The sequence below is a fragment of the Orcinus orca genome, chromosome 17 (genome assembly GCF_937001465.1).
Source record: "Orcinus orca chromosome 17, mOrcOrc1.1, whole genome shotgun sequence".
NCBI classification, from domain to species: domain Eukaryota; kingdom Metazoa; phylum Chordata; class Mammalia; order Artiodactyla; family Delphinidae; genus Orcinus; species Orcinus orca.
Genome location: NC_064575.1, coordinates 87,103,746 through 87,166,698, shown reverse-complemented (window position 1 = coordinate 87,166,698; position 62,953 = coordinate 87,103,746). Strand labels below are relative to the sequence as shown.

General features: G+C 61.5%; 6 protein-coding genes and 1 long non-coding RNA gene across 22 annotated transcripts; 5 read left to right on the top strand and 2 right to left on the bottom strand.

The window, feature by feature from the left end:
* The first annotated feature begins 12,454 nt into the window (after positions 1-12,454).
* On the top strand, positions 12,455-14,583 carry FOXH1 (forkhead box H1). Its single transcript, XM_004265269.3, has 3 exons — positions 12,455-12,762; positions 13,058-13,162; positions 13,267-14,583. Exons 1-3 carry the CDS (start codon positions 12,589-12,591, stop codon positions 14,068-14,070), a joined length of 1,083 nt encoding a protein of 360 aa, XP_004265317.1. The 5' UTR covers positions 12,455-12,588; the 3' UTR covers positions 14,071-14,583.
* Position 14,584: 1 nt separating this feature from the next.
* KIFC2 (kinesin family member C2) lies at positions 14,585-21,654 on the bottom strand. Of its 5 annotated transcripts, none has more exons than XM_033420022.2 (18): positions 21,229-21,653; positions 20,980-21,061; positions 20,648-20,799; positions 20,380-20,518; positions 20,117-20,241; positions 19,960-20,025; positions 19,743-19,871; positions 19,236-19,319; positions 19,007-19,121; positions 18,820-18,929; positions 18,322-18,430; positions 18,054-18,211; positions 16,279-16,383; positions 16,075-16,196; positions 15,855-15,978; positions 15,619-15,748; positions 15,277-15,533; positions 14,585-15,186 (listed from the first exon to the last, which is right to left on the bottom strand). In XM_033420022.2, exons 1-18 carry the CDS (start codon positions 21,394-21,396, stop codon positions 14,932-14,934), a joined length of 2,430 nt encoding a protein of 809 aa, XP_033275913.1. In that variant the 5' UTR covers positions 21,397-21,653; the 3' UTR covers positions 14,585-14,931. The 5 variants fall into 5 exon arrangements, with proteins under 5 accessions (XP_033275913.1, XP_004265320.1, XP_033275911.1 ...); XM_004265272.3 differs by having other exon boundaries at positions 19,236-19,313; positions 21,298-21,653; XM_033420020.2 differs by having other exon boundaries at positions 14,585-15,533; positions 21,229-21,654.
* Positions 21,655-22,183: 529 nt separating this feature from the next.
* Positions 22,184-23,809, top strand: TMEM276 (transmembrane protein 276). Of its 3 annotated transcripts, none has more exons than XM_049700655.1 (3): positions 22,184-22,553; positions 22,739-22,853; positions 23,019-23,809. In XM_049700655.1, exons 2-3 carry the CDS (start codon positions 22,761-22,763, stop codon positions 23,502-23,504), a joined length of 579 nt encoding a protein of 192 aa, XP_049556612.1. In that variant the 5' UTR covers positions 22,184-22,553; positions 22,739-22,760; the 3' UTR covers positions 23,505-23,809. The 3 variants fall into 3 exon arrangements, with proteins under 3 accessions (XP_049556612.1, XP_049556610.1, XP_049556611.1); XM_049700654.1 differs by having other exon boundaries at positions 22,186-22,597; XM_049700653.1 differs by having other exon boundaries at positions 22,185-22,853.
* A 139-nt stretch (positions 23,810-23,948) lies between these two features.
* On the top strand, positions 23,949-37,299 carry ZFTRAF1 (zinc finger TRAF-type containing 1). 2 transcript variants are annotated; one of them, XM_049700651.1, is made up of 4 exons: positions 23,949-25,331; positions 33,899-34,137; positions 34,755-34,966; positions 36,533-37,299. In XM_049700651.1, the coding sequence occupies exons 1-4, from the start codon at positions 24,966-24,968 to the stop codon at positions 36,922-36,924; spliced, it is 1,209 nt and encodes a 402-aa protein (XP_049556608.1). In that variant the 5' UTR covers positions 23,949-24,965; the 3' UTR covers positions 36,925-37,299. The 2 variants fall into 2 exon arrangements, with proteins under 2 accessions (XP_049556608.1, XP_049556607.1); XM_049700650.1 differs by having other exon boundaries at positions 34,737-34,966.
* A 3,628-nt stretch (positions 37,300-40,927) lies between these two features.
* On the top strand, positions 40,928-52,853 carry TONSL (tonsoku like, DNA repair protein). Of its 6 annotated transcripts, none has more exons than XM_033419988.2 (26): positions 40,928-41,045; positions 41,146-41,241; positions 41,407-41,549; positions 41,990-42,173; positions 42,552-42,681; positions 42,915-43,086; positions 43,175-43,289; positions 43,833-43,978; positions 44,078-44,224; positions 44,395-44,520; positions 44,644-44,842; positions 45,791-45,867; positions 45,964-46,053; positions 46,330-46,402; positions 46,502-46,665; positions 46,740-46,878; positions 46,997-47,724; positions 47,840-47,916; positions 48,327-48,480; positions 48,562-48,640; positions 49,040-49,341; positions 49,465-49,669; positions 50,393-50,568; positions 50,806-50,879; positions 51,287-51,420; positions 52,650-52,853. In XM_033419988.2, exons 1-26 carry the CDS (start codon positions 41,021-41,023, stop codon positions 52,841-52,843), a joined length of 4,149 nt encoding a protein of 1,382 aa, XP_033275879.1. In that variant the 5' UTR covers positions 40,928-41,020; the 3' UTR covers positions 52,844-52,853. The 6 variants fall into 6 exon arrangements, with proteins under 6 accessions (XP_033275879.1, XP_012386850.1, XP_033275880.1 ...); XM_012531396.3 differs by having other exon boundaries at positions 44,072-44,224; positions 46,755-46,878; positions 49,498-49,669; XM_033419989.2 differs by having other exon boundaries at positions 44,072-44,224; positions 46,755-46,878.
* A 150-nt stretch (positions 52,854-53,003) lies between these two features.
* Positions 53,004-54,074, bottom strand: LOC117199692 (uncharacterized). Its single transcript, XR_007472744.1, has 2 exons — positions 53,926-54,074; positions 53,004-53,212 (listed from the first exon to the last, which is right to left on the bottom strand). It is a non-coding gene; the product is annotated as an uncharacterized LOC117199692 (long non-coding RNA).
* A 24-nt stretch (positions 54,075-54,098) lies between these two features.
* Positions 54,099-59,608, top strand: VPS28 (VPS28 subunit of ESCRT-I). 4 transcript variants are annotated; one of them, XM_004265260.3, is made up of 10 exons: positions 54,099-54,187; positions 55,824-55,890; positions 56,460-56,488; positions 56,609-56,646; positions 56,875-56,964; positions 57,692-57,797; positions 57,909-58,010; positions 58,337-58,390; positions 58,465-58,556; positions 58,646-59,608. In XM_004265260.3, the coding sequence occupies exons 2-10, from the start codon at positions 55,854-55,856 to the stop codon at positions 58,761-58,763; spliced, it is 666 nt and encodes a 221-aa protein (XP_004265308.1). In that variant the 5' UTR covers positions 54,099-54,187; positions 55,824-55,853; the 3' UTR covers positions 58,764-59,608. The 4 variants fall into 4 exon arrangements, with proteins under 4 accessions (XP_004265308.1, XP_012386888.1, XP_033276060.1 ...); XM_012531434.3 differs by lacking the exon at positions 54,099-54,187 and adding an exon at positions 54,230-54,501; XM_033420169.2 differs by lacking the exon at positions 54,099-54,187 and adding an exon at positions 54,230-54,505.
* Positions 59,609-62,953: the final 3,345 nt, after the last annotated feature.

The following is a 62,953-nucleotide window of genomic DNA, read 5'->3' as shown; positions in this document are numbered from 1 at the left end:
TTAAAAGCTGCTTCTTGGGATTTCCCTAGTGGCGCAGGGTTAAGAATCCGCCTGCCAATGCAGGGGACGTGGGTTCGATCCCTGGTCCGGGAAGATCCCACAGGCCGCGGAGCAACTAAGCCCATGTGCCACAACTACCGAGCCTGCGCTCTAGAGCCCACGAGCCACAACTACTGAGCCCACACGCCACAACTACTGAAGTCCGCGCACCTAGAGCCCGTGCTCCTCAACAAGAGAAGCCACTACAATGAGAAGCCTGCACACCACAACGAAGAGTAGCCCCCATTCAGCGCAACTACAGAAAGTCCGCGTGCAGCATCGAAGACCCAACGCAACCAAAAATAACCAAAAATAAAATAAATAAATAAATATTTTTAAAAAAAGAAAAAAAAAGGTGCTTCTCTCCACGCTGTTCTGCAGCACCACCTTGGTAATAAATTAAGTTCCCATATATATGTGAACCTGTCCGAGCCTCTTGACTCTGTTCCGTCCGTCCTAAGCCTGTGCTACAGTGTCCTCCCACTGTAGCTTTGTAACGAGTCTCCTCTCTGGCTTACTTACTCCTACTCATCTTCTGGCCTCAGTTTCCTTCCTGACCCCTCCCATGAGATCTGTGTCCTTTTTCAGTGATCTCAATACTCCTCAAACTTCCCTCAGCAGTAGAACCATAGGAAATTGAAGCTATTTCAAAGCTGTGACCTACAAAAATGAAATTTCATTTGGCTGTTACAACTGCCCAGCTGACAATCCTGTGAGGAAGGAGGACCCCAAGACGCTGGCACGTTTGTGCACACGGTGCTTGCAGCCCCCTAGGTCCCTGGGCCAGAGCAGGCACTGGAGATCCGTTTGGACCACGTGAGTGAGGGACTGCCAGCAAGGTGTGGCAGCACTGTTGTGGGGGCTGGAGAACCTGGGAGGGCCCCTCCCCAGAAGCCAGGGGCACTCCAAAGCTCCCTCATCCATTTCCCTTCCCTTTGCCACCCAGCTCTGAAAGAAATCTAATAAACTAACTCACAGCAAGGTGTCAGAAGTCTAGATGGCCAAATGAAAGAAGTTGGGCAGCTGGAGGCATCTGCATTTGAAAAGAGATTCAAAGAGAACTGAGGATAAAAGCCACCCTGGTGGTCCAGTGGTTAGGACTCTGTGCTCTCACTGCCGAGGTCCGGGGTTCAATCCCTGGTCAGGGAACTAAGTCCCACAAGCCACGCAGTGCAGCCAAAAACAAACAAAAAAACAAAAAGCCAACCCACGCTCAGCTAGGAGGAGAAAGGACGGGCTTCCAGAGGCCTGAGCACCACACCTTCCTAAAGGCCAGGCCACAGGCTTGATCCCGGCTGCCGCGGTGCTGCACGCAGCCTCTTTGGCTTCATGACTCTGATGGGCCAGGACCTCACCGTGTAGATTTGGAAATGACTGTCTGTCAAGTACAGCAGTGTTAAAACCAAAATAACAAAAGTGGGCTCTGGAGGGGACAGCATTGTGACCCTGGGTTTGCTCTGCTTCGAACCTCAGTCACCCACACACACATCACACACAATGATGCTGGGCCTGGGGCTGGGCAGGATGCTGCCAGAAGCACGGGGCTGGAGAGTTACGGGGGGGAGGGGCACTGAGGCCACAAAGCTTTAGAAGAAGACATGTGTGGGGTCCAGATGACCACACTGCGACCTCCACACACCTAGCAGGAGAACTAGAGGGGCATCCAGAAGAGAGCTCATGATCAGTTTACACATTCCTGAGGTCACAGGGAAGAAGGTAGCAGCCCCAGAGCAGAGAGAGGGGCGCTGCGTGGGGGAGGTGTCCGGGCATGACCTGAGGCCAGAAACACACCAGGAGACTGGTAACACGAAACACAGCCAAATCCTGCGAACTTGAAGCCCGGTGAAAACACTCTAGGGGTGCAGGAGTTGGGACAACAGGCCCACAGATGAGGAGACATAGTTTGTGCACAATGCCTGGCTCTGAAAACAGAAAGACTGACATCGTCTCCAACTTCTGCACCACAGAACAGTGAACTAGGGTACAGAATAGAACGTGACCCTGCTGACCATGCAGTGTGAGAGCAAAGGCATATTCCACTTCTGGGTATACAAGCAAAAGAACTGAAATCTGGGACTCAGCTACGGGCACACCAAAGTTCACAGCAGCATTATTCACCATAGCTAAAAAGCAGAAGCTCGAATGCCCATCGACAGATGAAGAAATAAACAAAATGTGGTATATACATACAATGGAATATTCAGCCATGCAAAGGAATGAAATTCTGATACATGTTACAAATGTATCAGACAAAAGGACATATATTGTATGAGTTCCCTTTATATAATAGGTAAATTCAGAGATAGAAAGAAGAATGGTGGTTGCCTGGGGCTGGGGGGAGGGGGAGTAAGGAAGTACTGTTTAATGGACAGATTTTCTGCTTCAGGTAATTAAAAAGTTCTGGAAGGGCTTCCCTGGTGGCGCAGTGGTTGAGAGTCCGCCTGCCGATGCAGGGGACACGGGTTCGTGCCCCGGTCCGGGAAGATCCCACATGCCGCGGAGCGGCTGGGCCCGTGAGCCATGGCCGCTGAGCCTGCGTGTCCGGAGCCTGTGCTCTGCAACGGGAGAGGCCACAACAGTGAAAGGCCTGCGTACCGCAAAAAAAAAAAAAAAAAAAAAGTTCTGGAAATTGAGAGTGATGATAGTTGCACAACACTGTAAATGTATTTAACCCTAAAAAAAAATTAGGAAGACAGACCATATGTTGGAACTTAATATAAGATTCAATAAGTTTACAAGGAATGAAAGCATACAGAGAAAGTTCACTGACCACATTAGAATTAAACTAGAACTCAATAACAAAAAGATATCTGGAAAAATTCCCAAATATTTGGAAACTTTAAAGCATACTTCTAAATAACCTACAGACTAAGGAAGGAATTAAGATGGAAAGTAGAACATATTTTGAACTGAATGAAAATGAAAACCTATCAAATATGTGAGATGCACTTAAAGCAGGTTTTAGAAGGAAATCTCTACCTTTGAATGCTTAAATAACAAGAAAGGTTATTTCTTTCAATGACCAAAGCTTCCAACTTAATCAATGACCAAAGCTTCCAACTTAATAAGAAGCTAGAAAAAGAGAAGAAAATTCAGCCCAAAGTAAGTAAAAAGAAATAATAAGAACAAAAACTAATGAAATATAAAATAGACAAAAAGAGAAAAATATTGAAACTAAAAGTTGTTCCTTTGAAAATGTTGATAAAATCAATAAAACTCTTGCTGAACTGATCAAGAAAAGAAGACAAAAATTACCAATAGCATGAAAGAAAAAGGGGATATCACTACAGATCCTACAGACAACTAAAAGGATAAAAATGAAAATGTTCTGAACAATTTATGATAATAAACTTAACAACTTAAGTCAGCGGTTGACAAACTACAGCCTATGGACTGAATCGGCTACCATCTGTTTTTGTAAATAAAGTTTTATTAGAATACAACCATGCTCATTTGTTCATGTATTGTCTATGGCTATTTCATGGTACAGTAAGAGATGAGTAACCACAACAGAGACCATATGGCCTGAAAAGCCTAAAACATTTACTATTTGGCCCTTTATAGAGAAAAATTGCCATGCTTGACTTAAGATAAATGGGCAAATTACCGGAATGAAACAAATTATCAAAATGGGCTCAAGAAGAAACAGAAAACCTGAACAGCCCTATATCTATTAAAGGAATTAAATTTCCAGTTAAAAACTTTCCCACAAAGAAACTCCAAGCCCAGATGGCTTTACTAGCAGATTATAACAAACATTTAAAGAAGATATAATACAGAACCTACAAAAATGCTTTCTAAAAATAGAAGAGGAAGAAACACATCCCAACTTGTTTTATAAAGCCAGTATTACCCTGACTCCAAAGCCAAAGACACAACAATTTAAGAATACCACAGACTGATTTCTTCATGAATAGTTGCAAAAATTCTTTAAAAAACATTACTAAATTGAATCCAGGAATATATAAGAAGGATAATACATCTTGACCAACTGTGGTTTCTTCCAAGAATGAAAGATTGGTTTAACATTTAAAAAATTAACATAGGGGACTTCCCTGGTGATGCAGTGGTTAAGAATCCGCCTGACAATGCAGGGGACACGGGTTCGTGCCCCGGTCCGGGCAGATCCCACATGCCGCGGAGCGGCTGGGCCCGTGAGCCATGGCCGCTGAGCCTGCGCGTCCGGAGCCTGTGCTCCGCGACGGGAGAGGCCACAGCAGGGAGAGGCCCCCTACCGCAAAAACAAACAAACAAAAACAAACAAACAAAAAAACAGAGACCTATATAAATAGATCTGTAGCTTCAATACAATCCCAATCAAAATGCCAGTAAGCCCTTTCGTAGAAATTCTCAAATTTATATAGGACTACATAATACCTTGAAGAGCCAGAGTGATTTGAAAAAGAACCAAGGTGGGAAATTAACGCTGCTCAGCCTCAAGGCTTATTATAAAGCTACAACAATCAAGTATGTGCGATATCAGCAATAAGATCAATGCATATAGAATAGGGAGTCCAGAAATACACCCAAACAGATACTGTCAATTGATTGTCAACAAGGCTGTTAAGGTAATACAATGGGGAGAGGGTGGTCTTCAAAAATGGTGTTGGAATGACTGGATATCCACGGAAAACAATGATCCTTGACCTCTTGACCATAAGAGAAAGCATAAACCATAAAGGGAAAAAAATGACAAACTGAACTTCATCAAAATTAAAAGTATCTGCTGTTCAAGACCCTGGTAACAAAATTAAACGCCGGGACTTCCCTGGTGGTCCAGTGGCTAGGACTCCGTGCTCCCAATGCAGGGGGCGTGGGTTCGATCCCTGGTCAGAGAACTAAATCCCACATGCAGCAACTAAGCCCCAGCACAGCCAAATTAAAGAAAGAGAGAGAGAGAGAAAGGCAGAGAGAGAGAGAAAGAAAGGGAGAAGGACAGAAGTAAGCAAAGAAAGAAAGAAAATGAAAAGTCAAGCCACAGACTGAGAACATGTTTGCAATACATGTATCTGGCAAAGGACTTGCATCCTAAATATACAAGGAATTCTTAAAGCTTGATGAGACAAACAACCCATTTTTTACGGGTAAAAGATTTAGACACATCACAAAAGATACACAAATAGCCAATAAAATAAGGACATGAAAAGATGTGCAACACCATTCATCATTAAGGAAATGCCAATTAAAGGCACAACGAGCTACCAACACTCGCAAGAATGGCTAAACTTTAAAAGAATGACGAGAGGATATGGAACTGGGAATGTAAAATGATACAACCATTTTGGAAAGTAGTTTGGTACTTTTTTATAGAGTTAAACACAAATACGCATTTCAACCATCATTTCTATCAACTCAACCCAAGAGAAAGAAAGTATATGTCCACACAAAGACTTGTAGACACGAGTATTCACAGCAGTTTTATTCATAACAGCCCAAAACTGGAAAGAATCAAAATATCCATCAACAGGTGTGTGCACAGAGAGTAAACGGTGGTGTGTCTATGCGGTGGGTACCAGACATTTGGCAACAAAGACAGAACGGACCACACATACATGCAGCCATGTGAATTTCCAAAACGCTCTGTCTGGACAAAGAAGTTAGGCACAAAAGTGTTCATTCTGTACGCTTCCATTCATGTGAAATTCTTAAAAAAAAAAAAAAAAGGGACAGTGAATCTATAAAAACAAAAAGTAGGGACTTCCCTGGTGGCGCAGTGGTTAAGAATCCGCCTGCCAACGCAGGGGACACAGGTTCGAGCCCTGCTCTGGGAAGATCCCACATGCCGCGGAGCAACAAAGCCCGTGCGCCACAACTACTGAGCCTGCACTCTAGAGCCCGCGAGCCACAAATACTGAGCCCCTGAGCCACAACTACTGAAGCCCGTGCTCCGCAGCAAGAGAAGCCACCGCAATGAGAAGCCCGCGCACTGCAACAAAGAGCAGCCCCCGCTCGCTGCAACTAGAAGCAGCCCGTGTGCAGCAACGCAGCCAAAAGTAAATAAATAAAATAGACAAGTTTATAAAAACAACAACGACAACCAAAAAAACCCAAAAAGCAGATCAGTGATTGCCTGGGGAAGGGAATGGGGATGATGGAAATGCTCTACATCTGGATTATGGTGGCTTTTACAAGGATGCATACATCTATCAAAACCCACCAAATTATTTTATATAGGTGCCTTTTATTGTAGGTAAACTATACCTCAGTAAACTTTGATGTAACAAAAAAAAAGTATACAACCTAAGTTTTCTCCTGGCCTCTAACCCTGAGTGGTCTGGCCCCTCCTGGCCTTGCTGTCCCCTCCCACACCTCTCTCCACTTCCCACTCAGCACCAGACCGCTTCCTGCACCTCAGAAACCTCGGCTCTATACCACAGAGGCTGGGAGCTGAGCTCTGGAACCAGACTCTGGGTCTAAAGTGGCAGCAGCTGAGGGGATTTGTCAAGTTTCTTGACCTCTTTTAAATCAGTTTCCTCATCTGTAAATGGAATAACAGTACTTTCATTTTAAGGGTCTTATGAGGATTCAATGAGTTAGACAACAAAGGCATTTTTTGGTGCCTAGCACAGGAATTGGCAAACTACAGCCCACTGTCTGTTTTTGTATGGCCCATAAGCTAAGAATGGTTTTTACCTTTTTTAATGATTGGGGAAAAAATAAAAAGAATATTTTGTGACACATGAATATTATATGAAATTCAAGTTTCAGGGTCTATCAATAAAGTTTTGTGGAAACAGAGCACATGTACTTACGTATTGTCTGTGGCTACTTTTCCACAAATGGGCAGAATAGTTGCGAAAGGGACCATATGGCCTGCAAAGCCTAAAATACTTACTCTCTGGCCCTCCACAGAAAAGCTTTGCAGACCCCTGATCTACCATCCTCATCATCACTCCTCCTTTGCATCAGCTGTGCCTTCTGTCTGGAAAGTTCTTCCACCAGATCTCAGAATAGCTCTTTCCTTCTTGTAACTCAGATCTCAATTTAAAGTGTATTTTTAAAAATTTATTTATTTATTTATTTTATTTTTGGCTGCATTGGGTCTTTGTTGCTACGCGCGGGCTTTTCTCTAGTTGTGTCGAGCCGGGGGCTACTCTTTGTTGCTGTGCGTGGGCTTTTCATTGTGGTGGCTTCTCTTGCTGCGGAGCACGGGCTCCAGGCGCGCGGGCTCAGTAGTTGTGGCGCGTGGGCTTAGTTGCTCCGTGTCATGTGGGATCCTACCGGACCAGGGGTCAAACCGGTGTCCTCTGCTTTGGCAGGCAGATTCTTAAATACTGGCCACCAGGGAAGTCCCTCAGATCTCAATATAAATATCAGCTCCTCAGAGGTCTTCTGTGGTTACCTTGTCACTCTTGTCTCTTCACCCTGTTTTCATTTTTGACTCAATTTACTGTTTTCTTCCCTGAACCCGGTGCCTGACTTGCAGGACGCACCCATAACCACAGGAGCAGATGCATTCCGGGCACTGGGGGACGGCACAGAAGGGGACGCAGGAGACGGTGAGCTTGGGACTGAGCCGGCTGGATGGAAAGGACCACCACTCAGCTGTGTGTGTAGCTGCGTCAGGGTCGGGCTCAGCACTGGGATGCAGAGCCAGCAATGGTGACACATGCATTGCTCACCCACCCGGAGATCAGCCCGGAGGAAACACAGGAGGCCTGTCGGCAACGGCAATGCTCACCGCGGGGCCCTGCCAGCGCAGCGAGGGCCATTCCAACCTCCCTGACAGTGGGGAGGGTTCTGCAGGGGCTGCATCTGAGTCCTGGAGGCTCCCGGGGTTCACCTGCAACTACACCACGCTCCTCCTTCCAAAACGGGAGGAGGTTCTAGGGGGTGGGTGGGGGTGAGACTTACAAAGCACGCCACACAAAACCAACACAACAGCAATGGTCAGAGCAAAGAATGACCAAGGTCTCGCGCAGTCCTGGCAATCTCTGTGTTTGTCACAGCCGCCCAGGAAGGAAGCAGCCCAGAACCCGCCGTCCGCCGTCGGGCCTCACCACATTGCCCACACAGGGCTCCTGGCAGTGGAGCACAAGCTCTCCTCCCCGGGACCCTCTCCCCTGGGTGTCTGTGGAACTAGACTTTCCTTCACTTCTCTGTCTTTTTTCTCAATCTGATGTGCTGACAAGACCTTTCCTAAGGCCACAGAGCTTGGAAAGGGACAGGGGAGGTGTACTCCCTCCCCTCCCCTCCACCACTATTGCAGGAGTTCAGGAGGGTGGTGGTCTGACACACACATGGCAAGGTGATCAGGAGTTGGGCAGGGGACGGGGGCTAGTGTGCAAAGACAGGCATGTCATTCTGCAGTCTGTGAGGAAGGATTTCCAGGAGGAGAGGACAAGAATCAGATCTGCGTTTCAGACCCCTCACTTTGGCTCAGGTGAGAAGGGTGAAGTCGAGGAGCTGAGACACGGCCAAGAAGAGCGCAGCCAGGAGCAAAGGCTACCATCCCGGACGGAACTGAGGAGCCACAGGAGCAGGCTATATGGTGGAAGGGACGGACAGGAGGGCCAGGATCCGGGGTACTGAGGAGGAAGTTCTGGGGCGCTGGAGGTGAGGGAAGACACTGCCACCCAGACATCCTGCTTTAGTGAACAGGCGGACCATGGCAGAGGCACTGGGGTGGGGCACTCTTGGGGCACAGATGGTGTGCTGGGTCACCAGAGGTTCATCCGAGACTGAGGTTCCAAAACTGCACACAGTGGAGGCAAACTGTTGATAGACAGCAGAGATTCAAAATCCCTAGAACACAGACCCCAACGCTGAGCCCATAGATACGAGAGCCCCCTCGCTAGGTGCCTGACAGCCCAGGCAACCTTCTGGGGAGGGCAGAGTCCAGGCACAGACTAAGTAGGTAAGGGATGAGGCCAGTGGAGAGGGTCAGTGGAGAGCCCACAGAAAGGGAGGACAGACCTGCTGACGCTGCCCCATTCCAGCTCTGAGTAAGAGCTGATGGGGCAGGAGAGGCGGGGTACGGGAGCTGGCTGCTCAGAGCCCCACACACCCACCAGGCAAGGACCCCAGCGCCAGCCCCGCACAAGATCCTTCAGGCAACCACCAGCCCCTTAGGCAACTCACTCCAGCCTGGGGCTCCCCTTGCCGCCCCTGAAGTGAATGAGGCGGCCCAGCCAGGGCACAGAGGCCCTTTACACCTCTCCCAGGGAGAGCTCCCCAATCCTGGTGGGGAGCAGCTGGGGGAGCAAAGGCAGGAACTGAGAAGAGCAGTGTGGTGCCCCTGCACCTCCACCCCCAAGCTAAGAACCGGGAGGAAAAGGAAGGCCCAGAGGTTTGGGGAGGTCCAGCCTTTCTCCCGCTTCCCCAAACCTGGAATGACTCCGTACACACCTCCCGTCTCCGCACCCACGGAAATTAATCCCACAGTCGCCTCAGCCTCTGCTCCAGGACGGCGAGGGGCCCCAGCCCGGCGTGGATACTCCCTCCCAGGCCCGAGCGCCTCCGCACCAGCACGGCCGGCACTTACCACACAGCAGCTAGTATTCCCGCCCGGACACCGATCTGTGAGCTGGAGCCCAGGATCCCCCCCACAAGTGAGGTCACTTGAACCCCTGGAAGTTTAAGGAACTTGCCCCAGAAAGGCTTCAGTTTCTCCTCTGGCCTAACTCCAAAGCCCAAAAGAAGCCTGGCAAGTCACTTCTCCGCAGGCCTTAATTTCCTCAGCTGACATGGAGGTAACTTTAGTGCTGCCTACCTGACCAACAGGTTGCAAGGCTGCAAACAACTCCACATTTAGCTAAAACGTGAACAGCCTACCGCTGGCCTTCACAGCCTGCCACTCCAGGAGCCTTCCTGACCCTCAGCACCGGCTGCCCGGGCCTCACCCACCTGCGCCCAAGCGGGGCCTGGACAGCCTCCCGCCCGGACCCGGGCCTCCCCGTCTCCCCTCACCCCCTCCCACCTCCGGCGCCTCCCCTCCCGCCAGCAGGCCCCGGAAGTCCGCGCCTGACCTTCCGCCTCGCGCCAGCAGCCACCGCGCAGTCGATCGGAGCCCGTCTGCGGGTCCGTCAGCCCAGCGCTCCTCCCGGCGCCGCGGGGGCGGGCCCCGCGCCCGGCCCTCGCCATGGCAACGCGATACTTCCGGCCCGCAGGTCCCGGAGCCGGAAGCCGCGGCTGCCAGTGGGAGCAGGGGGCGGGGGCCGAGCCGCGGGGGGCGGGGCCGAGCCGCGGGGGCGGGGCCGAGCCGCGCGGGGGCGGGGCTTGCGCGGAGCAAGTAGAGGGAGGTTGCTGACCGCACGGTGCAAACGTCTGTGGTAGGGGCGTCCTCGGCGCGGTGGGGCCCGGTTGGGGCGGGAAGGGCAAGTAATCAAAAGGTTCCCAGGAGGGTGGTCATCTGTTTACGCTGAGCTTTTAAGGAAGGGTCAGAGTTCACTCGACAAAGCAGGGGCATCACTGGTGTAGAGAAGAGCATGCGCAGAGGTGGAAGGACCAGGTGGGAAGAATTGAGGTGGTGGTTTAGGAGGGCGGGGGCCCGGTAGGGTGGTACGTGCGGTCAGTGATGAACAGTCAGGACATGAGGAGCCTTGAACGCCAAACCAAGAGCTGGGCTTTATCCTGGAAGCACAGGAGGACCAGTGGAGGAGAGGGGGTGACTTAAGACCTGTTGGAGAAAAAGACCTCTCTAATGACCGAGTGGAGCTAGGAAGCCATAGGTCGCCTGGTGAGACACAAGGACCCCTCAGCTAGAGCCCTGGAAACAGACAGGAGTTGAGGAGGTGACATAGGGATCCAGAAGAAGCCAGGTGAAGTCTGAAGAAAGAGTCTGAGATAGTGGAGGGAGCCGTGTGGTACCCCACATACATCATCCATCTCAGCTCCAGGCTTCCTCCTCCACTGCACCCATCACTCACCCCTTCCCTCAGCACCTCAGTGAGAGCTGGGCACCCACTGTAGGCTGCAGATTTTCCACCCTCTAAGGGTATAATTGGTGTGTGTTCGGAAGGGGTGCTGCTGCCGCCCAGAAAAGCCGAAATCTTAGAGTGAAGCGACAGAAAGTCTCCCTGTGCTGTGGCTTTGCTCGGGTCTGGGGTCCTAGTAGCAACACCCCACCACTGCTGGTGTCCCGGGCCAGATAATCCCTTTGCAGACTTGCCCAGTCCTCACCGGGGGGAACCCAAGCTTTGGGTCAGGGTACAGAGCACAGGCCCTGACTGACTTGAGGGGGAGAGCCACAGACTAGATGGCCAGGGAGGAGGTCAGGGGACAGAAGGGTCTGGGACCCGGGAGGACCATATCTCCGGGCAGCTGCCAAATGCATTTTTCCAGAATCGCACCTTTGGGCCAGGCCCTGTGCCTGCTAAAGCACTCAGAAGCTCTGGCCAGGGCTGACCAAAGGGTGCTGGCCCTGCAGGCCTCCCCAGGCTCAGCCTCCACTCTGTCTCCCAGAGTGCCCCTCCTCTACTCAGGCCTACCCCCCTCCTGCCTGGGGAGCATCTCCCTCCTCACCTAAGCCACAGGGCATTGGGGCTGCCTGGGAAGCCCTGTGTACCCAGACATAACACACCTGTCCTCACTCCTGCCCAGGGTGATGCCAAGTGGTTCTTGCAGGCTCCCCTGGGCAGGCACCATGACCCACAAGGCTGTGTTCTCAAGGCCTGGCCCCAAGTGGTAGCCAGTAAATACCTACAGCTATAAGGCCTCTCCTTCCATGCACACCCACCCAGGGGCACTGCCTGAGTGCCCCAGAGGACCAAGTGGCGTCCTCCTCAGGGAACAACCTCCAGAGTATCTGGACCCAGAGGACCAGAAGAGTAGAGAGGCAAACATACTTCCAGGAAGTTCTCTCAAGCCAGGGGGGTCCAGCTTACCCAGGACCAGTGAGGTGCACAGGGCATAATGAGGGACTATTGTTATGGTCAGTTCCCAGGACCCACTGTTGACCAGCACCAAGGAGGGAAGGAAAGTGACCTCCAGGGCCTGGGGAGCCTTCTGGGGCCATGCAGCAGCCTGTGGGAAAATCCCTTGAGTCAACTGTATCCTTCTTTTATTTCTGAGGTTTCCTCTAGGAAGCCCTCCCAGACCACCACCCAAGTCCTGCTAGCTGCTTGGCCTTGAACTCTGGGCAGGACCCACCCCTTCTTGGCGGCTCCTCTTGGACCAATCACTCCCCCATCTGTTAAATGTGAACCTGGGATCTAGATGGGATAAAGTAACTGTGGGTCATAAGACCCTTCCAAGGGCTTTTCCTTACAGCTCTAGGGGGGGTGCCAAAGGCAGCCCAGCGGTGAGGAATGAGGCCTGGGGGGTGGCCGCCTGCAGCCCCCACTGGAATCTTTCCTGCCCCTCCCTTCCAGATTAACCGAAACCTGCTAATTGTGGCTGCCCTCTGCACGCTCCCCTCCCCCACCGCGTATTTCTACCTCCCTTGGCCTCCCCTCCCCTCCCCCTTCCATCCGAATGATAAAGGGCTTGGCCCGCCAGCCCCCGCCTGGCCTCAGGCCCCAGCTCTTCCTCACCACACTACCACACTGCCCCAGTGCCCTGCGCCCACCACCCGGCCGGACCCCTGCCCACGTTGCCTGCTTCCTCTGCATGGGGCCCTGCAGCAACCCCCGCCTGGGGCTCCCCGGGGGGGAGTCGCCCTCCCAGCACCCCCAGAGGAGGAAGAAGAGATACCTGCGGCATGACAAGCCCCCCTACACCTACTTGGCCATGATCGCCCTGGTGATCCAGGCCGCACCCTCCCGCAGGCTGAAGCTGGCCCAGGTGAGAGGATCCCCGCCCGCTCTCCCTCACACTCCGTGATCGGACCTGTCCCCGGAAGCGTCCTCCACCTGGCCCCTGCTCGGAGGCTCAGGCTCCGGCCTCCACCCCGACCTGGCCCTACCCAGCCATGCCAGTGGGGCCGGTCCTTGGCCTGGGCACCCAGGGAGAGAGCTAAAGCACTCAGGCAGGCCCCTTCCCGGCGAGGGGGGCCACGCAGAGGCGAGGGGAGGGGCAGCGTGGCACCCCACCCACGCGCCCCGGCTCACGGCGCCCGCTGCCCGCCCGATGGTTTCAGATCATCCGTCAGGTCCAGGCCGTGTTCCCCTTCTTCAGGGACGATTACGAGGGCTGGAAAGACTCCATCCGCCACAACCTCTCCTCCAACCGGTGCTTCCGCAAGGTGGGGCAGGGCGAGGGTCGGAGCCTGGGGGCGGGACGCGGGCGGAAATCCTGAGTATCCGGGGTCGTACAGCCCCACCCAAGCCTGCCCCCCTCCTCCACCAGGTGCCCAAAGATCCCGCGAAGCCCCAGGCCAAGGGCAACTTCTGGGCGGTCGACGTGAGCCTGATCCCAGCCGAGGCGCTGCGGCTGCAGAACACGGCCCTGTGCAGGCGCTGGCAGAGCAGGGGCGCCAGGGGAGCCTTCGCCAAGGACCTGGGCCCCTATGTGCTGCATGGCCGGCCCTACCGGCCGCCCAGTCCCCAGCCGCCGCCCCGCGAGGGCTTCAGCATAAAGTCTCTGCTAGGGGACTCCGGGGAGGGGGCGCCGCCGAGCAGCCCAAGTCGGTCAGGCTCAGTTCGCATAGGGGAGGAAGAGGCACCCACTCCAGTCCCCACCTCTGAGAGGCCTCTGTGGCCCGTCTGCCCCCTCCCAGGGTCCCTGAGAGCAGAAGGGGAGACTTCCCAGGGGGGAAACAGCAGGCCCTCGCCCCTCTCCCCTGAACCCAGAGCCTGGCCCCTGCACTTACTGCAGGGTACCCCAGGCCCTGGGGGACTCGCTGGTGGAAGCCACAGGGCCTCGCTTTGGGGGCAGCTACCTACCTCCTACTTGCCCATTTACACTCCCAACGTGGTGATGCCATTTGCCCCACTGCCACCCACCTCCTGCCCCCGGTGCCCCCCCTCAACCAGCACAGGCTATTGGGGGGTGGTCCCTGAAACCCATGGCCCCCCAAGGCTGCTCTGGGATCTAGATGCCCTCTTCCAGGGGGTGCCACCCAACAAAAGCATCTATGATGCGTGGGTTAGCCACCCCCGAGACCTGGCTGCCCCTACCCCAGGCTGGCTACTCTCCTGGTACAGCCTGTGAGGCTCCCAAGGCAGGGGCTGCTTTCCTCTCCCACCCTCTCCTGCCACCCTGAGGCCTGTTGAGGGGAAACTAAGGGATGTGTGGCTCCGCCTTGAGACACGAGGTACCAGCCGTGCTGAGAATCCGCGTGTTTATTGGACACTCCCGAAGAGCTGTGGCCCAGCTGGGCACCACCGCAGCCCTGATGGTCAGTCATGCCTCTCTTACCCCGAGAGGCAAGGCTGGAAGGAACAGGGCTGTGCTTGAAGTAGCCCTTCCTGTCCCCTTCCTGGTCCCACCTTCTCCAGCCCTCTGTCCATCTATCCATCCATCCATCCATCCATCACCATCTGTCACTTCCCCTCCCTGGCTCCGGGCTGGGGGAGGGTAGACCTGATGACCACCCCAGCCGCTCCATCCCTAAGTCCTGTCCCCCCTCCACTGTTGCCTGGCAAGAAGGTAGCACCTTTGGGGGGAGGGGACGGAGAATGGAGACCCTACCTGGTTTTGGTGGTGGTAGTGGGGAAGATAAGAGTAAAGGAACAAACGACATTTTAATGCAAGTCTGATGTTTGGTGATGGGGTAGTGAGTCTGGTGGCCACTTGGCCAGGGTCTGCCTCCGCGACTCTGGGATCCCCTGCTGTGCGCGGCGATAACAGCAGATGGTGATAAGCTAAGGGCCTGGGCCGGGGCGGGGGGGCGGGGGGGCGCGGTGGTGTGATCATTACCCCAGGCGGAACACTTCTGGGGGCGGGACAGAAAGGGGTGGACTCTGGGAGTCTGGGGGGCAGCGAGCCCCCAGACATCAAGGAGGTCGTGGGGGGAATAGGGACTTCGCTGCCTCTGCCGGCAGAGACGCGACCCAGACTCCTCGGGCAGGACTACGAAGGCAGGTCCTCCGGCGGTGCCAGGGCCGAGCTGGAGCCGCTGTCCAGGCCGGGGCTTGGAGGGCTGCCGGGCGAGGGCGTGGCGGTGCAGGGGGTCCCAGAGAGTGGTGTGTCGGTGCTCAGGGAGGAGGGCGTCCCGGAGCGCGGGGCCCTGCGGGGCCTAGCAGGCCCCAGCTCCACTCGCCCCACTCGCTCGGCGAACTTGAGCGAGCACACGGTCTCGCCGAGATCCTCGGGCCGCGTGGAGACCTGCGGGGAGCGGCGCTGGTGGGCGGGCCCGGGTGGGCGGCGCCTGGCATGCAAACGACCCTCCCGCGGGCCGCGGCCGCCTGGCCCCACCTGCAGCAGCAGCACAGCGGTGGCGCCAGGGCCCAGTGCGGGCTGCAGCAGGCGCGTGAGCTGCGAGTCGCGGAAGGGCACGTGTGGCCGGCGAGCCCGCAGCGCGGCCATCACTCCTCCCAGCGCCAGCAGCGAGCGGTTGATGGTCCGAGCCTCCCGCAGACGCTGAGCGCCGTCCCGGTCTTCATGCGACGTGCCGGCCGCCCCTGCCTTCCAGGCGCGCTCGGACCCTGCCAGGTCCACTAGGTGCAGCGTGCCTGCAGGGGCGAGCGAGCCCGGCGTGGAGGGAGGCCCGGTCTCGGGTGCAGCGAAGCCCCCCGCAGGACTCAGACGCCGAGGTACCTGCGGTGCCGGGACCGCTTGATGGGGACGCCGTGCGCAGCGTCAGCGTGACCAGGGCGTGCGAACGAGAGCTGTGCTGGTTCATGGCTGTGGCGGCGGTGGCCCGGTTGCTCCTCCCCAGGTTCAGCATCTGGAGGACGGAGGACAGGGCTGGCCTGCTGCGGCGTCCGCGGCCCAGGTGGGAGTACGGGGGGGGGGGGCTTGGAGGGCTGCGTGGCCCCACGGGGCACCCTCACCTGGTGCAACGACTCCAGATTGGGCACGTCCCAGTGGGTGAGGCCAGCCACCTGGATCCCCCCTTCGCCTGCTGGGCCCTGCCTCACTGCCAGGCGCTGGGGAGGCCCTGGGGCTAGGAGGTCCCTGGCGAAAAGAGGGAAGGCTCTGTTGGGGGTTCTGAGGGGCGGAGCCAGAAGTTGGGGCCCCGGGCGGGGAGGAGGCACCGTTTGCGGCCCTGACCTGACAGCCTCGTTGTAGATCTCCACCATGCTGAGGGTCACGTGGTGCTGTCCCCCTGTTCCCATCTCCCGGAACAGTGACTGCAGCGCCCTAGGAGCTATGCCAGGGTCCTCAGGTGGGCCCTGGGGAGGGGGTGGGGTGCCTCATCGGGCTCACATCCCAGCCACTGGCCCCAGGAGCCACCCAGACTGCCCCCTTTCCCACCTCCATGCTGTAGGTCTTTCCCGTCCCTGTCTGACCGTAGGTGAAAATGCAGACACTGTAGCCTCCGAGGCAGGACAGCACAGCCGACTCCAGCTCCCTGAAGACCTAGGAGTAGGAGGGGTTGGGAGGGGCCCTAAGCCCCAGGACCTGGGGCAAGGTGTGAACAAAACTTGATTCCCCTGGAAGGAGGCTGGCTCTAGGGGAGCACAGTGGAAGAGTGGATCTCCCAACAGACAGGTGAGGCTCCCTGGAGAAGGTGGCATTTGCCAGAATTTGCCAGGCAAAGTAGGGAAGGGACGTGACAGGTAGCAGGAACAGGTGATGCAGAGTATTGATTGACGATTGACTGCTTGGAAGGCTTGGGGGTGTAGCAGGCAAGAGCCCAGACCCTGGGCTTGATGGCCAAGTTCAAACCCTGGGTGTGACTGGAGGCAAGTCACTCATCTTGCCCTCTGTGAGATGAGGGCTATAGTGGCACCTGCTGTGAGGATTAAGTGAGAATGCAGACCGAGAGGACTAGTGCAGCACTTGGCACATGAAAGATGAACCCAGAGGGTCCCATGTGTGGAGGCTGGTGGGCAACCAGGATCCTGGAAGTCGGGCCCTGGGAGGGTGCAGAGAGGCAGGTGAAGGGGAGATGGAGCTGGGACTTGCGTCCTTTGGCAACTGGACACCAGCAGCAGCCTCTTGAGCAATGACACAGTCGGCCAGCTTTTGTGCCCAGGTGGCGGGTAACCACTGGGCTGTCAGATCTCTTTGAAATTTTGGTTGCCAGCTACAAGGGCAGAATCCAGAATTGCCAGTGAGGTTGCTAGGATTCCATGACTAGAAAGGAGCGTCGGGGGCGCTACTGCAGACAGAGATGGGGAATACAGGTGAGGGAGCCCAGTAACAGCCCTTCGGCTCTTTCAGCCAGAAGTGGAGGACCCTGTCTAGGAAGGCTACCCAGAGGACAGTAGACGAGGGGCCCCTGTTCAGGGCTGCAGTTGGGATGGAGGCTGAAGACAGGGTGGGGGTGGTATGGGGGGTAAATAGAGGTAGGTGGAAAACGGCTGCGGTGCCCCAAAAAGTGAGGAAGGGAGTACCTGCCAGGCACTCTCATCACAGTCTGTCCCCGTGAGGCCAGCACAGGTCTGGGTCTCTGATAGCTCTGCCCCTCGCCTCACCCCCTCCCAGCTCTCAGCCTTGTTTCCTGAGCTCTAGTTGCAAGTTGGTGTGCAGTGAAGATAGTGTGCAGGAAACGAGGCAGCGGGGGGCTGGGGTTGGAAGCTCACCTGTGGCCCCCCACTCCCCTTGCCAACAAAACAAGGAGAGCTACCCACCCTCAGAGCTGACCATCTCTGGACCCTGGGCCAGGGGAGTGGGCAGTCAGTGAAGCCTGCGGGAAGGAGGTCACAGTACTGACCTCACAACAACAACAGCACCCCAGCCATGCTCCACAGCCCCCTGAGTAACCATCACCTCAAACGTGTTCATTTTCCTTCGTTTCCTGGCACAAAGTTACTTTTGAAAATGTTAATCTTCCTGTTTAAGCCATAAAGTCTGTCCCCCCCAGCCTGCAGAGTTTGGTGGGGGGATGCAAAGCGGAAATCCTGGAAAGAAAGTAGGTGCCCAGCTAGCATACCAGTCCTGCCTCCCAGACCCTCCGGCTCCCTCCCCTTCCCTGCTGGAGTCCAGCCGCCCTCTCTCCTGGGAGGGCAGACAGACAGGAGCCTTCTCTGGTCTCCAGGGAACTCTGAGTGACAGCTGACACAGGTGAAAGGGTGGAGCATCACCTCCTCCTGGCTGGCGTGTGGAGGGAAGACCCAGTCCAGGCGGAAGCGACGCTGGTGCCCTCGATAGCAGGTGGTGACAGTGCCACCCGGGCCGGGCTCTAAGCTCACCAAGTTGGAGGGTGTCCCTGGCCTCAGCCGACAGAGCACACGGATGTTTCCTGGGGTGGAGATCAGATCAGGGGGCTGCCTCCCAGATCCTGAAGCATGGAGAGCCCCCATGTCCCCCACCTCTGCTGCCCCAGCCCTTTTCTCCCCAAGCCTGCCATACCCTTGAGCTCCAGCAGCCGCCCTGGGCATCCAGTTGGGGGCCCCTGCTGTGCCTCAAGGAGCTGAGTCCCAGCCCCGCCCGCTGACAGTGCCCCCAGGGCCCACGATACCTGGGGGCACAGAAAGGTGAGGAAGGGGAAGGCAGTGGGAAGAGAGCGAGGGATGGGGTGCTGAGGGCAATATCCACCACGTGGCCCCCAGCTGTGGGGATCCACAACTTTCAGTGGCTTCAGACCCTTGGGGCGTCATTCAGTGGGCCTGGGATGGAGCTCAGGGACCCGAGGAGGACCGTGGGCTTCCTGGCAATCCTGTGAGGGATTCACCGTCATCCCAGTTTGCACAGAACACAGTTGTTCTGGTTCCAGAACCTAAGATTTGCAGTAGACGAGACAAGACCCTGGGGCTGGAAAGGAAGGGAGAGCAGGGGTTCCCCAAGGGAAGGCCAGTGACGAGGCTGCACAGAGAACAAGTGCAAGGGAGGGGAGCGAGTGGTCCTGACCTGGCCCCGGGCTTCGCTCAGCGAACCCTGGCAGCTCTGGGTAAAGGTGCTGACCAGTCCTCGGAGATCCCCACAGCCCTGACGCAAGCTGGCCATGCGAGCACGAAGTCCTGGGGGCAGGAAGGCTGTTGTGAGGGAAAGCCCAGACCCCACAGCCTTCCCGTGAGCTCCGGAGCCCAGCCCTTACCTGCCAGCTGCCCGCGCATCTGCTGCAGCTCCCTCCTGCACTTCTGCTCAGCCTCCTGCTGGAGCTGCCGGAGGGCCCCCCGAAGGCCCTGAAGCTGCACCTCCTGCACCCCTAGCTGCCCCACCCAACCCCAGCCCTGTCACTGAGGAAACAGGCACTTACCAGGCTCTGCCTCAGACACCCCCTCCCCAGAGCCCCAGACTTCCCAGCCCCTGGGCCCAGAGCCCACCTGGACTCGGAGAGCTTCTGTGGTGTCCTGGGCCTCTTGAAGCCGGCTCCGGAGCTCCAGCAGTGCCTCTGCCTCGTCCTGTTCCTGCAAAGGGAGTGGGGCAGCTGAAGTGTGGAGCCAGGAGGAAACTCAGGGAGGGGCACTCCAGCTGTGCCGTTTTACAGATGAGAAAGTCAAGTCGACAGGGGCTCACAAAGCTGGTCACACACCCGCCTCCCAATCCATGCAGGGCTCCTTTCCCCACGTCTCTCTGCTCTCCTGGAGTCAGTCACTGGGAGAAACCATGGACTGAAAGGAGGGGATTCTCCCATGGGCATCAGCCTCCTTGAAGGGGCTACCATGCATTTGCCACCCACAGTCCGGGCCTCAGGTCTGAAGGGTCAGAGGGGGCTCCCTGCCTCTGCTCCAGTGAGCGCAAAGTCCTGAGAAAGCCCAGGCAGTGTTGCTAGAGACCAGGGTGCAGGAGCCCCGGGCTGCAGGGACAGTGGCAGCTAAGGAGCAGGATACCTGCGGGGCCCTGTTGGGGGGGGCGGGGCCCCAGTGCAGCAGGAGGTCCCGAGTAAGGCTCAGGCTCTGTTTCAGGGCCTTGTTTTCCAGAGTCAGATGCTGAACCCTTTTCTCCGAGTCTGTCGCCCCCTGGGAGAGAAGGAAGCCCTCAAAACTCACCTGGAGGCTGAGACCCTCTCATGTCCCCCTTGTCCAGCCCCCACCCCAGCAGCCTCACCACTCCCACACGCAGCTGGCCCAGCTCCTTCTCCTGCAGTTCCAGCTGCTGCTTCAGCTCTTCCAGCTGGAAAGGAGGAAAGAGCACCGGGTGGAACGCCTCCTTCCAGTCCCCTTCCAGACCCCCCCAACCCCCCACTGCCTCCTGGGCCCCTCACCTGTCCAAGGATAAGCTGTCCCAGCCGCTGCCAAGCTCTCTGGTCCTCCTCTAACTGAGGAGGCTGCTGCCCCTGGGCCTCACCCCTTGGTGAAACAGGAGGGCTTTCTTCTTGGGATGGGGATCCTGGGGTGGGGTGGACCCAGTCAGGACAGAAGAGCTCTCTGGCCTGAAGGAAGGGACACCTCACATCTGGCTGCTAGGGTTCTGGTGGGCGTCACTCCCTGGACAAACTCCCTCTTCAACTCACTACTCCTTACGCACCAGCAGGAGTGGGGGGCTGCACCCCTGAGGCTGGCTGCGTCGCCTGGGGCAGGACCTGCCTCCCCCTGGGGCTCCGAATCCATGCCAGGAGGGCCAAGAGCTGACCGGTCACCGTCAACAGTGGGGGAACATCACCAGGCTGGGAAAGAAATAGAAATCCAAGTGGAAAAGGATGGGGGCCGGGTGGAGAGGATACAGGCGTATGGATGGAAATCAGTAGGCCTGAGAACACAGAACAGGTTGTCGTAGAAATCTCAACTCTGCTTACCTTGCTCAGGTCGGCAGAATTCCCGAAGCTCTCTTCCGCCCCCAGCTGGACTGAGAGGAACTCCGCAAGACGCACGAGAGCCTCCTCCAGTGAGACCTCGGCCGGACGGCCCTCCGCTGCCCCTCCCGGCCCATCCTCGGACTCCGAGCAGCCTGCGAGGCAGTGGGATGGGTAGGCGTGCTGGGTCACGTGTCGGATGCTAGGCCACTAGCCGGCACCTGCCAGCTCCCTCCCTCCCAATGAGGGCACGGGCACCCCTGCATCTCTCGGACGGCGGCGCTCCCTCGTTGCCCCGGGAGACGCAGCACTCCCGATGCACCAACAGTACCTACCGACCAGGCCGGTCAGCTCGGTCCACAGCTCTGCGGTGGGCTGGTCGGGGCGGCGGCGACCCCCGGGCTTGCCGCGGGCACTCTAGGGAGGGAGCGGGGGGGAGTCCCTGAGGCGAGGCCAGGCAGCCCGTGGGGCTCCCTGCCTCCGAGAACTGAGCCCGACGGGCTGGAGCCGGGCTCTCAGCTTCCAACACCAGAGACGGGGTCCTCGGCACGGCCCCTCCCCCGCGTCAGCGCCCCGGGACCTACGCAGCGCCGGCCTGCAAAACCGTTCTCCGGAAGGGGGTCGCCGGCCGAGCTGCGCCCGCCCCCGCTCACCTGGGCGGGGTTCCCAGGGTCGGCGGCCGCCGCGGCCCCGCCATCCCTGCGAAAGAGGCTGTAGAAGATGTAGATGAGCAGCGAGTAGAAGGCGTACATGAGAGCGCGGGGCGGCAGAGGGCCCCGCTTCGCGCCGCCCCGCGTCCCCGCGCCCCAACTCCGCGCCCGACCGCTGCAGAGCCCGTGCGCATGCTCTGGCGGCCGCCCCCTCGGTACGGCCCCGCACCTCCTCTTCCAGAATCCCTACCGGTCCTCTGCGAAGGACCCCCGCGCGGCTGTACCCACTCAGAGCCTTCCGCCCGCAGGTGTCCGACCTTTTTTCCCCTCAAGCCCCTTTCTCGGCCCCTCCCCTCACCGCCGCTTCCACCAAGCGCTCCCCTCTCCGACCCTCCCCTCCCGCCCCTTCCTCCGACCCCTCCCCTCCACCTCCTTCTCGGCCCCTTCCTCCAACCCCTCCCCGCGCCGCCCTCCCCTCCCCTCAATACCCTTCCTCGGCCCCGCCCCCTCCTCAGCCCCTCTCCTTACCGCCCCTTCCTCCAACTCCGCCCTACGTCCTCCTCGGCCCCTTCTTCCAACCCCTCCCCTCAATGCCCCGCTCCTCACCGCAGCTTCCTCCAATCCCTCTCCCCCTCCCCGACCCCTCCCTCACCACCCCTTCCTCAGCCCCTCCCCTAGAAACCCCTCCTCTCGCCACCCTTTCCTCGGCCCTTCCCCTCATCGCCCCTTCCTCCAACTCCGACCCGCCCCTTCCTCCAACCCCACCTCTCACTGCCCCTCCCCTCACGGCTCCTTCCTCGAGCCCCTTCCCTCCCCCCAAACCAGCGGGCGTGTGCGTCCAGTACCAAGCAAAGACCCCTTCTCCTAGCCCCGCCCACTCTTACAACCCAGTCTAGCTCTCCTCCACGCCCGCGACGCCCCGGCCCCGTCCCCCCTCCGGCCGCTCTAGCCTCCGCTCCTCTCGTTGGTTGGCGCGGGGCCGTCGCACACCCGGCGCGGGAGGCGGAGCGGCAGCCAGAGGGCGGCGCGGTGGGCTGATTTGGGCCTCCGCTCGCCGCTGCGCCGGCGTCGCGCAGCTCAGCGGTCTCTGAGTGCCTGCGCCGTCGCTCTTTCCGGGCCGGGTTCCGAGGACGGCGGCTCCCCGAGCGTGGGGCCCTGCGCCCCTCTCCCCCAGGCCCTGCGCCGACTTGGGTTCCAGGACGCCAGAGCTAACGCCCACCCAGTCCAGGCCCAGCACCGTCTTTTCCCGGCGGATTTAGGTTCTTCTTCCCCAAAGGTTGTGTCCAGTGGCCTCAGGGCTCCTGTGAGTTTCGGATGAGCCCATAACAATATTTAGAAATGGGGTTCTGGAACCTGGGAATCCTGGAGAGACACCCTTAGGGCCCCCTGTCGCCGGCTTCTACGTTCTTCTCCAAAGTTGAGGATCCTTTTCCCGTTCCCTCAGACTCACTACCGCCCGACGTGTCATGGCCCCCAGGCCAGGGCGCGAGTGGAGCTCCGCCCTGTCCCACCTGGCGCTGGGATCAGTGTCTCTGTATGCAGCCCTGAGCACTGCCCAGGTGAGTACACTGGGGCCGGTCAGGGGCATAGCCCACTCCCAAATCCCTAGAGGGTGGTGGGAGGTAAGTGTGGGGGCCCGACTTCTGTGAGACCTTCAGACCCTTCCCTGTTTAAAGGGAGGTCCTGGCCTCTTTTCCCCACATCTCCCTTCCCTGTGTTGACAGGCAAATCGAGGGGCCGCTGCTGGCTTCCTGCTCCAGGCCCTGGCTGCTGCCACCATGCTGGCCCCAGGGCTGGGCACAGATGAAGACTGTCTTGCTGGAGACTGGGTGGCCACTGTCATTGGCCTGCCCCTCCTGGCCTTCGATTTCCACTGGGTGAATGGGGACTGCTCCTCCGCCAACCTGCTCCTGGGAGGAGGCATGGTCCTGGCAGTGGCTGGTGAGCACCTTGGTGCTGAGGGCCGCTCTGTGGCTGGGCAGGCAGTGGTGCTGGTGGTCGCAGTGACCATCCTCATTGTGGCTGTTTTCACGACCAACACTTATGGAATGTTGGGGGGGGTGATGCTCGGCGCCGCAGGCCTCCTGAGCCGGCTGGAGGAGGACAGACTGCTGCTGCTGCCAAAGGAGGACGTCTGTCGCTGGGCCCTGGCCGGAGGCAGCTGGGCCTACCACCGGGCCCTGCACACACAGCGCCTGCAGTGGGGGTGATGGTTGGGGACAGCAAGGCGAGGCTTCTGCCCTGGCTACCACTTTCCCCTCATGGTTCTGCTCCTAGGGCCTCCTCCTCTAGGGAGAGACTCTCCTTCAACCGAAGCCAGCTTGCTGCAGAGTGACTGGTAAGGGGGCAGAGTCTGGGTACTATCTTCTTCTCTAGCGCAGTGTGAGGACTTGCCTAGACCAAAATGAGGGGGACTGGGTCCCGGGCATGTTTCGGGGCCTGATTCTGGGCGGGCCATAGTTGTGGATCCAGAGAGAGGCTTGGTCTCCAATAAACCTTAGGGATTTAGCAGGAATATGGACTCTGCCTATTCTTGAGTCGGATTGAGAGGGCCTCCAGTGAGCTTCCTAAGGCTCCCAGGGCAGCAACTGGTTTCCCTGAGCAAAGGAAGGCAATGTGCTGGAACCAGCCCTGGGGGCCTCACTCAACTTGGCCTGCCGGCACCTTTGTAAGGAGGACCCCTGGACTGAGAAGATACAGGAGCCCTTGCTCTCCTGGAACACGGTGGAGTTCTGAATATCCTTGCAAGGTCTGGCTGGTGGCCCTATGGGGCGGTGACCTTAACCGGCCGCCGGCTGGGGTGGGGGCAGGGGAGGGCCGCACCACAGCTGTTCCCAGAAATGTACATCCCCTCCCAGGGCTGACTCGACCTCTACCCGTTTGCCCACCGGCCTGTGCAAGGCAAGTCCTGATTTCCTAAGACCCTCGCTTTCCTCAGCGGACGCCTCTTCAGCTCCCAACCCCAGGGTTATGAAACGGGATCGGGCAGAGCAGTGGGTTAGATTCCGGGTCCAGAGTCCTCCCTTGGGGAGTCCCTGCACTCGCGTCCTGTGGAAGCACATCTCTTCCCGCACAGGAGGGGAGAGGTGGCCGGCAGTTTCTCGCTCCGGCCAGAGCCCCGCGCACGCTAGCCTGGGCGTCCGGGGACAAAGGCGCAGGCACATCTGGACGTGGGGGTCTAAGGTTGCCCTCCGTTCCGGGGCACCCAAGGCGTGTGGTCCCGGGCCGGACTGGCGGGAAGCACCGCGCTCAGCCCTGACGCCAAGGCTATTCGGGCCCCAAAGATCGCCCCTCAGCGGGTCGCCCGGGGCCCCGCCCACCTTATGCAGGGGCGGGCCCTCGTGTGCCCATTGGTTCTGGCCGTCGCGCTGTCTCCCCGAGCGGCCCTCCCATTGGCCTCGCTCCGCTCACGTGACTGAGAGAACAAGGGGGCGTAGGCGGCGGCGGGGTGGGGGAGCGTACAGGGAAAACAAAGATGGCGGCCGCGCCGGGGTCGGTGGCCGCGGCGGCTGCGGGGCGACGCGCGGGCCGAACCCACTGAGGCGGCGGCGCAGGGAGCGGGGCTGCGGGGTCGCGGCGGCGGCGGCGAGAGGGCGGAGGGAGCGCGCGGCGCCCCTAACCTCTAGCCGCGGGAGCGCGCCGGCACCCGCCCGCCGGGCCGGCCGGCCGCGATGTCCGGCGCCGAGGAGGCCGGCGGGGGCGGCCCGGCCGCGGGGCCTGCCGGTGCCGTGCCGGCCGGGGTCGGGGCCGGGGCCGGGGTCGGGGCCGGGGCCGGAGCGTCTGCGGGGCCGGCGGCGGCGCTGGGCGAGGCGGCGGGGCCCGGGATCCCAGACGAGGCGGGCCTGGCCGGCGCCCGGCAGCTGCAGGAGGCGGCGGGCGACTCCGATGCGCCGCCCAAGAAGCGGCTACGGGCGGCCGAGACGGCCGAGGCGGCGGCGGCGGCGGCGGCGGCGGGCAGCGGGAAGCTGGAGGAGCGGCTCTACTCGGTTCTGTGCTGCACGGTCTGCCTGGACCTGCCCAAGGCCTCCGTGTACCAGGTAGGGCCGCCGGCCAGACCCGGCTCGGCTCCAGCCCCGCCGCGGCCGGCCCCCCGGCACCGCGTCTCCTCGGAGGCCAGGCCCGAGCCCTGGGGCCCAGAGGTGGGACTCTGGCGCCTGTTCGGAAGCTCCTCATTCTCGTCCTCTGGGAACTTTCCTGTTTCCTGCTCTGAACCTCCTTTTTTTCTCGTTGTGACTGCCCTTATTTCCTGATGGGAATCTCCTGTCTCCCACTTGGACGCCCCTTTTCTTTCCAGGTTCCCCTGTTGCCCCTTTCTCAGCACTCCTCAGCCCAACCTCAAGCTGACCCCAGAGAAAGCTGGCGACAGATGCCCGTGCTCCTCCCCACTTCTGAGCCTGCTCCGCGCAGCCCTGAGCTCCCTGGGCTCCGGGGGTCCCTGGTCTTTGCTCTTCCTCAAGTGTTTCTTCTCAGTTCTTTTGCAGACACCCGCCCCCCCAAAACCTGTCCTCATGCTCGTCCCGTATCCCTTTACCCTTTGGTGTGGAAGAATCCCCTTCCCTTGTCACTTCTTTTTGGAAGAAAGTTGAGAAGGGAGGGGCTCACCTCTTTGCCCTCCCCCACCCCTTCCCCTCATTCCTGGTCTGGATGAACTGCCCACATCAAGCCCCACAGCCTGGGTCTTTTCTCCAGTCCCAGCCCCCGCCCCCGCCCAATCCAGTGCTTTCTGGACGTGCTGTGCCTCAGGCTGGGTTCCTACCACATCCCACCTCACCCACACCAGGTCTGGCTTCCTAGGCTACTGGTGCTCCAGGAGGTCTGTCCTCTTCCCTTCTGTCTGAAGAGGCAGCCTGGTGACCGGACTCAAGAGTCCTTAACCCGCTCAGGGCTGCCAGAGAGGGTACTTAGCCCAGGGGGTCTCACTCGTGCACCCCGTAGCAGCAGGGTCACACTCTGGTCCCAGGGTCACTGCGCAGCGTTCTGCTTTCTCCTTTGTGTGTCTCTCTGCACGTCAACCCCCATCTCTGATTACCCCCACACCCCCAGCCCCTTTGAGGAATGAAACAGGTACCCTGTCACCTTTTTTTGCATTTACAGGAGCTGGATATGGCCGATGGGCCTCGTCCCCCTGCTTATGCTCAGAGTGAGGGCTGTGGTGCGAGGGCCATTTTTGTAGTAAACAGGGCAGGCTATTCTGAATTGCCATTTCCCCAACCTCTGGATCTCCAAATCCTTCCCGCTCTGGCATGAGTTTCCTTTGGAGGATCCCAGTGTGCCTGGGTGACGGAGGGAGAAGAGGCATTGGTGGGGAAGTGGGTTGAGTTCTTTGGGGAGAGGACACTGCCTTTCAACCCACCCTCCTGGGCTTTGGGAAGTTCCTGGCCGGAGGCCCTAGCTCAGGAGTACCACAGGCCTCCTGGCCCAGTGCAAATTGGGGTAGCGCTTCTCATAACCGCCTCAGCCTTGGGAGTGCACCTCAGGACTTGTCCTTTCTCTGGCCTCTTTGGCTTGCCCACGACCTTTTGATCCTCCCAAAAGCACTCTTCCTTCCTTGGGCCTTGAGTGAGAGTCTAGGAAGCCAAGCCAATGGTGGGGGGGTCCCAGGGGGATTAAGGGGTTCCTTATGTCTCTTCGTGTGAGTGGGCTGGAGATGGACCTGGCATGAAAACCGGCCATGTGGTACCAGCTCTGGGTCCACTCAGCACAGAGAGCTGCATTTCTGCCTCTGGCCGGAGCCCCTGGTGACCGGGCCTCTGAGCTTGGCTGCTTCAAACCGGTCCGCACCGTGCTGGTAGCTGAGCTCTGGGCCGGCAGGAGGCAGGTGGCTGAGCAGCTCTGATGGGGAATGAAGGCTCTGGGCCAACTGGCCGGTGGCCTTCCCTATGGCCTAGTGGACTCTGCTCAGTGGCTTCCCTGGGAACGGGCCCGCTGAGTGAGGAGAGCCCACCAATGCTGAGCTGTGGGTTTTGGTACAAGCCCTCTGCCCCACCTTCATTCTTCCCAAGTGACACCCGGGCCTTGGCAGGGAGTTGATTCCCTCTCATCTCTAGAGGCTGGGAGAAAGCTTTAGAGCGTGTGATCAGTGGGAGAGCCCTTGGCCCTAAAAGGGTTGGCTGGAACCCTGCCACGGGTCAGAACTTGCTTTGGCTGCTGGAAGACCTGCCGTGTGATGGGGGCCCATGGGGCATGGATGCACAGCCGTGCCCACCCTGGAGCCTGGGGTGTGAGGTGCCCGAGGGAAGGCTTCTTGGTGGCTCCTTGCTGTGTGCAGTGGTCCGCATTACCCTCACAGCCACCCTGCATGGGGACATTTATTGGGGGGGGATTGAGATGGGCCCGGAGGCCCACCCCATTGCCTGGTTGGCATCAGAGCTGGGTTTGCTCTCAGGATGATTTGGTCAAGGACAGCACAGGTTCCACATGAGCTGCCTTGAAATGAGGACGCAGAGCTCTGTGTGCCCCTGGTTGGGGCCCACTGCTCGCCAACGCTTCTGGGCCTGGGCTCAGCCCCTCCGCTTCTGCTGGCCTTCTTTGGTGAGTCACGTTGACGGGCTGTCTCTGGTGGACCTGCTGCAGGCATGTGGTATGTTTTGCTCTCTGTTCCTATAGGCAACGTTTTGCCTGACCCCACCAGGATACGTGGTTCGGGGCAAGCACCGGCAGTGCTCCGCATCTGAGGGCTGTTTCAGATGGTACCCAGTTCTGGGGTGAGGAGAAGAGCCAGTGACCGTGCTGAGCCCTGCACGCTGTGCCTGGCACTGGGGCCACAGGAGCATCTCCATGGGCCTCTGGATGTGGCTGGGTACGCAGTAACTCGAGAGCTTGCTCTCCGGCTACCAGCCCCTGCCTCTGTGCCTCTGGGGAAGCCTGGGTGGTGGTGAGAGCAGACACGGGCTGCACGGTTAGGCTTGGTCGCCTGCTCCCTGATCTGAGCCCCACAGTGTCGGCTCCGCCATGGGTCCAGTACATCACACCACCTGGGTCGGGATTCTTGCTCTGGTGTCAGACCAGGGCCCTCGTGCAAATGGTTCTCGCCGTGACCTGCGTTAGGTCAGGTCAGGTCAGGGCTGGGCTACAACTGGTATGGCAGGTGCTGGCTTTGATGTTCTCCGTGTGGGTGTTAGGTGTATTCTTGGTGACTGGCCTGACAAGGTGTGCAGCCACCTTCTAGGGTCCTGGGTGGGCACGGCAGCGGGCAACCAGCTAGGGGTAGGAGGGCCGGGGATGCAGCAGTGACGTGCACATAGGAGCTCTGTGTTGGAGCCGGCAACGGGCAGCTGTGCTGGCACCTGCTCTGAATGCAGCCCTGTGGCCCCAGGGCGATGTGAGCTGGGTCCTCTGCCTTCTTTGGGGGAAACACAGCCTCAGTGGGTGGTGCCTGGATCGTTGCAGCCGCAGCCTGATCCCTGACCCCATCTGGGACTCTCCTCCAGCCCTTCACACAAGGTGGACCTGGCCCTGACCCCGCTCGTGTCAGCTGAGGCCCTGAGCCGCAGACCAACATCTGGAGGGAGGGGCCGCAGAGCTCTCCCACCCCGACTTGGTTCTCAGCCAGGAAGGCTCCTGTGACCCCCACTGGGGCGGAGGAGTAGGCAGGGGGTCTTCGTCACAGTATGTGGTACCAACTGGCCTCTGGCTCCTGTGCCCACTGCTCCTGCCTCAGACCTGAGCCCCGCCCCTTCAGCCCATTGCTCTCCTGCCCCTGCTGCCTGGGTGCTCTCTCCTGTCCCTGCCCCTGCCCACTCCTGCTCCTCGTGGGCCCCACTGAGGCAGCACCCCTGCACCGAAGTCGTCTCCTCTCCCTGCTACAGGACGCCTGTCCCATCCCACCTGCCTGGGCACTTGACACCATCTGTCCTGTGGGAGGATTGAGGGTGTCCTGCTGCGCTTCCTGTCCCCGCCAGGACTCGGCTCAGCCCACTTGGCTTGGTTAGCTTGTTGGCAGCCATGTGGGTAAAAGGCCCAGGAAGCAGGGGTGGCTCCACCTCTGCTTGCGTCCTGGCCAATGTGGGTGCCCGCCTTGGGGAGCTTCCAAGTGCGCCGTCTTGGCATCTGTCGACCTGCCTGGTGCTGCAGACTCTGTTCAAGGTGATGTTTAAGGAATCTCCAATGGGGCTGCCCACCCACATGGCCTGGGACCCTCTTCCCCAGCTCCAAGACTATGACTGGCTCATGCTTTGAGAAAAAAGCTTTGAAAATATATCTGCTTAGCTATCCAAGACAAGGGCAGAGGGAAGAGCACGCTTCTGGTCTCTGACTAGATGCGAAATTGTGCTTTTTGTAGTGGTGGTTTGTCACTTGAGTTACCTTTTGATCCAGGCAGCACCTGGGCTCTGAGCAAGAGCCTGGCTGCAGGTTTGACGGCCCCCACCCAAGTCCCCGAGTCTCAGGGTGCTGTGACATCAGGAACTGCTGGCCCAGAACTTCAAACCCAAAACCTGGTGGAAGGTTGCAGTCCTGGCTTCCCCTGAGACACTTGTGTGTCTCAGACCCTGCATGGTCCCTTCCGGGCCCCTTGATGGAAGAGGTCAAGGAAACCTCAGGCCGAGTGTGCAGGGGTGTGTGGGGTGCCGTGAGGCCCTGCTGGGCCTGGTGAAGGGGGGCCTCCAGCTGGGCCGAGGGGCACTTTGGGGGTGGGTACCCTCCGCTGTGCTTTGGAGATGGGGCTGCTCACATGAGTCTGGGTGCTGAGCCTTCCTTTAGTGGTAAAGAGCGGAGTTGGGGGGCACCCCAGGGTTTGAGGGGACTGTGGACTCCAGGCCTAAAAGGCCTACTGATTGAGGACTTGGCCCCCAGAAGCTGGGGGCCATTTTCTAAGACCTGCTTTTGTCCCAAGGCCCAGGGGCCAGGGCTCCTCCTCAAGAGTCCGGACAGTTCCTTCAGCTCCCCCAGGGGGAAGCTGGTTCAGATAGAGGCCCCAGCCTGCATGGCCTGGGTGCACTGGGCAGGCAGGGGGAGGGGCTGCTGGGCGATGTCCTAGGGGCAGGGACAAATGCCCACTTTTGGGCCATTGCAGAGGGGCTTGGGCTGGGGCACAACTTGGTGGGGTTGGGGAACCCAGGGTTGAGAGAGGGAGAGGGGGTTTTGCTGAAATCACAGGCTTGTGCCTGGAGTCCTTCCTGAGGCTTCTGGGCAGGGGCTGCATGAGGGGCTAGCTGGGTTCTGCTGGGTGATGAGTGTGGTGCCAGGCATTAGTTCTCTGGGCACTGCGTGTCGCACTTGTGGTCCTATCCTACCTCTTCAGTGCGTAATAAGGCCAGTCCTGTCCCTGTTGCCTTTTTTTTTTTTCAGCTGCACTGTGTGGCATGCAGAATCTTAGTTCCCCGACCAGGGTTCGAACCCGTGCTCCCTGCAGTAGAAGCACGGAGTCTTAACCACTGGACCGCCAGGGAAGTCCCCTTGTTGTCTTTTTTTTTTTTTTTTTTTAATTTGGTTGGGCTGGGTCTTAGTTGTGGCAGGCGTGTCCTTAGTTGTGGTTTGTGGGCTCCTTAGTTGTGGCTCGCAGTCTCCTTTGCTGTGGCATGCGAACTCTTAGTTGCAGCATGCATGTGGGATCTAGTTCCCTGACCCAGGCTCCCTGCGTTGGGAGCGCGGAGTCTTATCCACTGTGCTATCAGGGAAGTACCTCCCCGCCCCCTGTTGTCTTTTGTGCCTGAGAAAATTGAGGCCCGGAAGAGGATGTGACCAGCCTCAGAGCATACTGCTGGTGACCTGTGGGATCTGGCCAGCATCTGTCCTGGGAGGGCCTGGGAGGCCCTACAAGGTCCTGCGTCGTGGAGCCCCCTCCGTAGCCCTCCCTGTCTCTAGGGTCTTCCTGGCAGGTGGTGGGAAGGCAGCCCATCCTGGGCACTGCAGGAACTGCTCCTTGGAACTGCCCAAGCTCTCTGGGGCTTGGCCCTGGCACGTAGCGTGGGGCACTCTGACTGCCCTGGCTTGTGCTGTCTGTCAGAGGCTTGGCGTATGGCCAACGCTGTGCTGAGCCCTCTGGGGCCCAGCTTCTGGATGGGCAAAATGGGGCAGGTACAGTCCAGCCCGACCACCGCAGAGGCCCTGGGCCAGGCCTGCGTGCAGAGTTGGGTCTTGCTCTGGAGGCCGAGGGGGAGCCTGGCTGGTGGGGAGGGCTCTGGAGCACGGTGACTCTCCTGCTGTGGACAGACTGCCTGGGCTGGGTAGGTGCTGGGGCCAAGGCTGGCCACCTGGGTCCACCGAGAGAGCGTACCTTGGGCAGCCGGTAAGGGACTAGCCACGTGTGGACGTTGGCTTGTCCCTTGGCAGGCCGGCAGCACTTGGGGCGTCTTGCTGGTTAGCCGCATTCCGATTCAGAGCTGAGCTGTTAGGGCTGGAGGGGCAGTGCCCCCGCCTCCCCAGAGCCCAACAGAGGGTAGGTGCCCTAGTACCTGAGCCTGTGTTGGGTCTGGAGGCTCTGGGGGTGTGGGGTGGGGACTGGCCCTGGAGGCTGGGAACTCCTGCGGCCCCCAGGTTCTGAGGAAAGGCCTGCCAGTGGGGTGCGCAGGTCACACCCTCTGCTCCAGAGCAGTGGGCTTTCAGGGCAGCGCTGGGAGTGAGCAGTCACACAGTTGGCAGCCTCGGGTCCCTCAGGACGTCCCAGGACTCCATCCCGAGTCTCGCCTGCAGGCCCACGCCCTGGCTGGGCCACCAGAGACAGGAGAAGCCAGCTGAGTTGGGCCCAGCAGTGGCTGTCGCTCTCTGATGAGGCCGTGGGCCCTGCCTTGGGGCATGTAGAACTAGAGCTGGCCACACTGTAGTGTGGGGTCCCCAGGCCTTCCTGGCTTCTTCACTGGGGTGCTAGGCAGCGGCTGGCACTTCAGCAAGCCCAGTGCTGCCTTGTCTGGCCTCACTTCCGGGGGCCCTGCAGCTTCTTCCTCCTGTGACTGAGTGCTTCCTCTCTGCCTTCTAGAAGCCATAGCGATTCTCTCCCTGGGGCTGTGGCACGGTGAAGCCAGGCCCTCTTGGGCTCAGGCCCTTGGCGGGGCTTTGAGAACACATGTGACCTGGGCTCTTGGTCTGGGCTTCCTACAGGGTGGCAGCAGCCTATGGTGCCGTGTCCCCCCACCCTCTCCACTCATCGCGTCTCTGGCTTCTCCGCTGACCCCGGGCAGTGGACGGGGCAGACTGCTTTTCCTCCCTGGCCGCTCTCGGGACCAGCCTCGCTCCACAACCCCCAGCCAGGCTGTGTGTCCAGAGCAGTGCTGGCCGGCCCTTGCCAGTCCCCTCCTCGTCTCGCACATCTTAACTTTTGACCTGACTTAGAAATTAAGATGTGAGTGCAGCCGATCTAGGGTGTTTGTGTGGACCTGGATCCTGACTGGGGCCTTTGTCCCCGGCCCCACCACTGGTCCTCAGCACATAGGTCCCATCACTCACTGGACCCCAAGCACGACCCGCAGGCGCTAAGAGTTCACTCAGCCTCTTGCAGCCCTCAGCTCAGGGTGCACGGACCCCTGGTGTTTACCGAGGACCCCATCGTGTGCAGGCGTGGCTTGGCAGTGGCCATGTGAGTCCCTCTACCACACTGGATCCCAGTCGCAAAAGGGTCCTGGGCCCCAAGGAAGCCTGTGGAAGCACTGCCTGCCCACTTGCCCTCAGCCACTGGGCGTCTCCCAATGGAGATAGGTGCCCTCGGCGGGGGGGCCCACACTCCCACCAGTGTTCCCCGGGCTCCAAGACTGCCGTGTCTGCCCTGGAGGACACAGCTTGTCTGCTCTTGCACCTCTGGTTCCCGTGTGGGCCTCTCCTCCCCCAACCCCGTGAGCCCCTGCAGGCCCAGGCCCATAGCCTGCCACGTGTCTCAAGGGCACCAAGTGGGTGCTCAGGAGGTGTGTGGAGCCAGTGAGAGAGCCGAGGTAGCTGAGCTGGCAGCCCACTGTCCACACGCCAGGACCCCCGGCAGGGAGGGGCAGGTCGCCGACGGTGTCGTCTGTTCCTTGGATCCACAGGCTCAGCCAGGGAGGGGCCTGGCTCCTAGGCCCAAAGCCAGCAACGCTCCTGCGGGCGCACGCTGCCCACGTGCCCTGTCCTGGGCCAAGTGGGCCTCCCCGCCCACCACGGCTCTGTGCCACCGGTCCTTGGGAAGGTCCCCTCCAGGTAGCCAGCCCCACTGGGTGGGTGGCAGCTGCCTGCTCACCTTTGCGGGCCCAGGAGGCTAGAGTGGCGGGGCCAGGCTGAGGGTGCAGCTGCCTCGGCATGGGCAGCTGACCGAGAGCCCGTGTTCCGTGGGCGTCCCTGAATCAGGCCCTGTGGTGGACTTTGGGGACAGTCTCCAGCCCCTGGATGGGAAAAGCCCCTGTGTGGCCCACCCAGTGCCCGCCGGTGGGCCACCACAGTGAAGAGCCCAAACCTCTGCTGCCAATGAGGGCCACCTCGAGACCCGCCCTCTCCATGGGGACCCTGCTGGCCGCGTGCACAGGGCTCCGGGAGGACAGCCTGGCCCTCCCTCGGGAGTGGGAGTGGCAGCCTGTGCTTGTCGGGCAGCAGCCTGCCCGCGGCCCCTGCACCGCAGCCCCTGGGAGGGGCCGGCAGTGGGGCGGGCGCGCGTCTGCGCGGCCCTGCAGGTCCGTGAGCTTCATCTCCCTTTCCTTCTCCGCAGTGTACTAATGGGCACTTGATGTGCGCTGGCTGTTTTATCCACCTACTAGCAGATGCCCGGCTGAAGGAGGAGCAAGCCACGTGCCCCAACTGTCGTTGCGAGATCAGTAAGAGCCTCTGCTGCCGCAACCTGGCCGTGGAGAAGGCCGTGAGCGAGCTGCCCTCTGAGTGTGGCTTCTGCCTGTGCCAGTTCCCCCGCTCCCTCCTGGAGAGGCACCAGAAAGAGGAGTGCCAGGACAGGTAAGCACCTGGGCCGCCTGGCCTGCCTGCCGGGGGCTTGGCTCCACACACGCCACCCGGTGGCGACCTCACAGGGCCGGGTTAGTGCAAAGCTGCTCAGGTCCCAGGCCGTGGAGGGGGCGGGCGGGAGGCTCCACAGACTCGGGGGCTTAGATCTGCAACTGGAAGCGTCTGAACGTTATCCTGACTCTCCAGGGTTCCTTGTGGCTGTGTGGTGGCTTCTTCCTTAGAGACTGTCCGTGGTGTCCCCGGACCAGGAAAGTGTGGCCAGCACAGGGGCTCTGGGAGCACAGCGTGATGGTGCCACTAGCACCCCAATCCCCCCCTCCAGGGGGCCAGGCTGCCGAGCCTCCCCTGGAGTGAAGCCACGCGGGGCCCAGGACCGTTGTGGAGAGAGGCCCCATGGCAGTGGGTGCAGGGGGCGTGCACACGCACAGCTCACACATGCCCTGCTCCTTCTCAGGCTCTCATGCACTCTGACCCCTTCCTGAAGGCCGGCACGTGGGGAACATGTCCTTCAGGGAGCAGTCTGTGTGAGCAGGGCTGGTTGGAGGCCCACTGGCACAGCCACCTTCCACGGGGCGCGGGTGTGACCGCAGGGCTCACCTCCTCCCCAGGGTGACGCAGTGCAAGTACAAGCGTATCGGCTGCCCATGGCACGGCCCTTTCCACGAGCTGACAGTGCACGAGGCCGCGTGTGCCCACCCAACCAAGACGGGCAATGAGCTGATGGAGATCCTGGACGAGATGGACCAGAGCCACCGCAAGGAGATGCAGCTCTACAACAGCATCTTTAGCCTGCTCAGCTTCGAGAAGATCGGCTACACAGGTGAGGCGCCCTGCTGCCTGCTGCATGCCACCCAGGCTGGGGGTGGGGCCGGCGGCCGGGAGCCGGGGGAGCCATGGGGTCTGGGCAGTGGCACAGGCTGCACCAGATGGCCAGGCTCTGGACAAGCTCCTGGTGAATGGGAGGACATCTAAGGGAGAAGAGGGGCTGGAGGCTGAGCCGGGGAGGGGCCGGGCAGGACCCTGGGGGCACCTGCATGGCTCTCACAGAGGCCCTTCCCACCTGTCCTCCCCACCCCGGCCCTGCTACCCCAGCAAAGTGGTGTCCTCACCGTGTGGGGCTGCACAACCTTGGGACAGTTGGGGTCTAACCGGAAGGTGGGCATGTCTTGGGGGGTTCTGGGAGCTGAGGGCCTGCCCTGCGGAGCCAGGGGCAAGAAGAGCACTCGTCATGGCAGGTCCTACCTGCAGGCGGTTACTGCAGTGGCCACGGGCTTCCTGAGGCCAGCGAGAAGATGGTCAGGGCCGGGGCTCCAGAACGAGCTGAGGGTGCCCGACTCAAACTGCTGGGAGTGGATGCCCAGGGATGGGCAGGCTGGACTGCGCCCAGGCCCACTGGATCTCTCGGGCTCTCCTGGCCGCCGCCACTGCCTTTGGACACTCTGGGGAGCAGAGCCTGGTCTAGACACAGAGAATAGCGAGAAGCCCCTGCTGTCGCTGGAGCTGCCGGGGGTACTCTGGCCCTATGCTGCCCGGCCCACACCAGGCGGCTGGCTCCGAGCGCCAAGGGCAGTCACGGGCAGCCAGTCAGACTGTGCCGCCTGGACCGGGCCTGGCTATAGGTGGGGGCCTGCGGAGGCCAGGGTCTCAGCACGAGAAGACCGTGGCCGCTGGGCAGTCGTAGCCTCAGCTGCCCCGGTGGGCACTGTGTCACAAACAGTCCAGGCCAGGCCTGGAGAGTCTGGGTGGACCGAGGCGTCGTGACTGCAGCCGTGGCCGGGCAGGGAGGACTGGCCGCCTCTGTGGAGGGACTCGCCAGCCGTGGGCCACGGGCTCTGCCGAGAGAACTGTGTGACGGCAGTCGCCCACTGACCGACGGGCCCTTCGGCTGGCCGGCAGAGCCCAGCTCCAGCCACGCAATGGCACTCTGCCTCGAGGCCCAACACACCAGCCCGGCCGCCGGCTTTTCTGGCAGCTCTGTATCGGAACCAATAAAGTACACTTGTTCACAGAACTGCATCCTGTCTGTGTGTCTGCTTACCCCGGCCCCCTGGGCGGGGCCTCTCCCTCTGCTGGGCCCTGGGGAAGGGTGAGGAGGGAGGCCTCACCTGACCTGGGGGTCAGGCGGGGCTGGCCGTTCACCTCTCGCAGCCTCTGGACTCTGCCGCTAACGCGTGTCACTTCTGTTCGTAGTTGTTTCCCCAAAGCTTGCGTGCGCCTCCGTTTGCCATAATTGCGTTTGATTTGCCTTGTGACAAGTAGAGCCCGCTGTGTCCTGGTAAGTTGCCTTCCTCCCTGGCCGAGCCCGTGTCCCCGGCCGGCTGGGAAGGCGCTGCCCCTGGCCCTGCCTGCTCTGACCGCCGGCTCCCCGGCCTGTCTGTCTCCACAGAGGTCCAGTTCCGGCCGTACCGCACGGATGACTTCATCACGCGCCTGTACTACGAGACGCCGCGGTTCACGGTGCTGAACCAGACGTGGGTCCTAAAGGCGCGCGTGAACGACTCGGAGCGCAACCCCAACCTGTCGTGCAAGCGCACGCTGTCCTTCCAGCTCCTCCTCAAGAGCAAGGTGACGGCGCCCCTGGAGTGCTCTTTCCTGCTGCTCAAGGGCCCGTACGACGACGTGAAGATCAGCCCTGTCATCTACCACTTTGTCTTCACCAACGAGAGCAACGAGACGGACTACGTGCCGCTGCCCATCGTCGACTCCGTGGAGTGCAACAAGCTGCTGGCCGCCAAGAACATCAACCTGCGGCTCTTCCTGTTCCAGATACAGAAGTAGGCGGCCCCGCGGCACTGCCCGCGCCTGCCGGCAGCGGCCTCACGGCGCCATCGCCCATCTCGCCAAGGAGAAGGAGCAGAGGCGAACACTGGGACGTCTGCATGCGTGTGCGAAGGTGGGAGCGCCCCCCTCGCCCTCTGCCCCACCTCCCCTGTCCCGGGCGCTGGAGGCCGGGCCACCGCAGAGGGGACGCTGCTCCGGGACCCAAGGGGCGCGGCGCAGCACGGCAGCCTGGCCCCGGCCCCTACCGCGCAGCGGGCCACACGCCTGCTCTGGGCCACACATGGGGCTGTGCACGGCCCCTGGGCCGGGCTCGGGGGCGCTGACCTCAGACAGCATATTTGATTGCAATTAAAAAGGCACCCTTGTTTCCTACTTTCTGTTTTGTTCGAGGGGAAGGCGTGGCTGTAATTGGACAGAATGGGGTCTTCGGTTTGGCCAAGGGTCAGAGCCCGCCCATCCCTGTGACTGCACCTTCACGTGCCCCGCCCCAGAAGAGACTTGGAGTTGCTGCCCCCTCTGTCACAGGCCTGGGCAGGGGAACGGGCGGGGCCGGGGCGCTCTCTAGCCCAGCACATCCCACCCCCAGCTGCTCCAGGGAGGCAGGACTTGGCCGCCAGGGCTCAGCGACTTTCCGGAATGCAGGGTGATTTTCTGTCTCTTCCCAGGGAACAAATTAAACCCTTGACAAGGCTCTTGTACAAGTTATGCAAATTTAGCAAGAGAGAATCTATCTTCTGTATTCAGCCTTAAGGACTCAGTGTCCCCAGGCTGTGAGGAGAGTTCTGGGGTCTGCCGGCGGTGAGCAATCCTGGCTGTGTGAGGGTCTGAGTGGTCCAGCTGCCCCCATGCTGCTCTCAGGGACCAGCTGCTGGCCCTGCATCCAGGGCTCTGCATGGAAGTCAGCGCTGGGCAGTGTGGTTTCTCACCCGAGGGAGGTGGGCCCCCCGAGGTCCTGCAGTCCTGCCCCAGAGCTGCAGTGAGCAGGCCCAAGTGCAGGCCTCACAGGGGGAAGGAGCCCTGCCTGGGGATCCCGGGACCCTGGGGCCTACTGGGAAAGGGAGAGCTCGGGGCCCTGCTTAGGAGACAAGGCTCTTCTGCAATAGTTTCTCGTTGCTTCAATACCAAAGAACTGTTTGCTTCGCCCCCAGCTAGGCCCACCCCGTGCTCAGAGCAGCCCCTGCTGGCCTGGCCCCCTATTGCCCAGGCCCTGCAGGCTCAGTGGGCAGGGCCGCCCTGGCCTATCTCTGGGGGCTCCTTTCTCTCCTGGCCCTCGAGGTGGGGAGCTGAGAAGGGGAGTGAAGGAGCTATGGGGTACAGCTCGAGCCTCAGCCAGTTCCTAGTGGACGAAGCAGCCCTCCCAGGCTGGCAGGTCCCCTCTTCCCCACCCAGCGCATGGGGCTGGCGGGGGTCCCATCCTACAAGGCCGACTCAGCCTGGCTTGCCCTCCACAAAGAAAGACCCCACCCCAGCCCCAGCCCATCCTTGTGGGCATCTGACCCAGGCACACCCTGGTGTTGTCCCACTGCCCTCAGGGGCTGCCCCTGCCTGCCTGTGGGTGCAGAGGATGACATTCACGTCAACACGGGCCAGGTCTCCTGTGCATGGATGGTGCCCTGTCACCCTGTTGGGTCTCTTGGGGATGGACCCTCTCTGTCGATTCCAAAGTGACCATATTGTGAGCGGGGCCAGGACAGGGGTGGGTTTGCCTGGTCCGTGTGTGCCTGGGTGCCTGTGTGAGATTGAGGAAGCAGAGGGGCGGGCCCCCGGCAGCTCTCCTGGGTGGGGCAGGTGAAGGTGTGTGGCTGCCACAGAGGGCCAGGCAGGAGAAGGGCAAAGCCAGGGCTGGGCTAGCAGACCTGTTGTGGGGGTGGGTGGGTACCAGAGGGGCTGGGCTCTGTGGCACCAGGATCAGAGTTCCAGCTGCTGGAACACACAGCTGGGGGCACATGGCCCTCGAGTTCCAAATGCCCAAGTGAGTGCATGGGAGTGGGTTGGCACCCAGGCAAGGCCCTCCCTGTAGGGGTGTGGGTGGGTTTGGGGGGGCCCAAGGAGACTGCTAACCCACCAATACGGCCCCGCCCTGTGACAGTCGTCTGGGCAGCTGAGCCTCACAGCCAGGTGGAGCCAGGCACTTCTGGGACTTTGCAGTGCGCTCTTGGCCATCGCTGGAGGCTGGCGCCATAAACCTCCTTGTGTCATCTCACTGGGAGTCACTGGTTTACTGGAGGATGTCCCAGTCCTGTCTTAAGAAAGGAGAAGACACCAGCAGTCTGTCTCCAGGATCCCGGTCCACCTTGGTATCCTGAGCTGGTGAGGGTTGGGGGAGGCCTGAGGGCACAGGTCGAGCCAGCCCCCCTTCCCTTCTCTCACCCCCACACTTCCCTTTAAGCACTACATCTCTCAGTACGCCCAAAGTGAGACATTTACAAAAATAATAAAAATAATTTTTTAAAGAGAGGAGTGAAGAGGTGTTTTTACCGCTGTCGGAAACGACTTAACATTATGTTGCTTTTGTGGTCTGTGTTCTCTTTGGATATTTCTGTATGTGACTACAGTTTTTAAAAAGGTCTAAACCAAGTTTTGTTTGTATTTCCTTACAAGAAGACAGCCTCGTGGATGGGCTTCCCTGGGCTCTGATAGCCTCCCAGCCAGGGGTCAGCTGCTGGCCCCGAGCCTGCGGCCTCCCCACCCCAGGCCTTCAGCCCTTGCTGGCATCCTCATATGCACATTCCTGTCTGATCAGTGGGGAGGCCAAGGCTAGAGAAGCTGGGTCCTCTCTGAAGGGAGATCAGGCCCCAGGACCTGGGCTGTCCTGGGAATGTTGGTGCTGGAGTGGGAAAGGCTCTCGGGGGAGGTGCCGTCTCACCCGTTCTGCTGAGACAGTCTCTGTTTCCATGGCTCGGCTCCCCCATGCCCACCCTGCCTCTCACTGTGCCCCTTGCACCTCACCAGCCTGCCTGCCAAGCAGCACCTTGGTTTCAAGCCTCCGGTCCTGTCTCCTGGGACCCCACGGTGGAGGGAGGGGGAGGGAGCACCACACCCTTCAAAGAGGAGGCCGTCCTGCTGCTCTTCAAGCTCACCCTCACGCCTGCAGCCTCCCCTGGACCTGGGGACCAGCCACCTTCCACATGGCTCCCTCCCGGGTACCCCACTGGGTCTGTTTCCATTTCCACAGGAAATAAAAGTGCCCATCTCCCACTCCTTCCGGGCCTCCTCTGGGGACTTTGGGGCGCGAGCCCTGGCACCTAGGGCCCAGGGCCGCGCGGCAGGGTGGGGACTGCGAGCCCCGAGGCCCGGCAGGTTTTCGAGGCAGGGGTGGGGGGAAAGGACGGATATTTAGAGGTCCCCAGGCTCCCCACACCCCCGATCTAATGCAGTTGAGAGGTTGGTCACAGCGCTCCGAGCCCGGATCCTGCTCCCTTTACCTCTCAGCACAAGACGGTTTTGCAGTTTTAACGAGCGCACGCTGAGTTTTCCAGGAATACAAAACTGGCGTACACACTGAGGAAGCAGGACCGCGCTCGATTCTTTTTGAAACACACAGCCCCCCTCCCGCCGGTAGCACTGGGGGTCGGAGTCCCCACGTGTGACGACTGTGGAGCGTTCAAGGCTGATCCGCAGGCTCTGCGGGGCGCCTCCTCTGATCGTGCCCCAAATCTGAGTGCTCAAGTGCCCGTGGTCTCCGAGGACTTCCTCTCCTCCCACGCGAGGGCAGGCCGTTCCTCAGGTCAAGTACCGTGGGTGGGTAGGTTTGCTTGTGTGCGGGATGCGGCAGCACGCGGCGGGAGCCCAGGAGACCCCATCCCAAGGGCGGATGCGGGATACGGGATGCGGGGCGGGGCAGGGCAGGGCGGGGCGGGGCGGGGGGGCGCTCAGCTCTAGAGGAAGACCCAGGAGCCCATGGAGACGCCCGCCGCTCTTCCCGCCCCTGCGCCAGCCGTACTACAACTACCAGGATGCATCGGGCGGTTGAACTACACTTCCCGGGACACTCCGCGTCAGGAGTGGGCCTGCGCGCTGGGCCTGGGGGTGGGGCTGCTGTGGCGACGCTAGAGCGCGGGAAGTCCGGAACCCTCGGCACGGCGGCCGGAGTATGAGCTTGGACCGCGAGCTTCGCCGTGAGTTCAGGGACTAGCGCCCGAACGCGGGGGCCGGGGGCGGGCCTGGCCCTCCCGGGCGGAGAAGCTTAGCACCCAGGCCTCGTTCTTCTTTCTGCAGAGTTAAGCAAGGCCAAGGCTAAGGCCCAGAGGAGCGGGCAGCTGCGGGAGGAGGCAGCCGTCTGCCACCAGCTGGGGGAGCTCCTGGCTAGCCATGGTGCGTGGGGTGGAGTCCGGGCCTGGGAGCGAGGATCCGGGAGGACGGGGTGTGGGGGGGGGTGCGGGGGGGGCCTTCCTGAGTGCCGGCCGGCCGCTGCCCCACTGGCCCTCGCGGCCCCTGGTCCTCTGCCCGGCCAGACTGAAGCCTGTCCCGCCCGCCCAGGGTGCTACGCGGAGGCCCTGCGAGAGCACCAGCAGGAGCTGCAGCTCCTGGAGTCGGCCGACGACCCACTGGGCTGCGCCGTGGCCCACCGCAAGATCGGAGAGCGGCTGGCGGAGATGGAGGACTACTCGGCTGCCCTGCAGGTGGGCGGAGGCCGCGACGTGGACCCCCACGCTGGCCACACCCAGCTCTCCTGGGCTCTCATATCCTGGGGGTCCGTTTCTGAGAAGGGAGGCCCAGTCTCTGCTGTCCAGGCCTCTGGCTGGAGGGGAGAGGGGGACACGCTGCGCTGGGCCCTGGTAGCCTAGTCCTCGGGTGGGTGTGCCACAGGCCCTCTGTCCACACAGAGCTGACCTGGCCCCGGCTTCTGGGGCTGCCACAGCCCAGCTAACTTCCGGTCAGTGTCTCCCCCAGTGACTTTGGCTGGTCTGAGTGTGGTGCTACGGTCCCCACAGTCAGCCCTTAGCATAGAGAAAACGGGGTGTTGCAGCCTAGTTTTGGCCTGCTCTGTGGGGGCTTGGGGGACACGTGGGGTTTGCTTGACGTGGGGTTGGCTCACAGCGACCATTCTTCTGTGCTGCAGCACCAGCACCGCTACCTGGAGCTCGCATGTTCCCTGTCCAACCATGTTGAGCAGCAGAGGGCCTGGGCCACCATTGGCCGCACCCACTTGGACATCTTTGACCACCACCAGTCACAGGATGCCTTGCTACAGGCACAGGGTGCCTTCGAGAAAAGCCTGGCTATCGTAGATGAGAAGCTGCAGGGTAATTGCCCTTGGAGACTGGCCCTCCCCACCTTCTGCCTCCTGAGCTCTGCAGGGAGAAGAGGCTACAGCCCCGTTGCCCGCCCTGCCCGTGTGGTGGGTCAATCTGTCTGGATCCTCCTTTTGTGAGATTGAGATTGGTTCTCAGAAGCAGCAGCCCTCCCCCGCCCCCCCCGCCCCCTGCCCCGCAGAGCCTGTGCTCCTCACGACCTCGGGTCCGGCTGCCTTTGCTCTTTTTCACTCTGCTCTACCTGCAGCAGAATCCCTGGCACCTACAGTGAGAGGCTGGAGGAGGGGTCCAGGAGAGGTTGGCCAGGGCCCAGGGCTGGAGACCCCAAGTGGGGGTAAGGCACTGAGTGTCTGGAGGGGCATCTTCCAGGCTCACTGGCCAAGAGAGAGCTGAGTGAGATGAGGACCCGACTTTACCTCAACGTGGGCCTCACCTGTGACAGCCTGCAGCAGGCGGCGCTATGCCACGCCTACTTCACGAAGAGCATCTTCCTTGCTGAGTAAGGCCCCCCGCTCGGCCCCAGGAGGGAGTGGCTGGGGCCTGGGCTGCTCCCAGGGTCCTCCCGAGAGGGCAGCCGGGCTGACCTCACCCCTCTGCCCAGTCAGTTTCCTGTTAGCAGAGGGGCAGCCTTGGCTTTGTGGGGGCCGGAACCCTAAGTGGCATCGGTGGGTGCTTGCTGTGCTGTCCCTAAGCGACAGTGCCCCGGGCACTGAGATCCTGTCCCACCCCCAGGCAGAACCACCTGTACGAAGACCTGTTTCGCGCCCGCTACAACCTCGGCGCCATCCACTGGCGGCGGGGGCAGCACTCTCAGGCCATGCGCTGCCTGGAGGGGGCGCGGAAGTGCGCACGCACCCTGAAGCAGGGCTCCATGGAGAGCGAGTGCTGCCTGCTCCTCTCGGAGGTGCTGGTTCTTGGTGGCTCCGGGCTCTGCTCCCGGGTGGGCTTGGGCCTTCAGGAGCCTGCGGGCCTCACCTTCCCTTGCCCTCCAGGTCCTCCAAGACCTAGGGGATTTTTTGGCCGCCAAGAGAGCCTTGAAGAAGGCCTATCGGCTTGGTTCCCAGAAGCCTTTGCAGAAGGCAGTGGTCTGCCGGACTCTCAAGTATGGTGAGCCTAGGAGGGGATCGGGGGGTTGCTGAACCCCCTGAGAAGGAGTAGGGAGGGCTCCCGTCCTTCAGCAGAGGAGGCCTGGGCGTGTGTCCTTTGGGAGGTGGCAGCGCCAGTAGGGCACCCGTCTCCCCCCACTTCTTGTTGGGAGGGGCCTCATTTTTCTCTGAGCTACATTCAGCACAGAGTGTCAGAGGGGCACCCAGGGTGGTCAGGAGACTAGTGTCTATGCACAAGCCAGCTTCGTTGGCAAACTAGAGAAAAGCCGCCCCGCCTAATGGGGTGGGAGCGTGGACGGTGCGTGTGGCCTAGCAGGACTGGTAAGTGGCGGTCAGCAGGCCCCCACCCCATGCTGCGGACCAGCCCCTGCCCTGACTTGTCGTTAGTTGGTTCTTCTATTCTTGCTGCGACCCCACGAAGTAGTTCCTCCTACCACCCCCCTTACCAGTGGGTGAGCGGAGGCTCGGGCAGGTGGCTGGCTGCCTAAGGGCACAGGGCCAGGCCCCAGGCTGTGCCGCCCCCGCACCAGGCTCTTTCTGGCAGTGCTCGCGGTGGTCCGCCTGCAGCAGCAGCTGGAGGAGTCTGAGGAGAGTGACCCGCGGGGCGCCATGGGCATCTGTGAGCAGCTGGGTGACCTGTTCTCCAAGGCGGGCGACTTCCCCAAGGCTGCCGCGGCCTACCAGAAGCAGGTGCGCGCCCGGGCTGGGGCGGGGATGAGGGCACCGGGGCTGTGGGCTGCGGGGTGTGGCGCAGCCCTGGCCTCACTGTTGCCGCCTTCCCAGCTGCAGTTTGCGGAGCTGCTAAACAGGCCGGGGCCTGAGCTGGCCGTCATCCACGTGTCCCTGGCTGCCACCCTGGGGGACATGAAGGACCACCGCCAGGCCGTGCGCCACTATGAAGAGGAGCTGAGGCTGCGGGACGGCAGCGCCCTGGAGGTGAGGGGTCACGGCGCCCTGCCCTGCCCGGGGCTCTGTCCCAGGATTGCTGCCCTTGGGGATGGGCACGGGAGGGCTGTCGTCCTCCTGTCTCGTGTGGGCAGCCATGGGGAGCCGGGGCCAGCTGGGTGCGGGGGCGGCCGCCACCGAGTTCACGCCTCCTTCTCTAGGAGGCCAAGACCTGGTTGAACATCGCGCTGTCCCGCGAGGACGCCGGGGATGCTTACGAGGTGCTGGCGCCATGCTTCCAGAAGGCTCTCAGCTGTGCGCAGCAGGCCCAGCAGCCGCGGCTGCAGGTGTGGGAGCCCGCCCACCCGTGCTGGGATCCCCACGTACAGCTTCCCCGCGGCCCGCCTGTCCCCCTGTCCCCTGTCCCCATCTCTGCTCTGGCCCTGAGCTGGGTGTCCCCCGCTCCTCAGAGGCAGGTCTTACGGCACCTCCACGCGGTGCAGCTGAGGCTGCAGCCTCAGGAGGCCCCTGGCACTGAAGCCAGGCTGCAGGAGCTGAGAGCGGCTGAAGACGAGGAGGATGAGGGGGACGAGGACGACGAGGAGGACGAGGGGGACGAGGGGGATGCCGCCGCCCTGGAGGCCATCGAGGTGGAGCTCTCAGAGAGCGGTGAGGCTCGGATGCCATGCTGGCAGCCCCGGTGTTCCCTCCCTGACGCCGGGGCCGGGCTGGTGGGTCCTGCTCACAGCCTCAGGATGGGAGGGAACAGCCCAGCGCCGGGTGGGTAACTGGCGCAGGTGAGGCAGGTGGAGGAGGGTGGAGGTGGGGGTGTTGCAGGGAACCGGGCACAGCCGGGGGACGTTCTTGGAGGGGCCGGTGCCGGGAGGCTGGCGGGCGTCTGCAGGGGAGGTGGCTCGGGGCAGACCTGGGGAAACGCACCACAGGCGGTCCCGAGACCCTCGAGGGCCTGCGCGGTTCCCCTGAGGCCAGCGTGCTCAGCTCCGAGGGGCGGCTGTGAGGGTGGGCTGTGGCGGAAGCCGGCTCAGGCAGCGGGCCAGTGGGTGGGCTTCAGCAGTCAGCTGGCTCCCGGCTGCACGGTCCCTGAGGCCAGAAGGAGTGGCTTCAGTTTTGAACTCGAGGGGCCTCCAAAACCCCCGGGAAGTTTCAGCCTTGCCTTAGCGGGGTGCTGAGCTGGGCGTGGCTCGTATGCAGGTGTGGGGGAGGGTCCGCAGGAGGGGCGGGGAGAGAGGACCCGAAAAGGAGAACTTCAGGCGACTCTCCGACTTTACGATAGGCATAGGCAGTTACCCCCGGAGGAGAAGGGAAGGGAAGGAGGCGCAGGAGGGAGCCGGGGCGGGGGGGTGGTGGTGGTGTCGGGCTGAGAGCAGGCGGGAGAAGGCAGAGGCACCGGGAGTCGTGCAGGTGGAGGACGCCTGGGCCCCAGGGGCGAGCTGTCTTCACCCTGGGCCTGACGTGGCCCGACAAGGATGCTTCCCAGGAAGGAGACAGCGGAGGTCTGGGGTGGGGGAGGCTGCCCCACAGAGCAGGCTCCTGGGCGCAGCGGAGCCGGGGCAGGGGCTAGGCTCACCTGGGCTGGTGGGCCTGGCTCTGTTCCAGAGGATGAAGTTGACGGGTCCCAGCGGTTGGAGGAGGAGGAGCTTCAGGGCTGCCTGGGCCGGCGGAGGGTGGGCAAGGTGAGCACAGGGGCTGAGCGCGTGTCGCCCTCCCTTGCCCACCAGTGCCCCCCATCCCCTCACGCCTACGCCCCCACGGGGCGACTGTGCCCACAGTGGAACCGGCGCAACGACGTCGGGGAGACCCTGCTGCACCGAGCCTGCATCGAGGGCCAGCTGGGCCGTGTCCAGGACCTCGTGAGGCAGGTGGGCCCGCTGCCCCACCCCAGTCACCCTGCGGCCATAGCAGGGGCTCTCGCTGGGGTACTGTCTCCCCAGGGGCCAGGGCAGGGTACAGGGGCCGGAGCCGGCACTGGGGACTCTGTACTTGTTGTGGCCAGTGTCTCCCTCACTCTGGTGTGACCTGGGCCAGGGCCAGGCTCGGGGGTGGGCCCTGGGGGCCCTCCTCAGGCACCAGAGCCCCAGGGCAAGGCCAGGCTGGGGGCTACTCGGGGCCAGGCTCCTTCCCATTCTTTGTCACAGGGCCACCCCCTGAACCCTCGGGACTACTGTGGTTGGACACCCTTGCACGAGGCCTGCAACTACGGGCATCTGGGTGAGTGTGGGGCTGCGGGGTGCTAGCATACGATAGGGAGAGGGAAAGGGTCCCTCCCAAGGAAGGGCCTGGGAGCTGGCTCATACCCCCCGTCCACAGACATCGTCCGTTTCCTGCTGGACCACGGGGCCGCGGTGGATGACCCGGGTGGCCAAGGCTGTGAGGGTATCACTCCCCTGCACGATGCTCTCAACTGTGGTCACTTTGAGGTGGCCCAGCTGCTCATCGAGCGAGGAGCATCGGTCACTCTTCGAACCAGGAAGGTGAGCACAGACGCAGGCCAGGCAGGCGTGGGCCGCACGTGGTTGGCGGTACTGCCACTGCCAGCCCTGCTTAGCTGGGTACCCCACAGGGCCGCAGCCCGCTGGAGACGCTGCAGCAGTGGGTGAAGCTGTACTGCAAGGATCTGGATGGCGAGACGCGAGAGAAGGCTGCTGCCATGGAGACGCTGCTCCAGGCGGCCTCTTCGGGCCAAGGCAAGCGGGGACCTCCTCTGCTCCTAAGGACCTCGCTCCGTAGCCTGAGGGTCCCCGGGCCCTGGGTGGTGGGGATGGTGCCAGGCACTGCCTCACAATAGGTTCAATCTCTCTGCAGCTCCCCACAGCTCCCTGGCTCCCCCGACCGTCCCAAGTAACCATGTTTTTGACCCTGAGACTTCTCCTCCCTCAAGTCCCAGCCCAGGACCCCCAGAAGCCTGTCAGGCCAGTGCCAGGGTCTCCCAGGGGCTGGCGGTGCCAGCCGCGGCCAGGCCTTGGAGGAGCAGGCACAAGCTGGCCAGCGGTAGCAGCTCGGATGGGGAGGAAAACCCAGGTCCGCCCCGGCCACCCCAGAAGAGGCCCCGGATGCCCAGCCCCGCCAGTGACGGAGAGGCAGCCACTGCGAGTGCCGGCTGGGCAGCCTACCGGGCGGCCATCCGCAGTGTGGGCAGTGCCCAGAGATACCACCTGCGCCCCAGCCCCCCTCGAGGCCCCGGCGAGGCCCCCAGCCCCCGGGCAGCACTCCTCCCTGAGGAGGAGTGCTTGACCGGGGACTGGCTAGAAGAGGACTTGCCGCTGGCCCATGGTCATGGGGGCAGCTACCCGCCCCGCCCCCATAGCAGTGCGGATGGCAGCAGACACAGTGCCTCGGGGTCAGGCAGTGAGGCGAGCGCCATCAGGCCTCGGGCCCGGGCCCGGAAGAGCCGGCTGTCCTGTCTCAAGAGTTGGAGTGCACGGGTCAGAGCAGATGGAGCCTGCAGCTCAGCCGCAGAGCCCCCGCGGAGCCCTGATGTCCCCAGGGCCTTGGAGCCCATTGGGGGAAGCCCTGCAGCAGGCCAGCCCTTGGTGGGTGTGCAGACCTGGAGCAGAGCTGCCTCCCAGGCTGGGGTGGTTGGGGGTGGTGGGCAGGGGGCTCCGTCTTCCCTGACTCAGGCTGTCTTTCCCCGCCCACACCTGCTAGGGTCAGGCCCTGCTCCCTCCCATCCGAGTTCGAGTTCGTGTTCAGCATAATCTTTTCCTCATCCCCGTTCCACAGAGGTAAGGTGTCACCTGTTTTCTCCCAACCCCTGGCCCCCTGTGCGCCACTGCGGGTTCTGGGCCAGGGGATGGTGCCCAGGGGCAGCAGAGGGCCTTCATGGCTGCAGATGGCGTGGAATGTGCGATGCGAATCCATCTGGTTTTATACCCCACCTCGGGGGGGCTGGCAGCTGGGGGAGGTGATGGCAGACACAGGCTCGGGGAGGCCCTGCGTCCCTAGAAACAGCCCGGAGGTGCTGCATGTGTGCACGGGGCACTGGCATGTCACACATAGGGGCAGGGGGAGAGGAAGGAGCCAGACGAGGGAGCTGTGGATGCCAAGCTGGGATGGCAGGACCCCGGGGGCCGCTCCTCAACGTGTGCGGGAACCTGGCCAGGTCCAGGACTCAGCTCGACCTCTGTCCCCACAGCAGGGAGACCCACTCCGTGGCCTGGCTGGCTGAGCAGGCCGCCCAGCGTTACTACCAGGCCTCTGGGCTGCTGCCTCGGCTCTCCCTACAAAAAGAGGGGGCCCTGCTGGCCCCACAGGACCCCATCTCCGACGTGCTGCAGAGCAATGAGGAGGTGAGTGGCAGGCCAGGCCCTGAGTTCGGGGTGTTCGCCAATACTGGGTGCCGGGGGCTGCACACCGCTGGTGCTTTCCAGGTGTTGGCTGAGGTGACTTCGTGGGACCTTCCCCCGCTGACGGACCGCTACCGCCGGGCCTGCCAGAGCCTGGAGCAAGGTAAGGGCCCAGGGGGCCCTGCGGCGGTGGCCTGGGCAGAGGGCTGGGTGTGTGGGCTCCTCCTGCCCGTGCCACTCCCAGGTCCGCGGGCCTCAACTCCCAGGACCCCAGGTGCCCACCAGGGTTCCTTCCCAGCCCACCTGTGCTTGGCTCTTCCTTCCCTACCTAGCAGCCCTGTGTGTAGGTAGTGGGGTGGGGTGGGGGAGATTGGCCCCGTCTGGAGGTAGATGAGCGCCACCCACTGGCTGTGCGGCGTGGCTCCTGGGCCATGGGGTCCACAGGCCTCTGGTGGCAGCCCCAGGGCTCGTGAGTGAGGAGGGGCTGCCTGGTTTGCCTCTCGTGATGCACAGGGCAGGACAGGCAGGCTCTAGCCCTGGTGACGCCACGTCCCCCCTCCAGGGGCGCACCAGCACGTGCTGCAGGCGATGGAGCAGCAGGGCTCAGGCCCCGCGTTCAGTGCGTGCTCCCTGGCGCTGCGCCAGGCCCAGCTCACCCCGCTGCTGCGGGCCCTGAAGCTGCACTCGGCACTCCGGGAGCTCCGCCTCGCCGGGAACCGGCTGGGGGATGGATGTGTTGCCGAGCTGCTGGCTGCCCTGGACACCGTGCCCGGCCTGACCCTCCTCGACCTCTCCTCCAATCACCTGGGCCCTGAAGGGCTGCGCCAGCTTGCTGTGGGTCTCCAGGGGCAGCCCGCCTTGCAGGTAGAGGCGTGGGGAACGGCGGACCGGTACCAGGGCAGCATCTGAACGTCCACATCTAGCCCATCCCTGGGTGGGAAGGTGCGGTTGAGAGTGCTGGCCAATACCCAGCTCCGGGTGGCCCAGACCAGATCCTCTGGGGAACCCATGTCTCCACAGAACTTGGAAGAACTGGACTTAAGCATGAATCCCCTCGGGGATGGCTGTGGCCAGGCCCTGGCCTCCATCCTACGGGCCTGCCCCTTGCTCAGCACCCTGCACCTCCAGGCCTGTGGCTTTGGCCGCAGCTTCTTCCTGAACCACCAGGCGGCCCTGCGCAGCGCCTTCCAAGGTGAGCTGCCAGGCACGTCCACTCCCTGGCCCCAAGGGCTCAGAGAGCCTCCAGCACAAGGACTCCTAGGGCACGAGCCCAGCTTTCGGGAGCATGTAGCTAGACGTGCAGGTGCTGGACCTGTCTGGGCTCAGAGGGACGTTGGGTGCTCGCCTGGCCTGGGCGGCCCCCTCAGGACACAGCCCCAGTCCCAGCTACGCTGCAGGCCAGAGCCCAGCCCCACAGCTCTCACCAGGTCTGAGCATCCCGTTTGCCAGAGACGATTCCACCACAAGCCCACTGGGGCTGCAGAGACCCGCCATCCCAGCCCTGAGAAGCTGCAAACTGGGGTCTTCTAGGGGGCTTTCCACAGAGCTATGAGCACAGCGGCAGGGGAGGAGGGGTCTAGGACTGGGGTGGCAGACGGAGTACTCCCCGACCCACCCCACCACATGTGGATGTCCCAGCCTAGGGCCTGTCTCAGGTCACCTGGGGCCATCCTGTTGTGAGTAGGGGCAGGTAGAGGACCCCGAAATGGTGGGAAGAAGCTGGGCTCAGGAGTCCAGTTCTGCCCCCTCCCCACTGGGAGACACTGGGCCAGAGCCACCCCAGTTTCCCTGCACACCAAACCTCAGGGACGAGGACGGCTTCCCGAGGGTCACGAGGGTTCTGGGCCCAGGACTGTGCGGCAGGGCTGGGGGCGGCGGCACACGGGGCTGACAGAGGTTCTGGCCCTTGGTATAGGCGCCAAGTGCCTGAAGACACTGTCCCTGTCCTACAACGGCCTGGGTGCCTCCGCCCTGGCCCAGGCCCTGCAGAGCCTGCCAGCCCGCACCCTCCTACGCCTGGAGCTGAGCTCTGTGGCCGCCAGCAAGAGCGACCCAGGCCTCACGGAGCCTGTGGTCGGCTACCTGACCAAGGTATGCGGTCAAGGAGGGACACTAAGCCAGAGGCGCCTTGGGCCACCCAGGATTGGCGGGTGGTGCTGGGAAGAGGCTTTGCACGTTTGGACAAAACAGAGGCGGGAAAGGTTTCTGTAGACCTGCCTGCCTCAGGCTGTGAATTCCTGGCCAGCAGGAAGGACAGCTGGGATCCAGGGAGGCAGGGAGGGCAGGTGCCCCACTCAGGCCGGCTCCCCTTGGGCCTCCGCTGTCTAGGAAGGCTGCGCCCTGGAGCACCTGGGCCTGTCGGCAAACCACCTGGGCGACGAGGCCGTGAGAGATCTGAGCAGGTAATGCCAGCCAGCTCGTGCCACCACCATCCTGCAGGGGTTCTGATCTCAGGGCCCAGGAGCCCGGGGAAGCTGGGGCTCCTTGCCCCAGCATGCCCCGAGGCCTGGCCGCCAGCCACTAGCCTGCCTCCTGGCTGGCCCTCGTGTCTCTCTTCATGCTCCCACGGCTCTCGAGACTCTTTCTCTCTGGTGTGTCCCCTCCTGTCACCTTTTGTCCAGCAGCCCAGGCACGGGCCACGGCTTCTGTGGCCCTCCAGCCTCAGCTGGCTCGCAGGAGTGTGAGACACCCGTGCCAGGCTGGGGGCAAAGCCTGTGGTCCTGGCCTGCAGCTCCCTGAGCCTTGGGGTCACCTGGGGCAGCTTCCCCTCGTGATGGAAGCTGACCCCCAGGCTTCTTCCCTGTCTCAGATGTCTGCCTCTCTGCCCCTCGCTGGTCTCGCTGGACCTGTCTGCCAACCCCAAGATCAGCTGTGCCGGCCTGGAGGAGCTCCTGTCTGCCCTCCAAGGGCGGCCCCAAGGCCTCAGCTTCCTCGGCCTGTCAGGTGAGCTCTGGGTATGGTGGCTACACCTGCCACGCTGGAGCTGGTGACACAGCTCCCTCCTCGAGGACCTGCCTTAGGCCCAGGTGCCTCCTCTGAAGGGGCCGTCACTGCCACCAGCCAGACCGCAAGGGTGGGCTGGGCCCCTTGGGGTCGCCACAGTGGAGGACGGTGACCAGTGTGACTGGAAGCAGGTGTGAGCCTCGCTCCTCAAACCGTAGGGCGGGAGGACCGTGGGTCTCTGCCTCTGGCCCGGTCAGCCTGACCCTCGAGACCATGGCCGGGGGACCCAGTGCCACAGGGACTTCCTCGTTCCTGTTGTCACCGAGAGAGGGACGTCGGGCTAGGGTGGCAATACCTGCCTCTGAGGGACCCTCCCGCTTCCTGGCCAAGGCTGCCCTGACCCTACCGTCCAGGCCTGTGGCCTGACTTAGCTGGTTTCTCTGGCCATGCCCTGGTGCAGGACCCTACCAGAGCTGTCTTGAGAAGGACCCCAGGGAGGTGCGTTTGGTGAACTGGCCACCCAGCGGCCTGGCACATCTTGCTGGGGCCCAGGGCAGGGCAGACCAGGCTTTGCCGTCTAGGAGAACAAGGGCTGGGAGTGGGTCTACACACAGGGGATCCCTGGGTTCTTCCTGCTCCTCGCCCACGGGCCCACAGGGCCAGGCTGGCTCCTCCAGGAAGGCCCCCCTGAAGGTGGGCTGGTAGGAGACCTGCGCTCAGCTGAGGGGCTGCTCCCCACACACCTGGCTTCTGGGCACCTGCACCCTCTCACCAAACTCCCTGGGTCGTGAGCCTGCTGGGTATTCTCTGGTCTCTCTGAGGATTGAGCCTTGTAGCTCAGTGTCTTGAGACTCACAGGTAGCCCATTGGGTCAATTTTATGGAGGGAGAGACCCAGGCATCGTCAGACAATGGCAGAGGCACAGATGTGAATGCGGTGTTTACTTTAGCCAACCTCCCTTGTGCCTGACCACTGGCTGGGAAGGGAGTCCACAGTCCTGGGCACACTAGGCCTGGGAGAGCACACTCCTTCCTAGAGAATTATCGGGCCTCTGCTGGCCTTTGCTCATGCCCCTCGCTGCAGCCCTTGGGGCCTCAGAGGAAGTGTGTTTCCTCCCGAGGGCCACACTGGTAAAGAGGAAAGCCCCACAGGGCCCCCTCTACGAACACCACTGGTTCCCGCGGGCCCCCGGCCATAGCCTGAGGCCTACTCCTGCTTCCCCTCTGCAGGCTGTGCTGTCCAGGGCCCCCTGGGCCTGCGCCTCTGGGACAACTTAACAGTGCAGCTGCAGGAGCTGCAGCTGTGCAGCAGACGTCTCTCTGCTGAGGACCGGGATGCCCTGCACCAGCTGCTGCCCAGCCAGCTGGGCCCCAAAGCATGCACCCTGGATCGGGGACCCAAGCTCTTCTTCAGGCACCTCTGACTGGCTGAGCCGTGCCCCGCCCTCCCCACACGCCCAAGCCTGTAATAAAGGAAGCCTCTGCTGCCGCCTCCCTCCCTGCTGTGGCCTTCGGAGGGGTTCACCTTGCTGTCAGAGCGCTCTGGAATGAGGCCTCCCTGCCCAATGAGCAGTGAGCCACACCAGCAGAGAAAGGGTTTATTCATAGGCAGCCAAGTGAGGGGACGGGAGGACAGATCTCAGATTGGCTTCCCCAAAGTAGGGGCGTGGGATATTTACGGGACAAAGAAGCAGGTTGGGGGAATTCCTGGCAGCCCAGTGATGAGCACTCCAACACTTTCACTGCCGACAGCCCGGGCCTGGTTCCATGTTCGGTGAACTAGATCCTACAAGCTGCATGGCCAAAAAGAAAAGAAGGCAGGGTGATCTTAAGCGTGGGGAGAGGAGATTGGAGGTAGGAAAAAGGCGACGTAACCTGTGTTCTGCAGAGGCGTGTCTGAATTACCTGCTTCTTCATGGGACCATGTTAAAAAATGGACATGATCTGAGGGTGGGGGTTTGGGCCCTCCGATGTCAAAAGGTCATTCACTGGACACCTGTGCAGGCCCAGTTTTAGGGTTGGTGGTCCCAACCAGTCTTCACTGGCTTGAGCTCAGACTGGACACAGGTGACTCCAAGTTCCTGGAAAACAACTCAGAGCAAACATCTTATTTTGCAGGACGTGCACGTTTTTGTATCGACAATTAAGGTGAGCTTGACCAGTGAAGGCAGGTTACAAGCGGAAGGTTTTTTTTTATTGAAGTACACTTAATTTGCAATGTTGTGTTAGTTTCAGGTGTACAGCAAGGCAATTCAGTTTAGCTCAGTTTTGTATATATGTATTGTTTTTCAGATTCTTTTCCATTATAGGTTATTAAAAGATACCCGATGTAGTTCCCTGTGCTGTACAGTAGGTCCTTGTTGTTTATGGAGGAGTTTTTAAGAAGCTGTAAAGACAAGCTCAAGGATTTGTTACCAATTTCTATTAACCCTGTGGGGCACAGTTTCAAGGGCAGATCCGGCCACTTAGAGGTCCTACAGGTGAAGGCAAAACCTCCCTTCGTTACCTCTTCCGGTTCCTATCAGGCATGGCTGGATCAGACCCGCAGAGTGTTACCCCCGGCCCGGCCTCGCCTGGCCCGGCCTCAGCGCGGGGTTGGGGGGAAGTAGCCAGAAGCCGAGGTGGCCCAACCCCGCGCGCAGGCGCAGACATCAGGTTCCGGCGCTGAGAAAGTGTGCGCAGGCGCATACATTGGGCCCGCGCGCAAGCGCAGGCGTCAGAGAGCGCTCCGCCCCCGCGCCATTTCCGGGATCCGCGAGGCCGCCCAGGTACTCCAGGCCGGGGGCGGGCGGGAAAGGCGGCGCTGGCAGAGGCCCGGGGGTGTCGCTGTGCCGCGGAGGGCACTCCGCGCCCGTGCTCCTCCTGGCTCTCCGTCTTGTGGTCCCCTCTCCCGGTGTCCGGCTCTCCTGGCTACCCCCTGGGTTCCAGAGCCGTTTCCCCGGGACTGGCGCCTCCGAGTGCGGCGCTCAGACCGCCGGGCTCGAAGGTTCCCGCGGCCTATGCGCCCCGCACGCGGCCCGCCCGATCTTCCACCGCGCTCATTGGGCTTTCTCTAGAAGCTCGCCGTTCTGGGTCGCGGCAGGTTGGTGAGGTTCAGCCGAGTGTTCGCTTGTGGCCGCGTGGAATCCCGTTGTAGAGCCGCAGACGACTCCCTTATTCCTTCTCTCCGTTGCACCTCCTCTCTGATGCTGCGGGAGGGTGGCTCAGTGGTATCCGTGTCCCCACCCCACCCCCGCGGGCTCTCGTAATTTCATCGGCCTTCTCGGCCCCGTCCCCCCGCCCCTGCTGCTTAATTTGTACAACCTTGGCCTTTCCCAGCCCTGATCCCGCCTTCCCTCTGCCCAGCCTCCGCACGCCGCGGTGCCCGGGGCTCAACGTGGGCTGCTCTCCCTCCTACCGTGGTTCGCCCTTAGCCATCTCCTGTGGGACGCCATCCACCCCCTCGGTGCCACTGGCTCAGCCCTGCCAGCCCCCGGCCTCTCCCCTGATCTCCAGCCGCCTCAGCAGCTTCCTCGGATGTCTGCGGAGCCTCTCAAAGCCAGCAGATCAAGCGCAGCGCTTTCCTGCACACCCGCTTGCCTTCTACACCTACTTTGTTCACTTTCTCCATCTCAGTTCACCTCACTGTCATGGTGCCACTGGTCCAAAAATAAGGGGTCATTTTTGAGTCCTTTTTAATTTTTACCCCTTTTCAAATTCTCCACTGGGTCTGGTGGTTCCATCTCCAAAGCACATAAGGACGTGGCCCCAGCCACCGCACCAACTTCCGGAGTGGTCAGGGGCTCCTGCTTCCACGGTCTGCTCAGCCCACCGCCCACCTGGAGCTGGGAGGACTTTCTTCAGTCTTCCTGTAGTTCCCTCTGGCTGTGCCAGGATAAACCCAGACTCCTCCTCCTGGCCTGTGAGATCTGTGCCCTTTGATCCCCCTGCCTGTCTGTCCTCATCCCCTAGAACGCCCCTCACTCAGAAAGCTCACCTCCCCCCCACCCACCCCGCTTGTCTGTTCCTCTAAATTCATTCCTGCATAAAGACCTCACATTATACGTGCTGTCTGTCGTATGTGTTGTTTTCTCTGCCCAAACGTTCATCCAGGTCACTCATCTGATAGCTGCAGCCCCTTCCTCTCCTGGTCACCTGACTCAGAGCAACCTGCCCTGACCATGCCGCCACTCCCCACCCCACCCCCTCTGCCAGCCCGCCATTGCTCACTCCTGAGATGCTCACCTGCACCTGCTTCCTCCCGGCAGCCTCCAGGGTGGCTCGGTGTTCCCAGCACAGTGCACAGCACGCCGTGTGTTCATTGCTGGTTTTGTTTCTGCTGAGGGTGGGGAAGCTTTTCATGAGGCCCAGCCCTCAGGGGTGTTAGGGGGTCACCTTTGCGTCAGCACTGGTTCTGCTCCCTAGGTCTCTGCTGTGGCCACCTGAGCCTGCAGGATGTTTCACGGGATCCCAGCCACTCCTGGCATGGGAGGTGAGTGTGGCCCAAGCTGGGCCCAGGGACCCAGAGAGCCTAGGCTTTCAACCTCTGTGGCAGAGGCTGATGGGAGTGGTGGCCGGAGCATTTGGGAGGTCTATAAGTGTCCGCCCCCGCAAGACCTCAGGTAGTGGCCAGGGGCCCAGAGACCTCTTCCAGGTGGGGTCAGCTGGGCGCAGAGATGACAGCTTTAGTGTGGCTGGAACTTCAGGGGGTCTTAGGTATCCCACAGTCCTCAAGCCAGGGAAAAGATGACAGAGCATGTGACAAACGTGTGTGCCCATCACCGCAGCGTAAGCAAGGTAGCCTAGAAACAGGTGGGATGGAGGAGCAGCCCTGGCGCACAGCCCCCTGGACCCAGAGGCATGGCCTCTGCTCAGGCCAGAGGTCAAGCTGATGGGAATGCTGAGATTGAAATTCCCCCAGCTCCCTTTGGGCTCTTTGGGACATAGCCCGGGGGAGGCCTTGGGAGGGGCGCTGAGACAGGGCTGGGCCAGGGCGCTGGACAAGCTTGCCAGGGTGACCTTCGCGAGCAGCCTGCCAGCTGTCTGCCTGTTCTGTCGCAGCCCCTGGAAACAAGCCGGAGCTGTATGAGGTGAGCGGCGGGCACCTGCCTGGCGGCGCTGGCCAGTAGTCTTTATCTGCGTGGTCCTCACCGGGACCCCACAGCCACTGTGGTGCTGCTGGCCGACCCTCCGCCCTGTCTCCCCAACAGGAAGTGAAGCTGTATAAGAATGCCCGTGAGCGGGAAAAGTGAGTCCAGCACCCAGGCTGCCTGCCTCTCCCATACTGAGTGTCAGAAGGACATGGGGTCGGCCCAGGGAAACGGGTCCCAAGAAGCCTCTGCCAGGGGTGGGGTGAGAGGGGCAGCCAGACACGGAGCTCTGCCTCAGCGGCACCTTGGGTAGGACTGGCACCCTAGGCTCCGGGACCTTGGCTTCCCTGCCGTGGCGGCCGCAGCTGAAGGATGCGTCCCCTCAGGTATGACAACATGGCAGAGCTGTTTGCAGTTGTGAAGACGATGCAGGCCCTGGAGAAGGCGTACATCAAGGACTGCGTCAGCCCCAACGAGTGAGAGCCCGCTTCCCTGCACCACCGACCCGTAGTTGGAAGCTTGTTTCTGCCCTCCAGGGCTGGGGCGCTCAGTAAGGAGCGGGGGCGGGGGTCTGAGGCCCACCCAGCACAAGGAGGGTCGCTTGGGTGCTGGCGGCCTTGGTACCAACTTGGGCAGGGACGCCCTGGCGGCAGTAGCCCAGCATTCTGGGGGGAGGGGAGCCCAGCGCCCTGGCGGCAGCATTCTGCCCCAGCTTTGCTACCTGGGGCCTCATCGATGCAAAGGCATAGAAGGCGAGCAGGGTGGCACAGGCAGTCAGTCCGTGGGGTGCCGCTGGCCAGGCCTGGCAGCCAGCTGGTATGTGGGGCCTTTGTTCAGTGCAGCAGCCCCTCCCCCATAGGACCACGAGCTGTCAACGTGGAGGCACGGCCAACATGGCCCGAGGAGCGGGCACAAGGGGCCTTGTTGGGCCTCTGCCTGGTGTTAGGCTGGGGGCCAACCTGCACAGTCCAGGCCAGGTCCGTGTGGCAGCCATATTTTGGCCGTTACCACCTCCCGCCACCTTCTAGAGTTCTTTTTTTGTATAAACCAAGTGGGAAGGCTCGGTCCTCGATGGCCAATCCCTGGCCCTTCACCCAGCCCTCCATGTGAGATGCCACCTGTCTGGAAGGGCGGAGGGAAAGCAGGATGTGCCAGGCGGCGCTGGCCTGGTGCTGAGGGCGGCAGCCTGACCCTTCCCCCCAGGTACACTGCGGCCTGCTCGCGGCTCCTGGTCCAGTACAAAGCTGCCTTTCGGCAGGTACAGGGGTCAGAGATCAGCTCCATCGATGAATTCTGCCGCAAGTTCCGAGTGAGTGAGCGGCCCCTCCACCCTGAGGGGCGGGGGTGGGCGTGGGCAGGGGGGCCATTGGGCTGGGGCTGGGCTGCCCCGAGAGGCCCAGCACCGTGTGTCCTCCCTCAGCTGGACTGCCCGCTTGCCATGGAGAGGATCAAGGAGGACCGGCCCATCACCATCAAGGACGACAAGGGCAACCTGAATCGCTGCATTGCCGACGTGGTCTCGGTGCGGAGGCGGGAGGGCCACGTGCCCACAGCCCCGCGGTGCACAGAGTAGCTGGAGTGGGGGGCGGGCAGTCCTCCTGGGCAGCGTCCGGGAAACCCCCTGAGGCCCCTCCCATCCCAAGGCCCACGTGGGATGTGCCCAGGGCTCCCACCCACTGACCGCTCCTCAGCTGCAGGGTCAGGCTTAGGGCCCACGTGACCCCACGGCTAAGGCTGCGGAGGGCGAGGGCCGGCTGGTGCTGCCCCGGGCCCGGCCCTGCAGAGGACCAGGCTGGCGGGGGTCTTTGCCGGGGGCCCATGTCGTCTCACACACACCCTTGCCGCCAGCTCTTCATCACAGTGATGGACAAGCTGCGCCTGGAGATCCGGGCCATGGACGAGGTGCGGCTCCCGGGCGGTCGGGGGTGGGGGCAGGGGAACCAGGGTCGGTGTCCAAGCGGGTAGTGTTTCTGCAGATCCAGCCCGACCTGCGGGAGCTGATGGAGACCATGCACCGCATGAGCCACCTGCCCCCTGACTTCGAGGGCCGCCAGACGGTCAGCCAGTGGTGAGTGTCCCCTGCTGAGCCGCCCTGTCCGTCGCAGCCCCGTAGTCCCCCAGCTGCCCCAGCCCAGCTCTGTGCTCTGTGCCCCACAGGCTGCAGACCCTGAGTGGCATGTCAGCCTCAGACGAGCTGGACGACTCCCAGGTGCGCCAGATGCTCTTCGACCTGGAATCAGCCTACAACGCCTTCAACCGCTTCCTGCACGCCTGAGCCCAGCCTCCCTACCCCCACCTTCCGCGATGGTCCCACTTCCCCCGACGTCTGCAAGCGTTTTGCCATGCACAGTGGCCTAGAGCCCGCTACCCCAATAAAGATGCTTTCTGACCTCCCTGCTGCTGTGGGCGCCCCCCGCCCGCCCCAGGCCCACCCTGCCTGTTTGTCTGCCCTCTGGGCCTCGGGAGCACGCAGCCCATTCATCAGGGAAGAGCCTCAGTGGCACTTCAGAGGCAGCGCCTTCCCTGGTGGGCACCGCCTGGCAAGCCAGCAGGGGTGCGCCTCCCCGCAGGCCAGGTAGGCTTGCATCTGCCTGCCACACCTTCCCCCACCTCTCAGCTGACAGCTTTAGGCAGCGCGACGGCCCAGCTGGCCAGGTCGGCGCAGAGCCTGACACCTTTGCAGCAGGGCCCATCCTTGTGCGGTGGCTCACAGGAGCGCCGGTTGGTAGTTCACAGTAGCACAGCTTGTCCTCCTGCCTGCCACCAAGGGTGTCCCTCACCCGGGAGCAAGGCCCAGCCGGCAGACGCCACGGGAGCCCCAGAGCTGGCCTTGCCCAAAGCCTGGTGGGGAAGCAACGCCTGCTCCAAGGCCTTGTGCCGTCAGTGCTGGAAGCTGCCTGGCCCCACGGGGTTCATGTCTGCGTCCTCATCCTCTGGGGCAGACAGCAAGCAGCAAACCAGAGACCAAGGCTCTGGGTTCCAGGGGGGTGGGTTCCAGTTTTAGCAGCTGTGGTGCTGGGATAAGGGACACGCCAGAGTTTCATTGTAGCATTTTCTCTTAGTGGTACTTCTTTGTACCTGGCTTCTAGAGGCAACCAAATAAAGTGTGTGGTATCTCGAGTGGTGATGGAGGAGGTCCAAGGCTGCCATTGCATACGGGGTGGTCAGGAGCAGCTCTCAGCGTTGAACAGAAGGTCCAGGAGAAGTGAGCAGGGCTCCCTGGGGAAGGAGGAAGGGGGTGGGAAGCCGGGTGGGAAACGGGGCTGGAAGGCAGGTCAGGACTTGGGATTGTACCCAGGAGCACCAGATGCCAGTGAGGAACTCAGAGCAGAGGCCCTCATCTCTCTGGTGTGTTAGGGGGAAGAGCAGAGTCAGCAAGTGAGGGGAGAGACTGTCAGCTTCTGGGTGTGGACCGTGCTGTGTGTGGCGCCCACAGTCTGCTGGATGCAGCGGTGGAATGAGAACTCCGGGGTTACACCAGGCTTGAGCCTGAGCACCTGGAAGAGTGGAAACTCCTATTGAAATGTGGACACCTGGGGAGGAGGGGCCCTGTGTGCACAGGCTGAGCTGGACTTGGCTCTCCGATGGTCAAGGGGGACTGTCAAGTGCGTGGCTGGACACCAGCGGGTGGAGTTCCATAGACAAGGGTGAAGGCTGGTGTCTGGGGTGAAGGCACGCTATCACGGGTGCCAGGAATTCTACCCGAGGGGCAGGACTGGCGCTGCATCAATGCAGGAGCTGAAGAAGGGGCGACCGGGGCCTGGGGAGGAGACCAGAGGCCCAGGTGTGGAGGACGGTGAGCTCCAGGGCGGACCGAGCCGAGGAAGAGCCCTGCCGAGTCTGGCCCGCGGGGCTCTCGGTGACTTTGACAACAGTGTGGGTTGGGGTGAGGCTTCAGTGGAGCCTGGGAGAGGCCACCAGTGCCTGAGTCCCCGCGACCTGCTGTCAAGGGAGCTGAGGGGGCAAAGGGCCAGGGAGGGTTGTTTGGGTCTATTTTAATTTTTTATTGCAATGAAATATGTAAAACATGAAGTTGGCCACCTGAAACATTTCTAGGTTCAGCAGCATTGGGTGCATCAACCACGTCATGCGTTCATTGCCACCATCTGTCTGCAGGATCCTCTCGTCTTCCTAAACTAGACCTGTCCCCGCTAAACAGCTCCCTATCCCGCCCAGCCCCTGGCACCAGCCATTCTACCTTCTACCCCTGGATTCTGACGACCCCCGAGACCTCGAAGCACGAATGGAATCACACAGAATTCGTTCTTCTGTGACTGGCTCACTTCGCTTAGCATAATGCCCTCAAGGTTCATCCATGTTTTAGCGAGACAGGATTTCCTTCCTTTTCACGTCTGAGTAATATTCCGTGGTGTGTCTAGACCATATTTGTTTATCTGTTCACCCGCTGATGGGCCCTTGGGCTGCTTCCCTCTTTGGGCTTCTGTGAATATCCTGCGATGAATGCGGGTGTCTGGCGCTTGCTGGATGACGGACTGATGCAGGAGGGGCCTGGGGATAAGCCCAGCGCTGGCGAGCGACAGGCAGATGTGCAGGGGAGTTGGTGACACACTCTGCGGCTGCCCTGGGCTAGGAAGGGAGAGCATGGGTAAGTGGTTGGGGGACACGAAGCAGGGAAACGTGGGCCCACGCAGGGGGGTGCCGAGGCCCGAGGGGGTGCCAGCTGCGTGCCAGGCCTCCACCAGGGGACCTGAACGGCTGGGCTGAGACCTTTTCCCTGAAGCTAAGCAGGCCTTGAGCAGTGGATGACCTGAGGCAGCAGCTTGGTGCCAGGCTCAGCTCCAGCCAGCCCCGGCCCTGACAAGGTGGGGTAGGAAAAAGGCCAGTTTGGGCCCAACAACTGGGGGCGGGCGGTAGCCCAAATCTTTCCAGCTTCCCTCCTCATTGACTCAGGGGTCCAGGAGTCATCTGAACCCCTGGCAGACTCTTCCCATCCCCTCCCCTTGCCTGATACCCCTGTAGGCCCCACCGAGGTCACACTGCAGTGCCACCCAGCATGTGTGTGGGTGAGAGGGCAGGAGCCACACCTGAACTCGGGCCCAGGACACCGTCCTCAGCCTGAGGCCCCGCCCTGGGTGGCACAGGATGGTGGGGACAGAGTCCTGGGGCCCGAGCTCCCAGCTCCCCTGGAGCCTCTCCTCCCCCACCCCAACCACGCCCCCTAGGGACAGGGTCAGGGTCAGCAGTTGGTCCAACCAGGTGTGGAAGGGGCCACCCACACACTCCCTCTAGAAGGCAAGGCTGCCCCGAGACTAGGGTTGGCTAGCTCCCTGGGGTCTGCCCCTTTCCCCAGACTGCCAACTAGGCAGAGATAAGGCCTAGAAGTTCAAAGGCCGGAGCAGGAGGCAGCAGGGAGGGGCAGGGCTGGGAGCCACAGTTCTCCCCCTCTCCCTGAGCCTTGTGACCCCTTCCTGCTTCCTGCTGCCCTCAGGGCCCAGGAGCCCCTCACTGGCCGGTGAGCTGGGGGGTATGGGCAGGGCGCCCAGCCTCCTCTTTGCTCTTGTTTGTGTGGGGCTTTGGCCATTTCCTGGGGAGTTTCCCCTGGAGGGTTTGGTGAGGGGCACATGACTCAGCCAGCACCTTATCTCAATTCCCTCGGATTCCAGCCCCCGCAAGAATTTCAGCACAGAATTCCATCACAGCTCAGGACCCCACGCCCAGGGAGGCCCTCGAAGGCTCTGGGGTGTCTAAGTTGCCTGAGCCAGGGGGCTGGGGGGGCCCTGCTGGGGATGCTGCAGAGAGGGGAGTGGGGCGGGGCCGTGTGGGGGCTTTCAGGTGGGATGTGGGGACCGGGCCTGTAGTGGTGTCTTGGAACCTCTGCGCCAGGCCCCCTTGGCTTGGGGGCAGCTCTCAGAGAGAGGGCCCCGGGAAGCAACACCCACACTGAAACGGAGCTCCCCTAAAACCGAGTTCCTCTGCCAAGTTCCTCCTCAGCCTCTCTATGCAAATCTTGTTCCCTGTCTTGTCTGACACCTGTTCCCCTCAAGACTGAGGAGTACCAAAAAAAGGGGGGGGGGATTGAAACTGAGCAGGACCCTGGGGGGCCTCCTGAGTACAAATCCTTCCCTCGTCCCCCGTTTCTTGTTTGTAGGAAACGGGCTTCATTCAGCCCCCTAAGACCTTCCCTGAGTTCCAAAGGGCAGGTTCAAACCTTTGCTAATCAGGGAAGGGAGGGGATGCAGAAACAAAGGAGGGGCAGTCAAGAAACTACAGCCTTGGGGCAAGGTCCTGGCTCCCCTTGGAGCTCTCCTGCCAGAACTAAGGCCCCCACCCAGGTGGAAGATGGCGACTACAAGCTGGGACCCCAGAGCACCGCCGCCACCTCCCCACCAACCACTCAGGAGAAAGTCACATGCCCTGCTGCCCTCACCCCAAATTTTGCCTATTAAAGGCTCCCTAGAAACCATCGGGGAGTTCAGGGTTTTTAAACACGAGCCACCCGTTCTC

Bases quoted from the DNA above. Each gene is read 5' to 3' on its own strand.
- TONSL (XM_033419987.2), top strand. From the start codon at position 41,021: ATGAGCTTGGACCGCGAGCTTCGCC. The intron at 44,521-44,643 runs GTGTGGGAGCCC...CCCGCTCCTCAG, and splicing joins CCCAGCAGCCGCGGCTGCAG to AGGCAGGTCTTACGGCACCT. The intron at 46,666-46,739 runs GTGAGCACAGAC...AGCCCTGCTTAG, and splicing joins TCACTCTTCGAACCAGGAAG to CTGGGTACCCCACAGGGCCG.
- ZFTRAF1 (XM_049700650.1), top strand. From the start codon at position 24,966: ATGTCCGGCGCCGAGGAGGCCGGCGGGGGCGGCCCGGCCGCGGGGCCT. The intron at 34,138-34,736 runs GTAAGCACCTGG...GTGTGACCGCAG, and splicing joins AAAGAGGAGTGCCAGGACAG to GGCTCACCTCCTCCCCAGGG. The intron at 34,967-36,532 runs GTGAGGCGCCCT...CTGTCTCCACAG, and splicing joins CGAGAAGATCGGCTACACAG to AGGTCCAGTTCCGGCCGTAC.
- VPS28 (XM_004265260.3), top strand. From the start codon at position 55,854: ATGTTTCACGGGATCCCAGCCACTCCTGGCATGGGAG. The intron at 56,965-57,691 runs GTGAGAGCCCGC...CCTTCCCCCCAG, and splicing joins GACTGCGTCAGCCCCAACGA to GTACACTGCGGCCTGCTCGC. The intron at 57,798-57,908 runs GTGAGTGAGCGG...GTCCTCCCTCAG, and splicing joins AATTCTGCCGCAAGTTCCGA to CTGGACTGCCCGCTTGCCAT.
- KIFC2 (XM_033420020.2), bottom strand. From the start codon at position 21,396: ATGTACGCCTTCTACTCGCTGCTCATCTACATCTTCTACAGCCTCTTT. The intron at 19,872-19,959 runs GTGAGGCTGCTG...CTTCTCTCCCAG, and splicing joins GCCAGCTGCGTGTGGGAGTG to GGGGCGACAGACTCGGAGAA. The intron at 18,431-18,819 runs GTCAGGACCACT...CTGTGCCCCCAG, and splicing joins TGAGCGAAGCCCGGGGCCAG to GTATCGTGGGCCCTGGGGGC.
- FOXH1 (XM_004265269.3), top strand. From the start codon at position 12,589: ATGGGGCCCTGCAGCAACCCCCGCCTGGGGCTCCCCGGGGGGGAGTCG. The intron at 12,763-13,057 runs GTGAGAGGATCC...CGATGGTTTCAG, and splicing joins GCAGGCTGAAGCTGGCCCAG to ATCATCCGTCAGGTCCAGGC. The intron at 13,163-13,266 runs GTGGGGCAGGGC...CTCCTCCACCAG, and splicing joins CCAACCGGTGCTTCCGCAAG to GTGCCCAAAGATCCCGCGAA.
- TMEM276 (XM_049700655.1), top strand. From the start codon at position 22,761: ATGGCCCCCAGGCCAGGGCGCGAGTGGAGCTCCGCCCTGTCCCACCTG. The intron at 22,854-23,018 runs GTGAGTACACTG...CTGTGTTGACAG, and splicing joins CAGCCCTGAGCACTGCCCAG to GCAAATCGAGGGGCCGCTGC.